This window comes from Mesocricetus auratus, unplaced genomic scaffold (assembly GCF_017639785.1).
Source record: "Mesocricetus auratus isolate SY011 unplaced genomic scaffold, BCM_Maur_2.0 Super-Scaffold_100020, whole genome shotgun sequence".
In the NCBI taxonomy this organism is placed as follows: Eukaryota; Metazoa; Chordata; class Mammalia; order Rodentia; family Cricetidae; genus Mesocricetus; species Mesocricetus auratus.
In genome coordinates, this window is record NW_024429201.1 from 13,232,253 (window position 1) to 13,304,341 (window position 72,089).

The following is a 72,089-nucleotide window of genomic DNA, read 5'->3' on the forward strand; positions in this document are numbered from 1 at the left end:
CTGTAAAACCATTTATATACAAATGTTTTCACTCTACATAATTTGTGCGTTTTACAATTCTAACTTCTGTTTTTCTTCTGATTCTTTTTTATCTCTCTTTTTTTGAGACAGGGGTTTTTGTATAGTTCTGGCTGTCCTATAACTCTCTTTGTAGACTACACTGTCCTCAAACTCACAGAGATTCACATGCCTCTGCCTCCCAAGTGCTGGTATTAAAAGCATGTACCACCATCAATGGCTTCTATTGAATCTTATTTCTGTGATGCCTAACATGGTATTTGATTTATCTGTTAAAATTCTAATTAGACCTGTAAGATATCTCAGTGAGTAGAGTTGCTTACTGCCAAGTCTGTTACCTGATTTTTATTCTTGAACCCTAGAGAGTGGGCAGAAAGAAACAATTCCTAAAAGTTTCCCTTTGACCTCAACACACATGCCTTGGCACATTCATATATGTGTGTTCATATACAAAATAAATAAATTTAAGAGTAAAACTTCAAATAAAATTCTAAAACATGCACTTCTATGCTTTGTCTTATTTGAATTACTTAAATAAGGCATTTCTAATGAAACTTTCTCATTTTCTGTCTTGTTTGTCAACAGTATAGTATAGATATACAACAGTAGACACAAATAAAAGACTTTTACAAAATTAAAGCATAAGTGAAAGTTTGAATCCTTGAAAAACATTTAAAGTATTTTAATCATGAAGTACCCATTCTATTCTATTAAATATATTTAAAACCAAAGTAACTTTGATTTTTAAATATAATGTTTCCCTGATTCCATTTGATGAAGACTTTTTTGATTCTATAAGTATCAATTTTTCTTCTTACCAACATTATATAGCTCATTAGTGGTACAGATTGCATTAGAAACATCATTCCCAGCTATGTTTAAATACTTTCAGGACAAATTCCAGACCTATGAATTCAGCAGCAGCATTTGGATCATATTAATTATTTAAACTCAATGTTCTGGGAAGTAAATATAACATAATGGGAAAGGAAACACAACATTACAGGAAAGTAGTGGGTTAGTAATGTGTAAATTTGACCTATTTAACAAATATAGTTCCAAAATTCAATGTTAACAAATTATATATTATTTATTTAAATCACCTTGGATATTTTAGAAGGAATATATGTGTGTACAGGCCTCCAACGATTAGGAGATATCCATAAATTCATACCTTTCTTTTGTGTTTAACACCTTCACTGATCCATGAGTTCCTTTATAATGGAGAGTATATTAATTTTGATCAACACATTTAAACTCTCGCTGCTGCTTCACTTAGATGTATGATATTAGATTGTTTTTAAAAATAATTCGTTCAGAATTTCATATATTATATAATATACTTTAATCACATTCATTGTCTAATCCCTCTGAGATCCATAAGCGTCCCCTTAAACCAACTTGATATCTATTTTTCTCTAAATACACAAAGTCCAGTTTGTTCTATTCCTCCCTGATCCCAGGCTCTTACACCCTTTCTGCTGCTACTACCATGATGGTCCTTGACCCTTAGAGAGAAATGGTTAGAGATATTGTATTCCATTTATGGTTGAAAAGTACTACAGACACTTATTCTCTGCAGTTTGGTAAGTTATGAACTTATTTGTTGACCACCACACACTGCAGAAAAAGTATGTCTGAAAAGGTCTGAGAATAGTACTGCTGTATATTTATAGAGGTTGAAAGTTAGAGCCGGGCGTTTGTGCAATCTATGTTCTGTCATCTACCTATCATTACCTTTTCCCCTCTCCCCAGTGACCCCTTTCTCGTTTCCTGGCTTCTATAGGAACTCCCTATTTTGATTATTGTCTTTCGGGATCCATGTTACCTCACTCAGCACCACGTTTTTCAGCTCCATCCATGTGCCTAAAAATCTCATAGTTTCAGTTTGCTTTTCAGCTGGATATAATTCTGTTGTTCATAATTACCACATTTTCAGAACAACTGCGGAACTGTTTTTCAAATTACCAAAATGTTGCATTAAAGTGTTTCCATGGGTTTACAGCAGAATAAAAGCCTTCTATATTCTATATTATATCATTGACATGTACATTATCATATATATGTGGGAAAATGATGCAGTCATACATACCCACAGCTTAGAAGATAGGAAAACATATTTCAAGCATTCTATCAGAAAAAATAAAATGACTCATTGATATACATTGTTTAAACTATTGGAACATTTAGTAGTATACATAATTTGATAGTCATTGCCTTTCCTAAGAGATAGTAAATATTTCATAAGTGTTGGGTAAATGGTGCATTTCTCAAAGTCTTGGGCAAAAACAGAGGTCATTATTCATTCATTACTTACCATGCATAGTTAAGTGAACACCAGTAATATGTTTACCTTATGATCACAACATGTTTAGGTAAAGCCTCTGGCAGTAAATAGATATTAATTGATATGTTCATTAATTTGTATTCAGATTAATTTCACATCACTGAGTTTATGATAATGATCATGGTGTGCTCATGCTCAGCTAGGAAAAGCATCCTGTTTAGCTATGGTATGCAACTTGTGTGAAAGACAGAAGGACATCATTTATGACTGAAATATTTCATTTGGGATTCGTCAAAGACATTCCTGTCTATTTCATGCATTGACCAGTTCCTCTCTATCAGAAGAGAATTCTGTTAATAGGTTTGGGATCAGACAGATATCCTCTTTGTCTTTTTGAGATTATAATTACAACTTTTCTCCCTTCCCTTTCCTCCTTCCAAACCCTCCCATATAACACTCCCTTCTCTCCTTCAAATTCATGGTTTAATTTTTTTCAGTAATTGTTATTGAATGCAAATGTATAAACACATATATTCCTAACTATAACCAGCTCAGTCCATATATGTTACTTGTATATACGTTTTCAGGACTGACTGTTTGGCATAGGACAACCAATTGGTATTCCCTGGGGAAGATCACCTCTCCCACTCCCAGCTTCCCCCAATTTCCTAGCTTCTCTCTGTGACTACTCTTTTTATTCATTCCATCTGGTTGAAATATTCAAATCTATGTAAAGATTAACCTCTGTACATCTTGTGATGAAATTAAAGTGAAAAATAATCATCAAAAAGTAGTCTCAGGAGTATTCGGAAAGAAAATAAGACATGTAAGGCAGACTCTTTTTCTTCCCTTTTAAAGAAATTTAAATTAAAAACAATATTCTTTCATATATCGATCCCAGTTCCCTCTCCCTCCCATTCTCCCTAGCCCCCCACCAATCCCCATCCCATTGCTCTTCCACTTCATAGAAAGGGTGAGGTCTTCTATAGGTGATCATCAAAGACTGTCACATCACTTGGAGCAGGGCCTAGGCCTTCACCTGTGTGTCTAGGCTGACAGAGTATCCCTCCATGGGGAATGGGCTCTCAATGTCCATTCACACAATACGAACAAATGCTGTTCCATTATCAGGGGCCCCCTAGACTGCCTAGGCCTCCTAACTGACACCCATGTGCAGGGAGCCTAGTTCCATCCTATGCTGGTTTCCAAGCTGTCAGTCTGGGGTTCATGATCTCCCCCTTGTTCAGGTTAGCTGTTTCTGTGGGTTACTCTAGTATGGTCTTGATCCCTTTGCTTGTCATTCCTCTCTATATATACCTGGATTCCAGGAATTTGGCTCAGTGCTTAGCTGTGGGTATCTGCTTCTGTTTCCATCAGCTACTGAATGAAGGCTCTATGATGGCATATAAGGTAGCCATCAATCTCATTATAGAGAAAGGACATTTAAGATAGCCTCTTCCTTATTGCTTAGTTGGGGTCATCCTAGTATATCTCTGGACATTTCTCTGGTGCCATATTTCTCTTTAAACCTATAATGGCTCCCTCTATTAAGGCATCTGTTTTCTTGCTCTCCTCTATTCTTCCCCCGACTCAATCTTCCTGGCCCCTCATGTCTTTCTCTCCCCTCTTCTCACCTCCTCTTTCGCCTAACTACTCCCAAGTTGCTCAGGAGATCTTATCCCTTTTCAGATACTTAAATCATCAGTGCTCATAATTTCCTACCAGCTGTGCATTATAAATTCAAAATAAAGGAAACAAGTAAAGGTGTAAGGTCCAGTCTTTAGTGTTTGCGAGGATCCTCAGTGAATCAGAGAAATAACATCTGATTCTTCAGATCATATTTATTCAAGTTCAATACACATTGTATTGTACATTAAAAAGTCATGCATGTGACTTCATAGACCATAATTTTATTCCTTTTGATATGTTTCAGTTAGGAATAGGACATTTCACATGGGTGTTTTACAGCATTTTAGAGTTTATTGAGATCTAAAATGCATAATTCAATGCATGCCATATTTCCATCCACTGAGGATAATAACATGTTATTTTTAATTACTCTATTTTTTCAGTGCTTAGCTCAATGCTGGAAATACAGTAAGAGTCCAAAAAAGAACAAATAAGGCTACTGTTTAGTGAATGGACAAGCATGGCTTTTAGTCATCTACCACTGTACTTCAAATATGAAAATAGATCTCTATTACTTAGAAGAGAAGAACATGGCACTGTGACTTCCATCGTCTCATCCTTCTCCTTTTAAGTTCAGTTACTGATTGGACTGAAGTGTCTCTTACTTCTAAGTGCTACTAAGAGACAGTTTCTTAATTAATCTGAGGTATGATGTACTGCCCTCAATCCATTAACCATTTCCCGTGTCCTTTATCCCATCATGGCTGTATAAACTAGAGGCATGTGCTTATACACTACTACTTTAAAATTAAATTAATTGATGGCAAGAATTATCATTCACTTTCATCTTTTAGAAAAATCGTGAGAAAGTACTGTTTGTCAATAAATGAAGTGACACAAAGCAAGGCTCTGGTCCAATCAGGACTAGCTTAAGTTAGAGACTGAGAACACATGACACAAGGAGATAAAGTGTTTGCAGTGTGCAGCTGTGGCACATAAGCTACTTTTCTCTCACATATTTTGAAGAATTTACATTTAAATCTTAGTAATAAAGTAAATGCACTTGATATCTTGTTTAGGTTTTTCACTTCGGAAAGAAGGTATGGATTGTTTTTAGGACTGACCTAATGAAAAATAGATACTGTTTGAACTTTAAATTATATACTGACATGCAAAATGATTAAATACTAGTTCCAACAGTAAGCATAGAGAGTGATTGGATATTAAAGTCAAAATGGACTCTGGAGACCATCTAAGTCAATTTAGTGGGTTTTGTAAGTGGAAAACAACGTCCTTAAAGGTTTAAAGATTTGCTTGAAAAGAGAAATTAACTGCCATCCATTTATGAGAAGTAGAGTTGCATACTCTTGGGAAGTTTTCTTTTTAAGTTAGAAGTTCTTAGAAATGATGCACAAGTTTCACTTTTTCTAAGAGAAAAATTACATTCAAAAATATCTAAATGATTTAACCACACAGGTGCAAACACTCAGGGATGAATTAAAATGTGTTTTGAAAATACCAACGTGGCATACAAATGAGAACCAAAGCTTTACTCCAGGAGAAGAGAACTCTTGTGATGTGACCCCAAAGGAGAAAGTGTCCACCTTGGTTTCCGTGGGACAGGGAGGCTCCTTCAATATATTTGAGCACAGACTGACATTAAAATATGAACTTTAGGGTTTCCTAAATACTCATTGTCTTCTGATTCTCTTGCTTCCCTTTCCTTTACTTCACAACAGCTGTAAAGAAGTACAAACGCATACATTTCAGTCTCTACCACATAAGTGATTTTAATTATACATCTTTAAAAATATTTCAATATGTTTTAATTGAAGTAGAATTACTTCACTTTACTCCCTCAGAGCTCTCCCATCTATTGTCCATCAATGCCTCCCCTATCTTCCCACTTTCAAGTTGATAGCCCCTTTTCAAATAATTATTGCTGCTACTAGAGTGTATATATATGAATATGCATTCACGAATATCTATATAGATATTGATAAATACAGCCTACTGAGTCTGTTTCTCTTGGTGGTGTTTATATAATTTCAAGGCTGACCAATCTGAACTGGACAACATTCATCTCTGGGAGTGGCTGATTCTCTTCATAGCAGACATTAGCTGCCTATAGTTCTTCCAAATTTAAAAAAGTGAGAAAAGCAACTGCCCAAGAAGTTTTTTCCTTAAGAATCTTTAAGTTAAGATTCTTTTAACTTCAATATTCACCTATTTTTGTCCTTCTGTGTGTCAGAGCACTGGCAACTGAAATTCTTCAAACAGCTCTTTAAAATAGAACAGCTGTATGATTAATTGCAGGTTGTTTGTGATTCCTGTAAAAATGAACGCTCAGCTTTGTCTCATTTATCAGTACCGTGTGATAAATTGCCTGAAGGGACAGAAATCTAGGAATTAGAAAGGTTAAAGAAATGGTCTAGTCCTGATCTCACAGACTGTCTCCGCTGCAGTTGAAGCTTCCACCAGAAATTGTTAGCTCAGGGACTGCAGTGTACTGGATTCTGTCCAAAGGGTTTTATCTTTTGAGAAACAGGAGCAACCTCATAATAGATGACTTCACCATCAACAAGCTTCTTGTCTTGATTTCACTATATTCTCACAGCTTTTTGCTATTTTCTTTAGGGACCAAACATTTAAAAGAAGTGTGAAATTTGTTATTGTTGGTACTTTTAAAAATTCTGATATATATATATTGAAATTCTTCCATGGTGAATCTGTGTTTTCACACTGTGGGTTAAGAGATGGGCTTAAGAATTTGCCCTAGTTGAATTTTAACTGTCGTTTAAATATTTTTCTAGACTAAGTAATGCAGAAGTCAGATTATCTTCTGTCTTAAATATAGCTTATTTCAGGGTTGTATACCCTGCTGGTGCACATTCCTCATGCTATAATTGCATTTCTTGTTAAAGTTATGAGTCTGAATCATGGCCATACATAAAATTATTTTCAGAGAAAATGAAGATAAAGGAGGAGAGTTTAATCATCTGAACAGAGAGACTGTTAATTAGGCCTTGGAAAAGCTGGAATTATTTGTAGAGAAGTAAGAACTAAAAGCTATTTATCTTTAAGTTTTCACATGTTTTTTTTTAAAACAAGGAAAGTACAACGAAGAACACTGAGTCTTCATAGATATATGCTGTTCCTATAAAATGTTTTACAGAGCCCTAATGATATTTGTAGAAGGTGCTGATTATATTGTTGCATTGCATTAAGCTGTATAATTAATGATATAGTCATCATGTTATATTAGTCTTTTGAGTCAGCAAGGGTGAGTGAAAGCAATAATAAAACAGACAAGACTGTATTTTAAATAAGGCACAATATATTTCTTCTTTAAACCATTGTCCATGCTGAGACTTAAGACAAAACAACAATTCTCTGGAGAATATGTGATGCAGAAAAATAGTTAAATAAATTAATGGAATCTCTATTGTTTCCTTAGTACAAAGAGATTAAGTGCTTGTAGGTCCAACACTGACCATTGGATAACACAATGGAATGATCATCAACTAATAGAATAGTAAGCAACATGCAGAGATTTGATAGTTACAGATGAAGTCATCAGAAATTGAAATTGGTCCTTAAGTAGGAAGACTTGGTAACCAGATTTCCTAGACATCAATAATGCTGAGCTACTGAGCCCACAAGAGAGAAATTTTTTCTTCCTTTTCTGTGACCAAATGGCATCCTTGTGTAGGAGGCATCTGGGGAAAGGATCCACACAAAGCTCCCTATTACCATAATTTCTTCCTAATTTACCCTAACCACATGAATATGAGACCCTTGTTTTGGAAGAAAGCAAATGATTGGCAGTATCCAGTGTTTTTTACCTTCATTTTACCTCCTCTATTTTGCAATTTTAATCATTTTTCTGTTTAAGGCCTGAATCTTCCATGGGCTATGAGTTAACTGTGTACTTGCTGCTGGATGGTGTAACAATAAACAGCACACTTGATGAGGAAATAGGTGACTATTTATTGTAGCAATTACTTACAAGAGAAAATGGGCAAACAAGGTAAGTCAGCAACTTTCACCACAGAACCAGAAGCCAAAAAGAGAGCATGCATCTCTCCTGCACCGCTTGGTATTACCACCTCTGTACATGCCACTAGCCATGCCCAAAGTGGGCGTGGTTAGCGACACAGTTAACTGCCCTTTTTTTAACCACATCGATATGCACATCTAATCACGCCCAAAGTGGGCATGGCTAGTGGCATAGTCCTAGTTTCTCTTCCTACAGTTCCACTTTTAGTCTAAAGAAGATATTTAAGCTTAAAACGAAAGTAACTTGTGTCAATGAACAAAATGTCTCAAACATCTATCCCATCTAAACCTTAGCTTATCTCAAAGAGATACCCAAGTCTGAACACCTCCTTCCAATCCCAACCCCAAAATAATTGAAAACTAACACTGACAGGTGTAAACTATCCTGCAATATCAACAGTAGGGAGATGGGGCATGGAATTCTCAAAACTACTTCCTGCTGAAGTGGGACGATGACAATCTCATGGGGACCTGTGGGAAGAAAATGCTAGTGTAACAAGAATCTTAATTAGGTTTTACAATCTCTGTTAGGCAGGAGACGCTTGATTGAAGTTCTTGGCTCGAGTTCTAGTGTTGATTGAAGGTCTTGACTGAAGCTACGGCCAGATTGTAGAAGGTGTAGTGTATCAGTTCCTTGGTCTGGAGTTGTGGTGAGTGATGTAGTTCCAAGCCAGTTTCAGGATGGTACTTGTCAGATGGGCTCGATGATGTGGGGCAGTTCAGATCCATCAAGTTGAATCAGGTAGAGTCGATGAAGTGTGGCCCTATTTTCATTTCCAGGTGGTTGAAGATTGCTGTCAGAATTCATTGTTTTCTGGAAAACTCAAACATTAATGTTAACAAATTTCTTTTTAACTTTTCTATGTATGCATACTGTGAAAAGCAACAAAAAGAAGATAGTAAACATGAAGGATATTAGTCTTTAAGAAAAAGAAATCCACAGATGACAGTCCCTAATTTTGTTTTCTTCTGTCGCATATCAATGACTCTTTGATATAATACAGAAATTCTGAATTTTATTTAAACAATACGCTTGGATCTAGAGTAGGAGAGCCAATCCAACTCAAAAAACAGCTTCAGTTAAATGAATTGGGAATAAAGCATATTAAGACACAAAGAGAAATGGATATTATAAAAACAATATAGAGAGATTTAGACTTTGATACCACACAGTGAGTTATTGTTTGATTGATGGTCCTCAGGGTAACTATCTATTCTTTTTCAAGTGTCCATATGTCCAGTATATTTTCGCTGTTTGGAGCTGAGTTATCTTGTGAAGACAAAAGCAAAACAAAGAAACAAACAAACAAAAAAACCACTTCTCTTTTCTTTTATGAGGCTACCTGATCCATGGTAGAATATGACCTTGTAGATGAACTGTCATCCTTCCTCCTCCTGAGGTGTCTTCTCTTCTGATCAAATCTTGATTAATTTTAATGGGATCCAAAGTTTTTCATCTCCTGTGGAAACAAAGGCAAAACCACTTCCCCAATGTAACACATATCCTGGTTTCCAGACAGAAGTCATAACATCCTTGAAATACACCAGTTGGTTCAGTTCAGAAGTTTTCTCTGTAGTCCAGTGTCTTTCCGCAGCAGTTTGTCCTTTTTAATTAGGATTAAGAATGAACAGGTGGGGCAATTTCTTACTTTTTCCTTGGCTTGTTGCCAAGTGAAAGAAAATCCTTCTTTAAACTTTGCTGTTAACATGGTATTTCTTATGAGATTCTGAAACTTCCAACATATTTCCTAATAATAAAGGATCAATCTCATCATTCATTGTCTTGTGCTAGAGGAGCTGGCAAACCCGTGTGGGATCTTATGTGATATATATATATATATATATATGTATATATATATATATATATATATATGATGAGTTCTTCTTCTGATGGTTTCCTGTAATTGTAAAAACAATGAGATTAATTCTGTACCATCAGGAACAAATTCTGCAGTATCAATGTGCAAGACAACTCTCTCTGCATACTGAGAATCCGTAACTATATTGAGAGGCTCTGTAAAGTCTTTAAGTACCATGGGAATGGCATACAACTCTGCCTTTTGCACAGAGTTATAAAGGCTTTGAACTTCTTTACTTATATTTCCCGATTTATACCCTGCCTTAACTGGTTTGTTTTTTATCAGTGTAGAATGTAAGAACTCCAGAAATAGGTGTTTTTCTCATGATACATGGAAGAATACAAATTTATTTATGAATTTGATTCTCTTTGTTTTGGGATAGTTGTTAATAATCATTCCCAAAAAGTTAATCTCAAGCCATTTGCCAATACTCATCCTTCCATAAGGAGGAAATTTCCTCATTAGTAAAAGATACAATAATTTCTGCTGGGTCTCTTCCAGTCAGTTGACAAAGCCTTAATTTACCTTTTAATATGAAATCAGAGATATTTTCTTTATATGTTTTCAGTTTTTTATTCTGTTTATGTGGCAGAAATACCCATTCTGGTATGATGTCTTCCCTCTGCATTAAAATTCTCGAGGGGTATTCTCTAGATGGTAAAATAACTAGAATACAGTCAACTTTTGTATCCATATGGTTCACATGTGCCTCTAACATTCTCTTTCCTACCTATTCTAATTCTTTTTCAGCCTCAGCTGTATGTATTTTTGGACTATTTAGGTCTTTGTTTCCTTTTAAGGTCATTTTCAGGTGTTTTAAATCATGCCCTTCTACTCCAATAATTGTCTGTAGTTGAGAGATTTCTCCTAACCATTTGGAAGATTATTAAGAGTTTGGTAACAAACTCTTCTAATCTCTACTTTCTGCAGTCTAATTTTCTGTGAGTCTATTTTATAACCTAAATAATTAATAGAATCTCATCTTTGTATTTTTTGTGGGGCAATTTGTAATCCCCAGCGAGGCAAAGTTTCCTTTACTGCTTCAAACATCTTTTCCAAAGTACCTTTATTTGAATCAGATAGTAATATGTCATCCATGTGATGATATATTAACGATTGTGAAAATTGTTTACGAATTGTTTCCAGAGGTTTATGCACAAAATACTGGCACAATGTCAGGTTATTTAGCATTCCTGTGGCAACACCTTCCTTTGAAATATCCGTATTGGCTGAGAATATTATAGGTAGGTACTGTGAAGTCGAACTTTTCTCTGTCTTTTTCTTGTAATGGTATAGAAGCAATGCTTTAAATCTATAATTATAATTGTCCAATCCTTATGTATTAGAGAAGTTAGTAGCATCCCAGGTTGTAGAGAGCCAATAGCTGAATTACCTTATTGATATCTCTCAGATCAGTAACCATTCTCCATTTCCTAGACTACTTTTTGATAACAAATACAGGTGAATTCCATGGAGTATTTGAATCTTCACTGTGTCCATCATCTAGCTGTTCCTGAACTAACTTCTTCAAAGCCTCTAACTTCTCAGAGTTCTTAGGCCATTGACCTACCCAGACTGGTTCATCTGTTAGCTATTTTAAGGGTAGAGCTTTTGTTTGCTCTATAGGTGTGGCACTAGCATCCTGTTTCTGTACAGCCTGTATGTTTGACATCTGTTTTCTGTAGTGCCTTACAATATTTTTTCTACCAACAAGAGCTTCATATCTGAAACACGAGGAATGTTAATCTGTGTATTGCATTGCTGTAACAGATCATGACCACAGAGATTTATAGCAATATCTGCGACATATGGTTTCAATCGTCCTCTCTGTTCTTCTGGCCCAATAAAGTCAACCCATCTAGTGCTCTGTTTTACTTAAGATAGGGTTCCAATCCCTAAGAATTGAATGTTTACATCTTTTAGAGGCCATCTCGGGGACCAATACTTCTGATTTATGATAGTGACATTAGCATCAGTGTCTAAAATCCCGGCAATAACATTATTTACTTTAACTGGCAACTTGGGTCTGTGATCCTGTATAGAAGTTTGCCAAAATATACGTTTTTTTAATTTCCTCCAATTAAACTTGGTTTATCCTCTGTAGCTAATGTATATCATCCAGTGCTGTATCATTTACAATAGGCAGTGGATCTTCTAATTGTCCTGGGAGAGGCTGTCCTCCACTGTTACTGGGAAAGACAGGACCACCTTTGATCTGGGGGCCTGTAAGAGGCCCCTGGACATGGTTCCTAGCTGCAAAGGTTTATGTTGTCTGTCTGTAGTTGACCAGCATTCCTTGGTCCACTGTTTGCCTTTACGACACCTCCTGCAGAGACCAGAAGACTGAGGAATTCTGTTTGAAGCATTCTTGGTAGAAGCATTATTTCTAGGAATGCTTTTTCTAGTATTCCTACTCAGATGTCCTAGTCTACCACAGTTAAAGCACTTAGTATTTATTTTTCCAATTTTTTATTTTAAATAGCTTGTTTTACATGTCAATCCCAGTTCCCTCTCCCTCCCCTCCTCCCGCACACCCCTTTCCCCCCAACCTCCCACCCTATTGCCAAATCCTTCCACATAGGGGATATCAGAGTCTGTCATTTTACTCTGGGTAGGGTCCAGGCACTCCCCTAAGAGTCCAGGCTGAGAGAGCATCCCTCTTTGTGCTATAGGCACACGAAGACTGTTTGTATATCAGCGATAGACACTGATCCACAGCTCAGGGCCCCATAGGTTGCCCAGGCCTTCTCACTGACACTCACATTTGGGGTTCCAGATCAGTCCCATGCTGGCCTCCCCACTGTCAGTCTGATCCAAGAGCTCTCCCCTGTTCAGATCAGCTGTCTCTGCTGGTTTTGCCAGCCCATTCTTTGCCAATTTGCTCATCACTCCTCTCTCTCTGTCACTGGATTCCTTGGGTTCAGTTCAGTGATTAATTGAGTGTTTGCCTCTGCTTCCATCAGTCACAGGATGAAGGCTCCCGGATGGTTATAGACATCAAGTTCATTATCAGGAATGGGCATTTGAGGTGGTCTCTCCACTATTACTTAACTTGCCAATTGGTGTTATCCCTTTAGATCACTCGAGGTCTCTCTGGTGCCTGATATGTATTCGATCCTATGATTCCCTATTCCCCCTATTCTACCCCCACCCCCTCAACTTCCTTTTCCCCCCCATGACCAACTCTCTTCCTCTTCACCCCCTCTCTTCTTCCCAGGTCCCACTCCCCCCCCACTCCTTGCCGTGTTCCCCATCCATTCAGGGGATCTTGTCTCCATCCTCTTCTCTTGGGTACTATGCATATATGCATATCTTTTAGGTTCTTTCCTGTTTCCCAGACTCTCTATCAGTGGAAGTGCAGACTGGCACTATCCTGATCCATGTCTAAAATCCATATATGAGTGAGTACATACCATGTTTGTCTTTTTGCGACTGGGTTACCTCACTCAGGATGGTTTCTTCCAGTGCTATCCATTTCCCTGCGAATTTCAAGATTCCATTGTTTTTTTCTGCTGAGTAATACTCCATTGTGTAAATGTACCACATTTTCTCTATTCACTCTTCAGTTGAGGGGCATCTAGGTTGCTTCCAGGTTCTGGCTATTACAAATAATGCTGCTATGAACATAGTGGAGCAGATGCCCTTGTTGTATGAACTTGCCTCATTTGTATATATGCCTAAGAGTGGAATTGCTGGGTCTAGTGGTAGATTAATTCCCATTTTCCTGAGGAATCTCCATACTAGTTTCCAAAGAGGCTGTATGAGTCGGCACTCCCACCAGCAGTGGAGGAGTGTTCCTCTCTCTCCACATCCTCTCCAGCATAAATTGTCTTCGGTGTTTTTGATTTTAGCCATTCTGACAGGAGTAAGATGGTATCTCAGAGTTGTTTTGATTTGCATTTCCCTGATGGCTAAGGATGTTGAGCACTTTCTTAAGTGTCTCTTGGCCATTTTAGCCTCCTCTACTGAGAATTCTCTATTTAGCTCTGTACCCCACCTTTTAATTGGATCCTTTGGTGTTTTGGAGATTTGTTTCTTGAGTTCTTTGTAAATTTTGGAGATTAGCCCTCTGTCAGATGTAGGGTTAGTGAATATCTTTTCCCATTCTGTGGCCTGCCTTTTTGTATTTTTGACTGTGTCCTTTGCCTTACAGAAGCTTTTTAGTTTCAGAAGATCCCATTTGTTAATTGTCGATCTCAGTGCCTGTGCCACTGGTGTTATGTTTAGGAAGTGGTCTCCTGTACCAACTCGTTGAAGAGTATCTCCCACTTTCTCTTCTAAAAGTTTCAGTGTGGCTGGATTTATGTTGAGATCTTTGATCCATTTGGACTTAAGTTTTGTACAAGGCTATAAACATGGATCTATCTGCAGTCTTCTGCATACCAGTAACCAGTTATGCCAGCACCATTTGTTGAAGATGCTTTCTTTTTTCCATTGTACAGTTTTAGCTTCTTTGTCAAAAATCAAGTGTTCATAGGTGTGTGGGTTAAAATTAGAGCTTTCGATTCGGTTCCATTGGTCTACCTGCCTTTTTTGTGCCAATACCAAGCTGTTTTCAGGACTATAGCTCTATAATAGAGCTTGAAGTCAGGTATGGTGATGCCTCCTGAAGTTCCTTTATTGTATAGGGATGTTTTAGCTATCCTGGGCCTTTTGTTTTTCCATATAAAGTTGATTAATGTTCTTTCCAGGTCCTTGAAGAATTGTGATGGAATTTTGATAGGGATTGCATTGAATCTGTAGACTGCTTTTGGCAAGATTGCCATTTTTATTATGTTGATCCTACCAATCCAAGAGCATGGGAGATCTTTCCGTTTTCTGGTATCTTCTTTGATTTCTTTCTTTAAAGACACAAAGTTCTTGATATACAGGTCTTTAATTTCCTTGGTTAACATTATGCCCAGATAATTGATGTTGTTTTTGGCTATTGTAAAGGATGATGTTTCTCTGATTTCTTTTTCAGTCACTTCATCATCTGTATATAATAGGGCCACTGATTTTTTGAGTTTACCTTGTATCCTGCCACATTGCTGAAGGTGTTTATCAGCTCTAGGAGTAAACTTGTGGAGTTTTTTGGGTCACTTATGTAAACTATCATATCATCTGCAAATAGTGAAAGTTTGACTTCTTCTTTTCCTATTTGTATCCCCTTTATCTCCTTTTGTTGTCTTATTGCTGTAGCTAGAACTTCAAGTACAATATTGAAGAGATATGGAGAGAGTGGACAGCCTTGTCTTGTTCCTGATTTTAGAGGAATTGCTTTGAGTTTCTCTCCATTTAGTTTGATGTTAGCTGTTGGTTTACTGTATATTGCTTTTATTATATTCAGGTACGTTCCTGTTATCCCTGGTCTCTCTAGGACCTTTATCATGAAGGGGTGCTGGATTTTGTCAAAGGCTTTTTCAACATCTAGTGAGATGATCATGTGGTTTTTCTTTCGCAGATTGTTAATATGGTGGATTACATTGATAGATTTTCTAATGTTGAACCATCCCTGCATTCCTGGGATGAAGCCTACTTGATCATGGTGGATGATTTTTCTGATGTGTTCTTGAATCCGGTTTGCGAGTATTTTATTGAGTATTTTTGCATCAATGTTCATGAGGGAAATTGGTCTATAGTTCTCTTTCTTAGTTGTGTCTTTGTGTGGCTTGGGTATCAAGGTAATTGTAGCCTCGTAGAAAGAGTTTGGCAGTGAGCCTCCTGCTTCTATTGTGTGGAATACTTTGAGGAGTATTGGAATTAGCTCTTCTTTGAATTTCTGGTAGAATTCTGCACTGAAGCCATCTGGGCCTGGGCTTTTTTTGTTTAGGAGACTTTTGATGACTGTTTCTATTTCATTAGGGATTATAGGTCTGTTTAGATTGTTTATCTGTTCTTGATTTAGTTTTGGCAAGTGATATCTATCCAGGAAAATGTCCATTTCCTTTTAAATTTTCAAATTTTGTGGAGTACAGATTTTCAAAGTATGCCCTGATGATTCTCTGGAATTCCTCAGAGTCTGTTGTTATGTCCCCTTTTTCATTCCTGATTTTGTTAATTAGCATGCTCTCCCTCTCTCTTTTGGTTAGTTTGGACAGAGGTTTATCTATTTTGTTGATTTTCTCAAAGAACCAACTCTTTGTTTCATTGATTCTCCTCAGTGTTTTTCTGGTTTCTACTGGATTGATTTCAGCCCTCAATTTGATTATTTCCTGGCATCTGCTCCTCCTGGGGGAGTTTGCTTCTTTTTGTTCTAGAACATTCAGCTGTGCTATTAATTCTCTGGTATGACTGTTCTCCAGTTTTTTCATGTGGGCACTTAGTGCTATAAACTTTCCTCTCAGCACTGCTTTCAAAGTGTCCCATAAGTTTGTGTATGTTGTGTCTTCATTCTCATTGAAATCGAGGAAGTCTTTAATTTCTTTTTTTATTTGTTCCTTTACCCAGGGATGGTGCAATTGTGCATTGTTCAATCTTCATGAGTTTGTAGGGTTTCTGCGATTTGTGTTATTGTTGAATTCTAATGTTAATGCATGGTGGTCTGATAAGATGCAGGGGGTTATTCCAATTTTTTTGTATCTGTGGAGATTTGGTATGTTTCCTATTATGTGGTCAATTTTAGAGAAGGTTCCATGTGGTGCCGAGAAGAAGGTATATCCCTTTGTATTTGGGTGCAATGTTCTATAGATGTCTGTTAAACCCAGTTGGGTCATAACTTCTATTAGTTCTTTTGTTTCTTTGTTAAGTTTCTGTCTGGAGGTCCTGTCTAGCGGTGAGAGTGGAGTGTTGAAGTCTCCTACTATTAGTGTGTGAGATTTTATGTGCATTTTGAGCTTTAGTAATGTTTCTTTCACGAATGTAGGTGCCTTTGTATTTGGGGCGTAGATGTTTAAAATGGAGACTTCGTCTTGATGTATTTTTCCTTTGATGAATATGAAGTGTCCTTCTTCATCTCTTTTGATTGATTTTAATTTGAAGTCTAATTTGTTAGATATTATGATTGCTACACCCGCTTGTTTCTTGGGACCGTTTGATTGGAAGATCTTTTCCCAACCCTTTACTCTGAGATAACGTCTGTCTTTGATGTTGAGATGTGTTTCTTGTATGCAGCAGAAGGAAGGGTTCTGTCTTCGTATCCATTCTGCTAGTCTGTGTCTTTTTATAGGCAAGTTGAGGCCGTTGACATTGAGGGATATTAATGACCGTTGATTGGCAATCCTTGCTTGTGCTTGATTTATTGTTAGTGAAGTTATTTTGTGTAGTTTCTCCTCCCTTTTTCTTTTGGTGTTTTGTAAAGTGTGATTATATATTGCCTGTGTCTTTGTGAATGTAGTTATCTTCCTTGGCTCTAGGTTTTCCTTCTAGCATTTTCTGTAGAGCTGGATTCATGGATACGTATTGTTTAAATCTGGCTTTGTCATGGAATATTTTGTTTTCTCCATCTATGGTAATTGAGAGCTTTGCTGGATATAGTAGTCTGGGCTGGCATCCTTGTTCCCTTAGCGTTTGTAGGACATCTGTCCAGGATCTTCTGGCTTTCATCGTTTCCATTGAGAAGTCAGGTGTAATTCAGATAGGTCTGACTTTGTATGTTACTTGGCATTTTTCTTTAGCTGCTCTTCATATTTTCTCTTTACACTGTAGGTTTGATGTTTTGATTATTATATGGCGAGGTGACTTCTTTTTCTGGTCGAGCCTATTTGGTGTTCTGTAAGATTCTTGTACTTTCATAGGCATATCTTTCTTTAGGTCAGGGAAGTTTTCTTCTATGATTTTGTTGAATATGTTTTCTGTACCTTTAAGTTGAATTTCTTCACCTTCTTCTATACCTATTATTCTCAGGTTTGGCTTCTTCATGGTGTCCCATATTTCCTGGATATTTTGTGTTAAGTATTTGTTGGTTTTGAGATTTTCTTTGGTTGACGACTCTATATCCTCTAATGAGTCTTCAACACCTGAGATTCTCTCTTCTATCTCTTGTATTCTATTGGTGATACTTGCATCTGTAGTTCCAGATCGTTTACCGAGCTTTTCTATTTCCAGCATCCCTTCATTCTGTGTTTTCTTTATCGTTTCTATTTCAGCTTTCAATCCTTCAACTTTTTGAGTTGTGTCCTTAATTTTTTTTGGTTGTTTTTTCTTGGTGCTCTTTAGATTCTTTGAGAGACTTGTTTATTTCTTGAATTTTTTTCCCCCATTTCATGGATTTTTTGTTTGTTTTTTCTTCTATTTCTTTAAGGGATTTCCTCGTTTCTTCTTTGAGGGTCTCCATCATCTTCATGAAATAATTTTTAAGGTCTGTCTCCACTTCTTCATCTATGTAGTGCTTTTCGGGTCTTGTTGGTGTTGGATCCCTAGATTCTGGTGGGGTCAAGTTGGTGTTTCTATTGCTGAGTGATCTCTTATTCTGTCTTCTTCCCATCTCTTCTTTCAGTGGGTGCTGGTGGGGTCTTTCCGTCTCCACTGGTCTCCTTCCTTCCTGCAGCTGAAGCTGGGGATGCTGACACAGAGTTTGGGTACTGGTATGGCTGATGTCTTTCCTGAAGCTGGTCTCGCTGGCATTGGGGTCTTGGAATTGTTGACTTCTTTGCTGTGTGGTTAGATCTCCTGAAGCTGTACTCGCTGGGGTTGGGGTCTTGGAAGGGCTGATGTCTTTCCTGAAGCTGGACTCACTGAGGTTGGGGTCTTGGAAGGGTTGATGTCTTTCCTGAACCTGGACTCGCTGGGGTTGGGGTCTTGGAGGGGCTGATGTCTTTCCTGTGTGGGCAGGTCTTCTGGATGCCAGGAGCGGCCCGGAAGATCAAGGGGGATGGGTGATGGGTGGGCGGTCCCCGCCGGAGACCCAATCTCATCTGAAGCTGGACTCGCTGGGGTTGGGGTTGGAGGGGCTCATGTCTTTCCTGTGTCTAATTCTTTTTTTAAGAATATTATTTTTCAGTTTTGAAACAGAGTTGGAGCCTTAGTGCTAGTGAACAAGAATGCTGTAAAACACTGATATGCACTTGACACCAGATAGGTAAAGTGTGGCAGTCCAGCCAACTAACATTTTATAGATGTGACATCTAGAAGAGGTAGTCTTTCATGATGGAGTCAGTCTGCAAGAAATGAGAAAGATTTTAACTTACAAATGGTTGCTTTTAATATTTTTAGATGATTTAGTGATATGGGTCCATAGTTTATAATTTTAAATTTATGGAGTTTGTGCATCAATGATTACTGGAGAGGCTACCTTAAAAGCCCTTCCCCAATAATGAGATTGAGCACTACCTCATATGCCATCCTAGAGCCTTCATACAGTGGCTGATGGAAGCAGAAGCAGACATCCACACCTAAACACTAAGCTGAACTCCTGGAACCCAGTTGCAGATAAAGAGGAGTGATGAGGAAAGGTGTCAAGACCAGGCAGGGGAAACCCACAGAAACAGCTTACCTTAACAAGGGGGAGCTCATGGACCCCAGACTGATGGCTGAGAGGCCAGCATGAGACTTATCCAGAACCCCTAAATTTGCATGTCAGTGAGAAGGCCTTGACAATCTATAGGGCCTTGGGTAGTAGATCAGTATTTATCCCTGGTATGCGAATGGACTTTGGGAACTAATTCCACATGAAGGGATGCTCTCTCACCCTCAACACATAGGGGAGGACCTAGGCAATGCCCTGGGTGAAATGACAAACTTTGGAGATTCCCCCATGGAGGACCTTATCCTCCCTGGGGAGCGAAGTGGGTATTGGGTAGGGGTGGGGTTGTTGTTGGAGGGCTAGGAAGGAGGGAGGGAGAAGGAGCTGGGATTGACATGTCAAACACACTTGTTTCTAATTTAAATTAAAAAATCAAATAAAAAAGAAAGCAAGAAAATGCTGAAAAAAAAGACGTGGATTTATTACTCCAAAGAACTGAGATGTTTTAAAGAGTTTTATATCTTAGTTACATTCAGATGATGTGTTCCCATTCAAAAGAAAAAGTACCGAACTAAACATCCCAATGCTGGTATTGTTACCAGGAACTGAATGAATTATACAAGAAAACATTCCTATCTATTTAATATTTTCTCTCATTTACATGACATGCAAAATTTCTTTGTGTAATTTCTTTTGCTTGTCTTGATTACTTTTGGATGTTTACAGATCTAAAATTCACTAACAAATAGAATGTTTATAACATGAAAATAACGGACCAGAGTTTTAAAGACAACTCAAGAGAAGAGTCTGAAGACATTGGTGGAGCATCAACATCCATGAGACAATTTCTGGCCCTTTGACATATCCCCGGCAGCCGGGGTCAAAGGAAGCACTGCCTGGAAATCTGAAAATGTTCTTGCCAACTGTGCCACCTGTTTCCTGGCAGCATGGATGACAATCCCCAAACCCCCACCACATACAGACTCTTCTCACTTAATAGTTAGGCACTATTGTGGTTTCCGTTGAATTAACTTACCCCTATCTCTAAGAAATACTCAAACTATTTAGATGATTACAACTTCTCTTGTCAAGTGAAGCATTGATAACTTACGACTATACAGCCAATTAGTGCAAAAACTATTTTGGGTACTTCAGTCTACCTAACTGAAAAGAGGAATGATTACTTCCTGACTTTACCATATTTCAAATGTGAATCAAGGGGTGCAGTTGCCACACTGAGGCTGCCCACATGGTACAGAGTGAAAAACAAAAAATATAAACAGCTAACAACCTCTATCTTGGAAAAATCACACTTCACTATAGTAGGAATGCCTTTTGTCAAGAAAATAAGCTATGGAAAGTACTGTCAAGGATGTGAGGAAAGGAAACCCATCACATTATTTGTTCTCTTTCATATGGAAATCTTAGGCTTGAAGATACACACACACACACACACACACACACACACATATATATATATATATATATGCTTTAAGTTAGAGTATCAGTAGAAGGCAGGTAGCAAGAAAAAATGTCGTGAGAGATTAAGGGATGAGGTAGAAAACCTGAAGGGGAAATGGGATATTAAGCATATGCTATATGGAAGTAGCAGAGAAGAGTATAGGAAAGGGAATATTTGGAGATGCATGGAGGTAGGAGATACAGGAAAAGTAAATGTGGATAGGTCAATATAAACTAGAGGGGAAAGAAAAATCCACATAGGAACCTACTGCTTTTTATACTAACTAAGGAGCTTGAATTGAAGTACTCTGTATGTGGGGTGAGCATTGTTCCTCAAAGTCATAAGTTTTAAAATAAAAATCCTAGTCACAGGTGTGTATACCTAAGAGGCCCCGGGTACTTCCAAAACAATACAATTATTGCTACTGTACTTTGAAACTGACCAGAACTAGACAATAAGACCCTATTGTTAAAGGCACCACACAGCCTGGATACAGAACATGTAGAAACCAAGCAGAGACAGGGCTAGCATTCACAGTAGTAGAATGTACTAAGAATAACACTATCACGTCATTGCCAGATATGCTCAGTGGTTCAATAGTGACATGAATATTCTGGGATAAACCAACTGATTTAATGACTGAATTTGAGTCCTCGTTCAAAGTAAGCAATAAAAGTCTTGCACTGCAGAAGTGGCCAAAAGTTTATGGGTAGGGAGATCTTGAGTCCTGTGTGCTCTCTACTACTGATGTCACCTAGATATACGTGTTTATAACCATGGACTAGTATAACTCCCAGTCTTAGTGAGAGAAGTAATTTTCAACAGTAGGCTATGGTCAAATGTGGGATCCACAATACGTCAAAGTGCTGAGAATGTAAGACTGTGGAGGGCTTGTATCTATGTCACCCACTCTGAAGTCCATCATAAAAGAAAGTGGGAAAGGACTGTGAACCCTGAGTGATGGGGAACACCCCCTTCTGTGTGTGCAATGATATTGTAATCATGAACACATCCAGATGTGACTGTCTGCATGAACTCTGAAAAATAAATAAATTCAAAGAGGTACAATGAATATATGGAGGAGCAAACTGGGAAGAAAGAGATCAGCATGGCTAGAAGTTGTGGTGAAAGAGTGGTTGGGGAATATCATCACAGTGCATTATATGTAGTTATATTGTTGACCACGTTAATAAAACAAAATAAATACCTAAAGTAATTAACTTCCAAAAAGAAAATGCTTATTCTATCTCAAAATTTTTGAGATTTTATCAGACGACCACTTGGCCCCGTTGCTTTGGATGTTCAGCAAGGCGGCATAGAACAACGGGCCGGTGTAAGAGCAAAACCGTATTTCTTTGCCAGGAAGCAAAAGGAAGAGGGAAGGCATTAAGCACACAGGCAGATGCTTAAATAATTGTGGTGTGAAACAGGAACTGCAAATTGAAAAGCAGCAAGTGTAGGTAATTGTTTTCTTTTGAACTCCCAGGAGTCCCTAAGAGGGTAAAAGTTTAAGAAGTAACTCAGATGAAATGTTATCTGGGGCTGCTTCAGATAAGTTCACTGCAAGCTCGGTTTTGCTGGAACTTAAAAGCCAGCTTTGAAGAGAGCAGGCATGGGGAGATAATAAAGCATGCCATCCTGCTGTAAGCAGAGCTCTGTTGCTCACTCACTGTCTTAAGAATAGATTTCCAGGCTTGAGCACAGCTGCAAGTTAATTATAATTTTGTTGTATGTAAGCCAGCAAGATTTATACTTGGCATTTCTAGAGAATAGAATAGAAATACTGGATTTTGCCTTTTGGTTAACCCCAGGGATGTGGTTTTATTAACTACATATTAGGACAATAATGAACTTTAATGTCTTCATAAGTGCAGTTGTTTCAGGATTTAGAAGAAGGAGATTAATACCTGCCAGTTGTCTAATAGAAGACAGTTGTAGATAAGAAAATATCTGCATTCACTGTTGAAGAAAGTTTAGGATTTGAATGGGCAATCATACAGATGTGTGCCGCATCAATCAAGAATAGGTAAATGTGACACAAGCAGGTGGAAATGCTAATGAATCTGAAAAAAGCTTACGACACCAAATTATCTTTATTAAAAGCTCACAATAGGACCGCCTTGTGTGAATTTGTTAACGTTAATATTTTTATTTTAAAATAATAATCATGAATTATTCCTCTACTCAGAAAATAAGTGCAATGACAATTCTCTTTACACCAGGTTCAGCCCTCAGAAATACCTGAGAAAAAGTAGGAAACAAAAAAAAATAATTCTACTGAATCAGTCCCTCTGAGCATGGATGCCAACATTTGTGTTTTGTTAAGATTTTGATACAACCAATGTATTATATGAGAAGCTTTGGTGTGAAGCCTCATTTTGAGAATAAAGTAAATTCAACTCAGACTATCCTATTTATTTTTTATGAAGAAACCAAAAGGACAAGTTATTCCATTTTGGCAAGATTTTATGTGTGAGTAAAATGTTAATCCGTCTGTTCCACCTCCCAAGTGCTGGGATCACATATTGAGTTGGCCAAGGACCAAGAACTTAAACCAAGTTGCATCTGGGGAAATGTCACTAGAGTAAACTATTATGATGCCACAGATATCACCAAACTCTTAGCTTGAAACTTTATTGGAAGGAAGAATCCAGATGTGGTTGCAACATCAGTGTGAAAAGCTGCAAAAGTCATATGAAGAATCATCTTGTAGTGGCAAAACTTTTAAATCAAGTCTCCCAGAGCAGATAGAAAAACAAACATGTGAAGTTACTTTTAATTATAGAACATAAAAAACAGCGTATATAGCAAGTATTTGAAAGGTTGCATTTTGGGGTTTAATGCCATTATTGCAACATTTCTCAAAACGTATTGCAAAATATTTTCACATCACCACATGTATCACATTTAGACATTTTCTAGTTGCAACAAAGCCCTTTTCTATATAAAATACACACAGTGCTCTGCTGTTGCCTATCATCATCACTCCAGTAGGAATTAGCACTCCAGAATGCCATGTTCATAGGCAACACTAACTTGTTTCTCGAATGTCTTGATAATAAGTCTCTTCTCTGCAAAGTCATCCTTTTTAAGCAGCATATTTTAGGCTGATTATCTGCATGAGTGGGAGGATGGCTGTGTTGGTCTCTGAGATATTGCTTGAGGGTATTCACTCCCCAGGCTTTGCGGGAACTGTGCTATTTTTCACAAATTTCATTTTTTTATTTAATAAAATTTCTTTATTGAATCCTTAGGAATTTCACATTGTGCACCCTAATTCTGCTCATCCCTCAGTCGTCCCCATAAACTCCCCTCACCACAGCAGTGCCCCCACAAAAGACAATTTAAAACAATTAAACCAAATCAAAACAAAACAAACAACAAAAACCAAAGACAAAATGAACAAGAAAAACAAAAACAAAGAAATAACCTCTTCACTCCTCCGCTCCTATGTCTTTCCAACCTTTCCATAATCTCTTCATTTCTCCTGGTGACATCAGTAGCCACAGTGTGTTACATCCACTAGGCATCTTTGTAGCCTTTGGGTCAACATGGGCCATGGATGGCCACATAGCCCTTGGCTGTGGTAAGACCAGGGACCCAGATTTGGCCCTTGACAGTAGCCCTGGTCTGGACATCACTGTGGCTTCAGGTGGCAAGAAGGCTGCCCACATAAGCCTACTCCTCACTGCCTTTACTTCTTCCATTCCACACCTATTTCCACAGCACACGAGCCATTCTGCTTCTCTTTATCTTCCTTTTCTCCACCACACAGTTGGCTAACATAATGGGACACACCTGGCATCCGTGGACGTCTTCTGCCATCCTTGGTCTCCAGGACCCAGGCTGGCATATGGGTAGCTTGCACCTGCCTCTGCTGAGGGGCATTAGATGAGCCATGAATGTTTTCCTAACAGCCCAGTCTTGAGTACCCAGGGTGGTGTATGGGTAGCAATGAATGAATAAGACCATAGTGACCTCTCTCTCTCTCTCTCTCTCTCTCTCTCTCTATATATATATATATATATATATGCCTCCCATCAATAATTGTAGTCATTTTTATTCTCTTTGTCTTTATTTCTGTGAATGCCACCTGTGTATAAATGTGGAATGAGAATCCTTTATACCTTCTCCTGTGGAGTACTGTTCCGTGCAGCCCGGGTGAAAAGTCAATTTCAAAGGCAAGGTAAAAAAAACATGTTAAATTCATATAGCAGGAATGGAGAGCACTGTATCCTGCATGGCCTATTTTAAAGTTTTATCTACATTGGAACTAAGTTTTATTATTACAGTACACATTCTTCTTGCAGAGGCTGGGAATGTAAATGATGTTCTCATCTATGCTGAAATCAAAACATTTCAGCAACTTCAGTGGACAAAAGTTTGTTTCTCTAACTACAAGTGATCCTTATAAAACATCATTGTTAGGAAGTCCATAATTTTTTTAAAGCTTATATTCCTTAAAGAGAGTAATGTTCTCTCTCTCTCTCTCTCTCTCTCTCTCTCTCTCTCTCTCTCTCTCTCTCTCTCTCTCTCTCTCTCTCTCTCACACACACACACTATCTAACTATCTATCTATCATCTATCATCTATTTATCCAATCTTTCCTCTATACCTTTCTCTCTATCTCTCAATAGTGTATCTTTCTTTTTAAGAAAAGAAAAGAACAAGAGTAACATGATCTATTTACTGCAAGTGTCTTCTACAAATTAAGAACCTATAGTGGTGTGTAAGCTTAGCAGTAAGCCAAAGTATGTACAGAATTTTTGAAATGCAATACTAACATTTTCCATGGCTATTGTTATTGAGGGTTGATATCTTTATTAAAACAAGTCAGGTAAAATACCTATGAATATTGTATATGGTCCTAATCATTATTTGATGATGAAAAGACTCAAGTATACATCTTTAACCATTTTTTGTTTAGTTTTCATGGTTTCCTCTTAACAAATCCCAGGAAGGGAAGAAGATGACTGTTTTCAAATAGTACTGTATAATCTTTGTGTAACACAGTACTGTTTTGTTTTTCTCAGCTATATTACCTACACATATAGGCATTACAGAATGTGTTTGTACTTATGTTCTGGCTATAAAGTGTTGAGACTAGTTATGATTAGTACCTTGCCAGCTGCAAACATATTTTTGTGGAATCCTTATTTTCTGTGGAATATAGATGCAAGCATGCTGAAATTCATGATACTTATGGTATAAAGACATTTTACATTATTTGAGGATGCATAATATTCAGAAATGTTGGGAACTTATACTGTAAAATCAATAGTACAAATAGTTATATTTCCTATCTACCTTATAACTAGTGGTTTGGATATACTTTATTGAGTTTTTATGTCATGTCATTCCAGGAATTCATAGCTTACTGTAGAATCATTTGTTTGATGTAAAAATTCAAGAATAAAATAATTTCACTTGAAGAATAATCCTAACACAAGAATATTCAGTATCTCTTGAAATAAAATTTATTTCCAATTTCCAAAAAGCTGTAGGAAGTCTTCGAAAGGACTCTTGTAGGCAGAGTTTTCCGTTTGACCACTGATCAGTTCTTTCTGCTAGCTGTTTCCCAAATAACTACACAAAGATTTATAATTTAATTATAATTATATTTAATTATAAATGCTCAGCCAATAGCTCAGGCCTGTCTCTAGCCATCTCTTGCAACATAATTAACCTATTTCTATTAATCTATGTGTTGCCCCAAGACACGTTTGTCTCATCTATGAACTTCTCATGTCACTTCTACATATTGCTTGTGACTGAGACTCTGCCCTTCCTCTTCCCAGAATCCTCTTAGTTTAGTTTTCCTGCCTCATCTCCTCCTGCCTAACTATGAGCCAATAAGCTCCTTATTAACAACTTAGAATAACATATTTTCACAGTGTACAAAAGTATTATTCCACAGCATAACCCAAACAACGTCTCCCAGAAACCAAGAAAATTATCCTTACTTACATTCTCTGGTGACACCTTTTATGTTTGGAATTCCAGCATCTTACACAAAGGTAGCCAAGGTTGGTGTGATGCCTGGTCTTAATTGTCAACTGTACTATATCTGGAATCAAATAAAACTCAAAGAACTGGCCATACCAGTGAAGAATTTTCTTGAGTGATCATTTGGAATGGCAATACTAACCCAAAATCTGAGTTATACCTTCTGGCGGCAGCCGGAAAAATTTAGAAAAAATATATGAATGCATGTATATGTATGTACCAAAAGCTAATGAAAAAATAGATCATGAATTTGAAAGAGAGAAATGAGGTATATATAGGAGAATTTAGAGAGAGAAGAGAGGAGGGGGAAATTAATGTAATTATATTATAATATCAAAAATAAAAGAAATGAATAAGATAAAAATAATAAAACTAGTCTTGAGCAATGAAAAGGGGGTGACATGAAAGAAGATAGAGGAAGAGGCTTTCCTCCTTGGCCTGCTTGCTCTTGCTGTCACCGGCAAGTTTATCTATCTGTTGCTGAGTCATCCTTTGCTGGCATCAAAACCCAGTTCCTCAAGATTCCAATGTATATTGAAGACCAGCAACTCTCTAGAATTCCCAGGACTCTACCACCAGACTAAGACTGTTAATCATACAGTTTGTGGATTGAACAACTATCAGAATCTTAGCATTTCCATAGGGAGATAGCCACTTTAGTACTATCTGGAACATAGCCTCTGTGGTCCACTCCAATAATCCCAAACACACACACACACACACACACACACACACACACACACACACACTTCCTTTCAGCGAATGACTAATATAGTGGGACAGGAAATATGTTTTCTGCATGTAATAATCAACTTGGACTTTATCAGACGTTTTCACATAAAGTGACAAAAATCCAGTAATCAGCCAAGGTATTGTTGCAATCTCAGTTCCAATAATAGGTTCAGCTGTGATAACTTTATTAACTGAAACTGCCTACAATGTCATAAAAAATCACTGTGCATTGTCTCTCCTTGTCCCATTTGTGTTAGTTCAGTGTACATACCATTTTGTTGCTTGTGTTTCATAAACAAATAAAATAACACTAATATGGTTGAAATTCAATATTTTCCTACACATGCAATTTCTCTTCACATTCTCTCAAGGGAATTATCATTAATTTTAGAACATTGTTCAGTTCCTACTTTCTGTGCTGAAATGCAGTGTGTATTTATTATTCTTCATCTTCCATTGGAACACCACATTCTGGAGAAACTCCAGAAGTTATGAAGTAGGTGGGGAAATGTGAATGTGCCACAATATCGATCAACTTATAAAGAAGGAAACAAGGATTCCTACTTACAACTGCCTTCATTAATGACTTAAAACTAACAACTTCAGAAATTCAACCTTAAAACAAATGGAAGAAGACAGTTTTACAAGAGAAGAAGATATTCACATACACATATCTATGACAATTACTAAATTATTCACTATGCTTTTAATGTGTTAAAATTTTATTTTGCATATTAATCCAAATAGATTCCTTTGCCTATTCAATATCATATTTTAAAATTACTAAGTGAATCATTTTCTTAACCTGGTGATTCTTCTGTGTTTTCTGAAAATATTTTCTATTATGTATAATAGAAAAGTAGTTTCTATTTATATTTTATGTAAATATTTATACATTAAAATATATATTGTGTATGTATATGTATGTGTGTGTGTGCCTATATGTCTTTGTATTGTGACACAGTTGAAATCTCTGCTCTTTTACTACTAGGTATTTGAATTACTTTTATTTTTCATGTTATAAGCAATATTAGTATATGCTCCTATGTAAATATTTTTACACCAACCTTTGAGATATTCTGCATGTGTTAGTATGCTTGCTAATGGAACTGCTGAACTGTAAATATGTTTATAAGCAGTTTTACAGGGTTCCCTCCAAAGTTGCTATACCAATTCACATTCTTGCCTTCTGAGTGTAAGATATACATTCTCATATCCTCTTAGCATTTTACAGTCATAACTTTTACCAGTGTAATGCTTTGTAATGACTTCTCATTTTATTTTGCTTTTGTTTACTAACCAGTATTGTTTTATTTCTTACTTGCCACATTGTTACATCCTTCTTGAATTATCAACCCACAACCTTTTCCCAGTTTCTATTGGAGAGTTTATATTCATTGACTGATAATAAAATCTGAAAGTTTTTGCTATGTTGTATAATATTTGTTGACTTTATATTCCAGTTTTTCTTCATCTCAATAGTCCCTTTTACATATGTAAAAATAAAATCCTAGTTTAGAGATACAAATCCTTACTGTATTGTTTTTCTTCAAGGAAAAAAACTTTCACAAATTATAATAATATCATCAATTTAAAATATAGTATTTAAATCTTTTCTTTGCTCGTATTTAGTTTATGTTATATGCATAATAATTTTCTACACGGTTTAGTAATGGAAATGTATTGTTTGGATGTCATTTATCATTTAACCATATTTCCACATTCATTTTGTTTGTTCCTTACCGTACATGTGTGTAGTGTATATGTTAGAGCATGTTTGCTTCTGTGTGCTCATGTGCATAAGGGTGGGCATGCATATATTTGTACTTGTGTGTAGAGGCCTAAGGACAATCAATACAGGATATCTTCTTCTATTACTCACCACCTTAATGTTCGAATGGAGTCACCTTGCTAAATGGCTAGACTCCTCTTCCTCTGTCCTGGTGCTATAATTTACATGTCAATGAAGTTACATTTGCATGGCTCTTGGGACTCTGAACTCAGGTACTCATGCTTGTGCAGCAGATACTTTATGCATTGAGACATATCCCCAAATTTTAGTGTTTTCTGTAACATGTATGAATATCTTAGAAAATATTTAGTTTCTACTTGAATGGTCAATTTTCCTGTTGGTCTATTTTTCCCTGATCCAATTTCACACATTTTATGACTATAACATTACAGTTTGTCTTGATAAACATTAAAATTGGTTGAGAAGTTGCAAAATGCCTTGATTATAATTTGCATTGAATTTTGTGATTAGCTTGATAGTTGATTTTGTGATTAGTTGTTTCTTAAAAAGAGGAAGGATTTATTTTGAACAACGATTTTAAGATTTCAGTCCATCTTGGTGGGTGAGTGTGGAAGACTAAAGCAGTTCAGTGAAGAGCTTCACAGCATGCATCATGGAGACAGAGGTGGAGTACCTGACCTGAGAGTTGGAAAAGAAAATAAACCTTTTATTACCTTATGAGAAATTTTTTGCAATTGCATTTTTTAATTTAAATTAAAAACAAGCATGCTTCACATGTCAATCCCAGCTCCCTCTCCCTCCTCTTCTTCCCTGCCTGCCCCGAGCCACCCAGCCTCCACCCCATTACCCCTCTGCTCCCCAGGGAGGGTGAGGCCTTCCATAGGGGATCTTCAAAGTCAGAGAATTTTCTCATCCATGTTGACATGCTAATTGATGATATCATTTTTATATCTTGTTCAGGCAGTCATATTGTTGAGATCTTCTAGGCACAGCTTCCATGCCATATACATACATACATACATACATACATTTGTGCATATGACATTATCATATATTATACACACACAGCATTGTCAGGCAACAGACATCCTAATCCCAATATTGCCTTCTGGCTTTCATAGTCTTTCTGCCCTCTCTTTCACAGTGGTCTTTGAGCCTTAGGTGCAGGGGCTGTGCCATGGGTATTTCAGTTGGTGCTGAGCACCCCACAGTCAATGCTCTCTGCATTTTGACCGATTGTGGCTTTATGCATTGGTTTCTATCTGCTGACAATTTGTGTCTTTCTAGTTCTAAGAAACCTTTATTAAAAGGACATTCAATGATTTGTCCACTCACCTGTAGAATTCTTGATTGTTTCCAGGTTTAGTGATTACAAATAAAAATGTCAGAAGCATTATTAATTCACAAATTTGTTGTGGACATACCTCTTCTTTCTCCTGGATAAACACCAAGAAACTATTGCTTGCAAGAGTTTTTACTTATTATCAACTATTTTTCCACATTCAACTGTCCTCCGCAGCACAGCAGTGTGAGCACTGAAGCTACCATGAACTACTGCTTGTAGCTGCTGCCATCACTTTAACAGATATAATGTAAGCGATTGCAGTATGTGCTCACATCTTACTTTAATCTTAATTTAAATTTATTATGTTGATGAATAACAATGTTGACGATTTTGTAAACAATTTTCATGTAATTATTTGTCATCTTCTAAGCTTAATGAAGTCTTTTGTCAGTATGTATTTATTTTAATTTTTAAATTGATTTGTTAGAGAAATTATCTACATTATGATTATTATTGTGAACAATATCTTCCTTACTATAGTCTTTGGATTGATTTTTTTGTGGTATGTAAAATGTATGTTTCAGAGGTTGATTTACTTGGCAGAATTTCTTTTCATTGATTTAACATTTTGCTGAGCTTTTCTTGGAATATCAAGATGGATAATCACAGAATCTTTGAGAAAACTTGTTCTGGAATTATATCCCATTTCTTTACTTTATTGAATTATGAGACCTCTCATAAAATACTGATGCTAAAGGTAATACCATTGAGTACAACATCCTTCATATTCTATTTTATTAATGGTTTGCTCTTGAGAAAAGAGTTCACACTTTTCACTTTCATTTTCTCTTTATTTCTGTTTTAGCAAATATACTTCATCAGATTAAAGAGTCTTTTTCCATTCCTGGGTTCCTAAGAGGTTCATAAATATTCATGGACTATTATAGGCATTTTAATAATATAATTTCTTATTTATTATTGTGGTTAATTATAATAATTTTTAATATTGAATTGTTTCCAGTTCTTAAATTAAGTTGGAGCCAAGTATGACACCTTTGGGTGGCTAGACACAGGGTTTCATTTTGTAGCTCAGGCTAGCATAGAACTCCCAGATTGGTGCAAAATCATCTTAGCCTCCAAAACACTGACATTACAGGCATGTGCCACCTTCACTGGTCTTGATTATTATTTTTGGACATTGGTTCATTCTGTGAATATGTTGTTCATGTTTTTTATGTCTATGTTCGTCAGTCAGATTGCTCTACAGTTTTATTTTTAGAATAGTGCTTGATTAAATTGAATGACATATTTGTGATAAATTTAGAAAATGGATATAAAATCACACCTTATAAAATATTCTCTGAAAGAGAAAATAGTTTGGTGTGTGTGTGTTGTGAAATTTCATGTATATTGGTTCCTTTCTTTGTTTGAGTCACTTTCGTGGGTATCCAGACCCTTTGACCCATTTGATGTGACTAGGTCAGCACAAAGGCTGACCGACTAAAGGAAGCCAAGGACCACACTGAGTGGCTGCCTGTGCTGTAGCAACACTGGGTGGGTTTATGTGGTGGAAGTGATTTTTCTCATGATGCCTTGGCTTCCGCTCTCTAAAAGCAGAACCTGAGACAGACTTGGGAGCAGGTAGTTTACCTAATGAGGAGTGGAGAATAAGCGAGAAAACGAAGAAGCCCAAACTGCTGTGCTGCTGATGTTGCTGGAGTGGGCAAAGGGGGTCGCGCCTTTAGAACTACACAGAGGATGAAATGGTACACATTGACCCACTCATATGAAATCCGGTTGTTTGGATTATTCTTTGCTGCTAATTGCATATTGTATTCAGACTGCCCTGTGTGAACTTGGACAACCACAGCTTAAGAATCTTCTGAAGCAAAGGGAAGGGGGATATTTCACATATCATTCCTTATTTCCTGGATATTCCTGGGAACGTTTGGCATCTTTACACAAAATCACATCAGCTATTACAAAGCATTCCATCTCCCAACTTCTGCCACATAAATTGACTGTACTGGATACCACCAATACTTACTTCTTATAGCTATCTTGCTGGAATTCTAGGGACAATGGAATCAAAACTTTTCTGAGTAAGTTAATTCTTTAATAAAAGACCACTTTAAAGTATGAAATGTGGTCAGAGAAACCCATATATTTCTAAATGTTAAAAATATACAGAACATAAACATTTCTCTGGAACTGCCCAAATACTACAAAGACTTCAGTGAAAATGATTTTTATCAGTACATTAGCACATTCCCTTTTGTATTACATGTTGAAAAGAGTTCAATTGGAACTATGACAGGAGAGTAGTGATTAGGAAAATCGCGATTGTTTCCCCATGACTTCCCTTCTCTTTGATGATTAATTTTATAGAGCCAGTTTTGTTTGACTGAAGGACAAATTTCTCCTCAGGATGATGGCAGAGATCAGGTCGTGACAACCTTAAGTTACACCACAATGTTTAAAACAGCGGATTTCGGGATGTTACTTGCTTCAGTAATTTCATTTTACAAGTACCATTTAGCTCCACTTTGAGTGCAAATGCAGGTAACTTACTGTGTGCAAAGATAGCACCATTTATGCAGCAGCACCCATGAGATACAGACTCATAAATAACTTATTTCTAAACATAAACAGGAAAAATATTACCTGTAAACTTTCCAAAGTACATTCTGAGTTACTAGATGCAAAACTATACTAGAAAAAAAAGCAGGCTCAGGGACTTATCAAATACACTAAATCAATAAAGTGTACCACTCTCCTATAGACTCCATTAGGAGGAGAGCAACTAACACCACAATTCCGGTGGTCTCATCAACCTGTTATCTTACCACCTAGTGTCAGTGGATAAATCGGTAAAGAATACCTGATTGTTCCCAGTGTTTCATCTTTGCTCTATCCCCACTTAAACTGTCTCCATCCATCTCAACTCTTCAACCACCAGTCTATCCATTTGGATCTGTTATGCATCTCACCTTCATGATCCTACTCCTCTTGAGCTTGACTCAACCCTGCAGGCTCAATTCTGCTTCCATGTAGACCTCGTGAGTCCTCCAACTACATCCATTATTATCCTATTTAACCAATTTCACTTAACTCTCTTTTTTATCCATATTTGCTCTCTGCCTGCCGGAATACCTCTTTGAACTGTGCTGTGGTCTCCGGAACTCATTTGAAGCCATTCTTTTCCTACATACAAAATAGAAACAATCATTGTGTGATTACACTAAGGTATAAACTGAGAAGGTAACATTTATTAGTAACTAGTATTGACATAAAAGAACCTGTTTGACAATGGCTAGCTAGCTAGCTATCAAGGGAAATTTGGATACTTAGCAAATTATAGCCACGGAAATGGATTTGGCTTGTGAATTTGTTATTATTCAGCAAGTTTTGACATTGTAAAAATATGTAAATATGTTCATATGCGTTTCTGGTATGAGTGTGTTTATGACAATGCTTTCTGTTCTTCGCGGCTTCTCCATCTCATTTGAAGAACGACCTTTCCCATTCAGCATCCAAGCCAGAAGTTGACATGTTAAGGCAGCAGCCTCTGCCATAGCTGTTCCTCCAAGTGTGTCCTTCCAGCTACTGTTGCAGAGAACTGATTTCCTCTAATAACGTGGAGTTTTGTTTCTTTTCTCAAGCAGCCCTAGTTATTCAACCAGATTTATTGGAGCACTTACTAAATGATTATATCCCTGAGCACAATGATAAAATTGTATTCTTAACTCAGAGGGAGATAACCCATATCAAATTGATTCTACTTTAATACATTTGGCTTTCTCTTTTCATCCAGGCCCTCCTACAGAAATCCAATTGAATTTTTGTATTCACCTTAAAAGCAATAGAACACAAAAATAGAAAAATAACATTTGGTCACCCATTAAAGAAAACTAGACAAAATGTATAGCACATTTTCAGCTCAGTGTATGGCATTTTTATGGAATAAAAGCCGGTTGTAATTGCCATTTAGTGGTACTTCCATGGTGGGCACCGAGAAGTACTTCATATGCACTCTTTGTAACGTTTGTCATCACATCTGTCTGCCCTGACTAATATTCCATTTGCCCCATGAGAAAACTGGAAGTTCCTTCCACCTTTACAATTTTGCAAATGTTGCTATTTCATTTTTTCTGAATGCAATATTTTACACTGTTCTTATTAAACAAACACTAAATGACTAATTCATAATTACACTGTAAAGATTCCTCTCCAATCTGAGGACCCAGCTTCTAAAGTTCCCGTTCATGTTTGTCTCATTCCAGAATGATTTTTGCATGTGAAAATGTATAAAATAGAGGCAGCATTTCATATCCATAGTTGCTTCAAGCAGAATATCTTTATTTTAACTTTCTTTAAATAACAAGTTTTCAGATAAAATTAATTTAAAAATTCTGAAAGTTAGCCACATACGTTGAGTTTCACATGAATGTGGAGAGCATATTATAATTCTGTGACATTTCCTCTTAAAATTGCCTCCATCTCTTAGATTCCCAATCATTAAAATATGCCTTCCATGTTCCAGTGCTCCCTGAGTTACAGAATTGGATTGTTGTTAGTCAGGTGACCAATAGCAAACTCACTGATTGCACTAGAATCTTGGTAATAAAAGAACATTTCATTTGTTTGTTACTGTGTAATGCTGAGCAATTTATCCACTCCAGGAGCTGTGTTTCTCACCTGTGAACTAGAAATGATGTAGTACAGTTTTTCAAGGGCTGCTTTAAAGATTAGTTAAGTTTGAAGCTAATACTCCTCCCTCATGCTAAGTAATTGATAGCTGTTATTTATAATGACAACTGTCTGCCTCTATCATTTATTTTGTGTTATCTTCAACAATGTCCAATGCATCTTCTAAAACATGAAGGGGGAGCCATCCTCAGAAACTTCTGCATATCTGTTTTGGGTATTATTAATGTCTTTACTCTTTAGTCAAATGACGTGTGCCTTAATGTGTAGCCTTTAGAAGTGTGATTTTCTCTTTCTGTTAGTGGGTGTGCTTTTAGACAGTAACTCATGGAATAATAACTTTGCTGAATTTTTGTTTTTCTGTACTTCTGACATAATGCAGTTTATTTCTCTCTCGTTATGTGTATGCTCCCCTTTGTCATCATAATGTATTAATAATCAATATATATTAATAATCAATTTATAGTGGGCATATGCATAGCAATGTCCTCCAGCTATATTTAGCTTCTAGAGCAGTAGGCACATCTCCCTGTAATGCAATTGGTGTATGGACATCATAGCAACAGCACTGTCTTTGTTTTCGGCCTTATTTTCAGTCACCTTTTCTAGGCTCCTTCTCTTAGAAATAGGAAATTCCACACAGAGATGTATTAGAAATGGTTCATATATGATGCAAACTTATCAGAAATTCAGTGGAAGTTCTCTATCCAGGAGAACAGCTCATTGCTGGCTTGGCCATCATCCATTATGATCTCAAGGTGGCTTTTGTGGGGGAAAAGAATAAGGGTTCCTTATTTTTTTTAAATATTTTCGTCTTTTCCTGGCATTCTCAAAATTCTGTTTTCTTGCATCTTCCAGGTTTATTATTATGGATTTCTTTGTAAAAATTATGAACTTCACAGAAACAGTCATTTTGCTTCTTGCTTCTAAGTACTAGATCAAATTGATGGAAACAAATTATGATAATGCTTCAGAGACCAGGCTTTCTACCTTTTCATGTTTATCAAATCAACAGAAAATAAAGATTGTTTTCCCTGGCTGGGGAGCATGTTTCCTTGGCTGACCTCAAACTCATTGTATAGCTGAGCATGGACATCATTGCCTGATGTTTCCGCCTTTACCTTTCAAGTGCCTGGGTTAAAGAAATGCTAATAATCCAAGATGAAATTTTTGTCAAGGAAATATTTATGACCACTGAGTATTTGTATTCAAATAACTTATGTATTTCTAGAAATTACTGAATTAATGTATCTTATCATTTTGCTATAGTTCCTCTGATTTACCTTCATGAAAACATACTTTTACTTTTGAAGCCTTGACAATACTTATTAGGATATCATTACTGTTTTATATGTCACACTACTGGCATGCACTCAGTAGGACCCTATTCCCCTGATTCTTTCATAAATTTAATGTTGTTGGTATGGTAAGCTGTCAATAATATAATTATAGTTTCCATTATGGGCAATGTTGTTATACACTGGGACACTTTTATTTTTCAAACAGTAATGGAAACTTCAAGAGAACAGAGTGCATTGCCTTCCATACCCCAGGAACAGAACACATTCTTAATCAAGAAATTGTACAGCATATGCTATTGAGGCAAAGAAGAGATGGAAAAAGAATAATGTTTAACACGAATGTAAGGGAAACCAATAATAGCATGTGCCACAAAGTACATCATTTCAGGTATGCCAGGACATTTCAAAAGCTAAAATCCATGAAAATTCCTGAAATTGAATAGCAGAACATTATTAACTATCAGGAGTCACTTGTTTTGGTCTGGACTGAAGGCAGAACATTATGGTATATAGCGAGTTTCTTGTTTCCCTAGGGACATTTCAATTCGCTTTTTGCTGATTGTCATGGTATTGAGTATCCCTCGATTTCTGGCATAGAGTGATATGTTCTCACACTTACTTAGTAGTGGCATGTTTTGCTTCTTCCATTGTCTGTTTTTGGTCAGTCATATTCAGAAATGACACCATTTGTCCATGTAACACCACTGCTACATTTTTCTTACATTGTGTCCAGACTTGGGAGAAGGGCATTCTTGAAGCATTACGGCACTAGCACAGCTTTACTTCACTTTTTCCTGACATTAAGACCTTTTTTCTGTGAGTAGTGGTGTAGATGGCCTTGGTAAATTTGGAGACCATTGACTATGTTACTTTCATGTCAAAATCAATAACTAGCAATTCACTTTAGCCTATGCTCACATGAATAACTCTTAAATATTTTTAACACATAGTGAAGATAACACTGGAAATATGTTTTGAAATTATTATGTTTGCAGTGAAAGGTGATATCATAATCACATAACATCCACTCTAATGATTAATGTAAATTCTCAGAGAGTTTGTATATCACCATCCTGCCAATATTCCATTCTCAATGCAAGGATTGCAGACAAAAATACATTAAAGGCTTAAGAAAACCTCAAAAAATTTAGCGAAGTTATTTTTAAAAAAACTCCACCGCCCACAGGTTTATGTGACTTTGGACATTTGAATCAAATATCACTTTTTTAGATTGAGTAAATACTAAGGCAGAAGCCTTTAATTAAATCACCAGTCATTGTAATTAATGTCACAAATATTTCTTTAGGATAAGATTAAGACAACACAAATTAAGAGATATGACTTAGGAGTAGATACTGTGAATGTAGGAATAGCATAAAGAGACTATTTTTATTGGCCTAGGATGTGTCTCTATTTCATGCTACTATTACAAAATTTAGATTGGTTATTAGAAGTATAGATAATTTATTATCATCATCATCACCATCACCACAATCATCATCATAGAATTTTGGAAGCTGAGAAATCCAACAGTAGGTGGACCCTCATATGGTGACAGCCTGCTTGCTATACCAACCCATGTGGCAGGAAAAGACCACAGACACCAAAGTGGTCAAAAGAGAGGTAAATTCACTTATGTTTTTACTATAAGAAACTCACTCCCAAGATAACAACATTAATCCACTGATATGTGCAGAGTCCTCATGAACAAATCAAAAAAATCTACAGATTACTGCAGTCCACATTTAACTGAGTGTTAAGTTTCCAAATCATATTTTGGAGACACATCCAAGTCACAGTAGATGAGACAGAGGTGTCTATCTGAGATGAGAAGGTAATAAGTGAGCTAGGCTGTGAAAATGAACATAGCCATCTACAAAAACAGGAAAGATTGTATGTTTTGTGATATTCTAAGGAGATAATCATACTTATACAAGAAAGGCTAGATGAAAGGTAAACACACTGGAAAAATCTAGAAGTTGTTGATTTTAAAAGTAAATATAATGATAAAGTGTTAGAGGTAGGGTTAGGAGGATAACAAATTCTTTTATATAAATTTTTACAACTTGAACTTTAACATGAGGGAAATGGAAAGCCAAAGTTTGTTTCCAATCTGCTGTTTAACAGAATTCTGATTGAGTTTATGAAAGAATTTAAGAAAGTGGATAAGAAAGGTCACTGCAATATATGGTACATTTACTCAATGAAGTACTACTCAATGGAAAAAAACAATGAAATCTTGAAATTCACAGGCAAATGAATGGAACTAGAAGATACCATACTAAGTGAAGTAACCCAGTCACAGAAAGACAAACGTAGTATGTACTTACTCGTATGTCGTATGTAGATATTACATATAGAGCAAAGGATTACCAGACTACAATCCATACCTCCAGAGAAGTTAGGAAACAAGGAGGACTACGAGAGAGACAAATATGGTCCCATGGTGAAGGGAAAAGGGACAAGAGCTTCCGAACAAATTGGGGGAAAGGGGGAGGGAGGTAGGAGAGAGAAGAGGGGAGGAGAACATGAAGGATCAGGAAGATTGAGTCCAGAGATAAATAGAGGAGAGCAACAAAAGAGATACATCAATAGATGGAACCATTATAGGTTCGAAGAGAAATCTGGCACTAGGGAATTATACTCAGATCCATAAGGATGACCCCAACTAGGAGTCTAAGCAATAGTTGAGACAGTACCTTAAATGTCCTTCCCCTATAATGAGAATGATGACTACCTAAAATGCCATCCAAGAGCCTTCATCCAGTAGTTGATGGAAATAGAAGCAGAGATCCACATCTAAGCACTGAGCAGAACACCTGGAATCAAGTTGTAGAGAGGGAGGAGTGACAAACAAAGGGGTCAAGACCATGCTTGGTAAACCCACAGAAACAGCTGACCTGAGCAAGTAGGAACTCATGGACCGACTCTGACAGCTGGAGAACCAACATAGGACCAAACCAGGCCCCCTGAATGTGGGTTTCAGCTAAGAGGCCTGGGCAGTTTATGGGGCCTCTGACCATGGAACCAGGATGTATCCCCAGTGTACTAAGAGACTTTGGAAGCCCATTTTCCATGGAGGGATACTCTCTTAGCCTAGATACATGGGAGAGGGTCTAGGCCCTGCCCCAAATGATGTGACAGATTTTGATGATCCCTCATGGAAGGTCCCATCCTCCCTGGGGAGTGAATGGGTGATGGGATGGGGGATCGGGGGGGGGGACATGGGAGGATGGGAGGGAGAGAGAACTGGGATTGATATGTAAACTAAGATTGTTTCTAATTTAAATAAAATTTATAAAAAAAAGAGTCACTGCAGGAGGCTCCTAAACTCCTCCTCATTCAAAAGAATATGGAAGGAAGAAGATATGAGGAGTAAAGATCAACAAGATTTGAAGACCAATTTATATGTATGCTAATGTCATGGAAAAACACAAGGATTACATATGTCTCCTACTTAATTGGACATGTGACTTGGTAAATATTTACTCAACTAACAAATGTGAAGAGATGCTTAAATTTATAAAAACTAAGAAATTTGTTTTGGTTATGTAATTTTTCTAAATGGCATGGGACTTTTTCTTTTAAGACTATTTCATTTTATATGTACATGGTGTGTGTGTTATGTGTTGTGTGTCTGTGCTTGCATGCCATGTGTATTTAGGTGTCTGTGTCATTCACAATCTTTTGGATCCACCCTGGATACTAAGGGTAGCTTATAATCAAAAGATGATTAAAATTAGACAGTGGTTTACACAGAACAGGAAGTCATCAAAGACCTTACATCCTGGTACCACATTTCTAGAACACTGTTTAGTGAACTTTTTTCTAAAGTCAATTTAATTATATATTAGAATGGCTAAAAAGACTTGTTTGTTATATCCATTTGCTTGGAAAACTCTCTTCCTAACCATTTTACTCTGTGGTAATGTTTATCTTTGATGTTGAGGTATGTTTCTTCTATGCAGCAGAAAGATGGATCTTATTTTTGCATCCATCCTGTTAGTTTGACCCTTTTTATTGGTGAACTGAGCCCACTGATATTGAGAGATATCAATGACTAATGATTGTTAGTTCATCTTATTGTTGTTAGTGGTGATGACAAAACCAGATTTACACAATGCATATCCACAAATCCTATCCACAAATCCAGCCCTACAGACATTTCTAGAAGGAAAACTCCAACCCAAGGAAGTTAACTCAAAATAACATGTGCAATAGCTAATCTTACTTTACCAGATATCTTCTTTAGGTTAGGAAAGTTTTCTATGTTTTTGTTGAAAATATTTTTGTGGCCTTTGAGTTGGGCTACTTTTCCTTTTTCTACTCCTATTATTCTTATGTTTGTTTTTTTCATAGTGTCCCAAATTTTCTGAATGTTTTGTGATAAGAACTTTTCAGAGTTAACATTTTCTTTGAAAGATATATTTACTTTTTCCTATCATATCTTCAGTTCCTGAGAGTCCCTCTTCCATTTCTTGTATTCTGTTGGTGATATTTACATCTGTGGGTCCTGTTTGCTTACCTAGATGTTTCATTTCCATAATTGCTTCAATTTGTATTTTCTTTATTGCTTCTATTTCCAATTTCATGTCTCAAACTATTTTATTTGTTTCCTTCAGCTGTTTGTTTTTATTGCATTTCTCTGAGTGATATATTCATTTCCTCCTTAAGGAGCTCATTCATTTCTATAAAGTTGGTTTTAAGGTCTTTTTCTTGTGCTTCTTTTGTGTTGGAATATTCAGGGTTGGTTATAGTATGATTCTGGTGGTGACATATTGCCTTGGTTGTTGTGTCTTGTGTCCTTATGTGGACTCTAGGCATCTGGGTTTGGTGTAATTATAGGTTTTGGTGTCAATTTCTGTGTTTGTCTTTGTTGCATGAATGTTTTGTCCCTTGGTTTCTGGTTCCTCTCTGGCATTCTGGTCTGCGTATCCTGAACTTTCCATAGTCTGTGTGCTCTCTGGCAGTCTTTGTCCCAGTTAGAGGCTGGTACAAAGCCATTAGATGGCCTAACACTTGGGACAGGGTGGGGGATGCCATGAAATGAGACAGCTAGGAAGTATGGCAGGCAGAAAGCCTACCTGGATTTCTTGCAGTCTGTGTGGTCTTTGATGGAGTGGGAAAATTAAGCAATCTTTCAAAGGTTTATGGAAAAATCCTAGGTGTACTTAGATTATTCAAAAGAGAAAAATATAGATTTTTGTCTATATTTCAAATTGTATTGACAACATACATCTTCTAAAAATTATAGCAAAGATATCAGATTAAATAGTTTAATACTACTAATAAATTTCAAAAAGAATGCCTTAAAATGAGTATTTTACACAGTATAAACCATTAACATCTATCCCCTAGGGAACAGTTTTCCTAGGGAAAACCTGTTTTGTAAAAACTTCACTCAGCTGGGAGCATGGCTCAGCAGTAGAGAACTTGCCTGATAAGCACAAGGTTCTGTATTCCATCCTGAGTGCCACGAACAAATAAATGTAATTTTTGAGAAATCCATAAATTGCCCATAAAATTTAGAATTCATTGATTCCTTTAAACATTTCTCCCAGGACTTTGATTGGAATTGCAGTTAATCTCTCAATTTTGAGTACACTGTGCCCTGTAAAATTGATACTCCTGGGACATACATTGATTGTATTCTCACGAAGGATTCAATTCTCCAGCAGGCTGTGTACCATTCTTTAGAGAATGACACAGTCACAGTGTGTTTGAGAGCACCCTGGTATCAAGGACCAGGATTCAGTGAGTGACTTTTGTGAAATCAACTAGATATACCCTTTGTTTTCTCAATGAGTGTCTAGCGATGAGGCTAAAAAGTGTTTGTTAGAATTGAGGTTTAAAAGGACATTGCAGGTATGCCTTTTGACATAGTGCTTAACATAGTGTTATCTTTAAATAGGGTCTTTATGGTATTAGATTGATCTTGATTTAAACATTTTATTGGCACTAATTGTTATAGTATACATATGTAATTACTAATATATAACAATTATCTGATGCAGATATTTCTATAATGATTATATTACTATATGCATATGTAAGTTATAAAGAATAAAAATGAAAAACTCAACTAGTGGATTTTTAATAGACATATAATGCTATTGTAAAGTTTAAAACCAGTTAAGAAATGTAGGAGCAAAGACAACATCTCTTTGTGACATTACTTATTTTTTTCTTTGAGAGAATAGGCAATGAGTGCCTGAGGGGTTTTCAGTGATGTCTCTAGAGCAGAAATCAATTTCTAACCCCCTTTACCCCTAACCAAAGCTTGTTCAAAAGGAAAGTAAAGGCTTCTGTTGCACAAATTGTTTTCTTTGCATTCACATGCTCATTTTTGTTTCCTGTAATGCTATTTGCATAAGAATCAGAAGAGAGTGAAAACAGCAGGAGGCTTCTTGGTTGATATCTTCAGTGGAAGGAAGCTTTTGTTTCTCCTAATTTTCATTTTCGATGATTCCTGTTGATATCTCTCCCTTGATGTTTTCCACTGTCATTGTGTGTATGCCATATAAATAGTACACACACACATACACATACACACACACACGTAAATAATCTTCAATGTTTATGTTGTATATAGCCTTACACATATGTTGTTTATTTGAGAAAATAAAAATTTTTCAAGTAACAGAAGAATTAATAACTCATTGATGGCTAGATAAGAGCATGAAATATTTAGGTAAAATTCTAGCCATATTAAAGAGAAGAATAAATTTGAAATTTCCATAGTAAAATAAATGTGATATACTAATATATATGTTAAATATATGTTGTATAGTTATATATTTGTATGTATAAATCTATATATATTTGTATTCTACCATGCATATTCATGTATAGAAGTCTACTTTCTTTAAACCCCCATTTCTAAACCTACACAATAACATTTAACCTCATTTATTAATTTAATAAATACTTTTGAGCATCTGCTCTAGCCACAGTCATCTATTAAATAACATGGATGAAGTAGCAGAAATATCAACAGTGCTAGCCATTTAGGTGTGCTATTCCAGGACAGGTCCTAGAACTGGGGCATATATAAACATCTGATTTTCAAAATAGTAACAACAGCTAACTTTGACTTGGGCTGCTGATTTAAAAAGTCTTCTTTGGTTGAACACACACCACATCATGACTTATCATTAGGGAACCTCTAATGATATTGTTTTAGTCAACTTGCAATTATGGTACTAATTTATGAGTCTGAAAGTTTTATGCAAACTACCAAGAATAAAAATAAATAAATTTTCCTGTACCCTCTCCTATAGATGACTGGACTTGGAGGCTTTTGTGGAGGTCATTTGGAAACCTTGTACAGAGGAAACTCCCTGGAATCAACCAGTATGGTTCTAGTGAAGACTCCTAGTTATGGAGGAAGGGAGCCTGAATCAGCCATCTTCTGTAACAAGGCAAGGATCACAGTGGTGAGACTGGCATACCAATCCAGTTACAAAACCTTCAACCGACAATTTGTCCTATCTGCAAGATATGCAGGGGTAATGTGGTGCAAACCTTTTGGGAGTGGCCAGTCCAACTGGAGGCCCATGCCAAGCTTCTTGGATGTCCACGACCCCGAGGCTGGATAGCCCAGAGATCCCGCATAGAAACAAACTGGACTGGCAAAAAAACAGAAAAAGAAACCCACCACCACCACCAACAAACAAACAAAAAGTTAAAGAAATGATCCCTAATGATACTCTTCTAAACTTATAGATCAGAGATTGGAGTCTAGCATATTTGTCTTCAGAGAGGCTTCATTCAGCAATTGATGGGAGCATCTGTAAAGACTCACAGTCAAACATGTAAAGCCAGGAAATCCTCATAAAAGATGGGGAGGAAGGACTGTAGGGACCAGAAGGTCAAGGATGCCACAAAAACATGACCCACAGTATCAACTAAGCAGAGCTTATAGGAACTCAAATACTGAAGCAGAAATTGTGGAGCCTGTATGGGTCTAAGCTAGGTCATCCGTGTATATGTTATTTCTGTTTAGCTTGGTGTTCATATAAGACTCCTAACAGTTGTAGCTGGGGCTGTCTCTGACTCTTTCATCTGCTCTTGGAACCCTTTTCCTCCTACTGGGTTGTCCCATGCAACCTTGATATGAAGGTTTGTGCCTTGTCTTCTTGTAACTTGTCATGCTGTGTTCAGTTGATATCCCTGGGCGGCCTGTTATTTTCTGAAGGGAAGTAGAGGAGGAGTGGATCTGGGGAAGAAGGAAGAATGTGGGGAGGGACTGGGAGGAGTAGAAGGAGAGGAAACTGTGGTTGGGATGGAATACATGAAAGAAGTATAAATTTAAAAAAGTAACAACATTTTCATTCTACAGTAAAAAAGTATGATTGTCATAGATAAAGTATGTTGTTGTATTGTCTCTCATTCTGGATAAATGATCTCTGAATAGTTGTAGATTAGAACATGGTTTATTAGGAGTTTATAAGACAGATAGTTGTAGGTTAGAACATGATTTATTAGATATTTATAAGATAGACACTCCATATTTTTCTATGGAGACAATGAGTCATAATGGATTAGTTTAAGGAAATTTGAAACATATGGAGATATATCACTTCTTTTTTTCAATTACAGATTTTTCCATTTATTGTATCCTGTTGTATACATTTCTACATACCTATTGCTTTCAAATTTATTATTTTTGTACTGTATTTATGTCATATTAACATGTTGAGTGCATATGCAATAGTTACTTGAACAGCAGTTTTTCTCTTTGGTCATTTAAGCTTGTTTCTAATTTTCATTGTTGTAGACAATATATTTTGGATAAATTCATTCTCTTTTGTTTTTTTCTTTTCCTTATTCTATTCTTCTGATTATCATTAATTCTTTTTCTTCTTTTAATTTAGGACTTTTATTACATATTTGTTTAATTTTTTTGATTTAAATCAGAAACAAGCTTGCTTCACATGTCAATTCCAGATCCCTCTCCCTCCCCTCCTCCCCCGCCCCCCACCAGGCCCCCAGACCCCCACCCAATCTTCACTCCATTCTAAACCTTTTCTCTTACAAAGTAAAAGGCTATTTGAGATGGCAGGGAAAGGATTTCAAAGCAATGAGTACATTAAACTGTGTGGTAAGCAAGTCAGCATGACCCTTTCAGAGCAAATATTTTAAAAAGTGAACCAATATTTAATACACCTTCCTACATTCTCTCTCTCTCTCTCTGTCTCTCTCTCTCACACACACACACCATGAAAAGATGTTAGATATGAAACTGGCCTAAGGAAGTGGGTGGATGAGGATATAATAAAAATACCTTGAAACTAGAGGTCAGTGAAATATGAACGTGTGCCCTGGTTTCACCACTTATTTGTCCTAGCCTTTTGATTTGAAATCCCTAAGCTTCATCTACCTGCAATGTTGTAACAATGTTCATTGTACACTATCTCATAATGTGTTACTGCAAGATCAAAGGTAGAAATTAGATATGATCCTGTTCTAGGAAAGTGCAGAACTAAGTATTGTATCTTCTTTCAAGAAATTTTCATTAATCAGAAAGTAAAATCAGGGACATCAGTTCAAAGGCTGGAAAGACTGTTTAGGAGGGAATTGCAGGTTGAATTGTATCTTTTCAAAATTCCTATATTACAGTTGTTAAATTAAATTTTAGAGACCAAGACTTCTCCAAAATACAAAGATCAATTGAGGCTTAATGAATCCACTCAGAAATAAAGGATCAGTTTTGGGGGCAAATGTCTTGAGCCAACAGAAATATGACCAAGTAGTAGTTATAAACATTTCAGAAAAATCTTAGCATTTTATAGTAAGAATGTGCAGAGAAAGTAGTTACTTGTTATTATTAGAGAATGGGGAGAGTGGAACAACATGGAAGAAGAGTTTCAGAATAAGATCTCAGTCCTTAAGACAAGTGTTTACTGCTACCTGATTGGCTGAGGTTGTAAGCAACAAGCCAAGACACCTGACCTGGGCTTTTAGGTTACCAGCTCAATACAGGCTTAGGAATATAGAACTCTCTCTACATTGGTTTGTCCCAAAGCACCTGTCTAAAATTTTGTCTTTTCCTTCATCATTGTCCTAAAATGAAAATTAAGATATCATATTTTCCACTTTGTTTTTAAGACAGCATCTCACTATGTAGCCCAGGCTGGCCCGAAAAGTTCAGTCTTATTGATTGAGTCTCCCGAGTGCTGAGACAGTAGTCATGAGCCCCCGTGCTCAGCTTCAGAACCTTTTCTTACCCGAGTCCTGAAATACAGTGCTTTAAAATGTGATGTGATTTTCAAATAAGGTCATTTCAGATGTAATTAATTATGATGGGGCTCTACTGAAGTACTGTAACCTTATTCCAATGTGGCAATTGTCCTTAATAGAGGCATATGGACACAAAAATAGACAGGCAGAGGATAGACAGTATGAGGACACACAGTAGAATGTCACTGTCTTTCACTATTCCACAAGCCAAGGAAAGAGATATAGAGCAGGCCCTACTCCCAGTACACAGAAACAACCAACCATACTAGCATACTAATACTGTGACTTAAGGTTTTACCTTGCATAACTGAGAGATAATAATTGTCTTATGCAAACCAGTATATTTGCAGCACTTTACAATGACAACCTAAGGAAATAAAGTCTATAAGAGAAGAGAAACCAAGCCAGTCTATATGCTAAAAAAGTAACCAAACAATTAAGAGATATTGAAGATGCTGTGTGTGTGTGTTCGTTCTCTAACAGATTCCTAATGCCATTGGAAACAGCATACAGAGACCCATAGCTATATATTATAGATATTACATGCAAAGCAATAGAGACCTTGGAACACACAGCTCTAAAAGAGAGATCTCCATGAAATTTCCATCCTCAGTGCTCAGGGAACCCCATAGTGATGAGGCAGATGGACTGAGAAGAGAGTGAGGATGGAGGAAACTGGGATTACAACTGAGCAAAGTTCATAGGAACTCACAGAGACTGAAGCATGTATACTGGGCTTCCACAGGTCTGCACCAGGTCCTCTGCATGTATACTATAGCTTTCAGTTTAGTAATTTTATGATACTCCTGAATGTGTGAATTTAAGATCTCTGATTCTTATGCCTTCCCTTACAGCTCTTTTCTGTTAGCTAGTCTTGTCCAGCGTCAATATGGTGGTTTTTGCTTTATCTTATCATATTTTATTTTGTTATGTTTTGTTGTCATCTCTTAGAAGCATATTCATTTCTAATGGGAGACAGAAAAGGAGTAGATTTGGATGAGAGAGGAGTTGTGGAGGAACTATAAGGAGTAAGGGAGGGAAAAGTGGGAAAACTATATTCAGGTTACATTGTATGATAATAGAATCTATGTTTAATATATGGAAAAAAAGAAAATGGGAGTTTAATTTAAACTTTTTTATTTTTGTGAATTTCACATATGTATACAATAAAATATGATTATATTTACAATTTCTCACTGTATATACCTCTCAACATACTCCCTTCCCAAATTCATGTCCTTTAAAAAAATAACCCATTAAATCTAGTTAGTACAGGGTTGTGGATCCATCCATCCACCAAAGCACGGAAAACCTACCAGTGACAACCTGGTAATAAATCAGTGTTTCTCCACCCCCACCACAGTCCCCCACAACTACCAATGGCCAATAGTTCCTCAGTAATGAGTGGGGCCAATGAGTGGTTGATCTTCCGCAAGTCTTGTTTGGGTAGCCATTGCTGCTGTGACTTCATGAGAGGGATATACATATTCAGAGAACTCCTCCCTATCCTGCAGCTCTGCTCATTTTCAGTCTCCTCTTCTACAGTATTTTCTGAGCCTTGGTAGTGAGTTACGGAGAATAATATAGAAGTTCTGTCCAGAGTCGTGCACTCAGTGTCTCACGATCAGCACGGGTGGCTAACTGCTTCACATTGTAAAAGCCAATGTGAACAATGTTTATATAGACTTAGCAGCACAGGTCTATATAAGCATAAATATCTAGGAGGCATATTGACAGCACGATTATTCAGCAAAATAACAATACCAGGTTCTACCTTCAGTCTATGACTTCCCCAGTCAAGGATTTTTGGCCAGGAATACAGTACCAGGCATGGCATTCCCTCTTGTGGGTCAGGTTTCAAGGCCAGTTAGAAAGTTTTAAGTTATCCAATAGCATCAAGTTTAGAGTTTGAGATATTTATAGACCTTATAAGAGAAAAAAACTCCTACAATTGAAGTTGAGAAAAATGAGAAGCCGAATGATTGTGTAAGAGTCAAAACTGTACTATTTTTATGCCAATCTTTCCCCATCTCCTTTAATGATAAATATTCTAAGGAGAATGTTTCCAACTTTATTTTATTTTATTATCATTCTCCTTTTTCATATGACACCTGAATAAGAGGGCATATCATTAATTTTGACTGAATGCAGTATTTTGAATATGACACATTAAAAGAAATTCAGTGTAACTTTTTCCTTAAAGTATGTGATGACTCTGTTCAAATCCAAAAGCAACAAAAAGAATTGGCTATAATGTCATGATAATAATATAGGAAGACAAATTCAGAAAATATGAAGAAATTCAATTTTCATATACATTGGTATAGTTAATAGAAAAATAATGACTTGATATTATGAGTATTGCTTTACGATTAAAATTAGTTCCTGTGCCCAGCTAATGTAAAATGTTTTCCAAGCCACTTTAATTGTCTCTACATCCTCCTTCCTTTTATCTCTCTTGTTCCCTTATGTGTTATTTTTGTGGCATTGGGAATTGTGCCCTAGGGTTCAACTGTGCATGCTGGGTCATCCTTCCAAAGCACTGAGCTGTAGAGAATTGAATTATACCCTTCCGTACCCCCACCTTTTACTTTACTGTCTGTTTTGAGACAAGGTCACACTAAATTTCCCAGACTGGTTTTGAACTTGTTTTGTAACCCAAGCTGACCTACTTCAGCTGTCTGAATATCTGAGAATACATTCCTACACCACCAGAGAAAGTAAATAAGATATACATCTATCTTCCAACACACTATTATTATTATTTTAAAAGATGATTATCTCTAGCAAATGCACAGAGCCGGCCACAGTAGCTAATGATTGCTGATTCATTCCAATTTATTTTTTACAAACATTAGTAAGCAGAATCCCAAGAACCATCTTTTTCTATGAGGACATTCACCCCATTGATTTGAGGTTCATCTCTATCTATCCTTTCTGGCCATCATCAGTAATGAAAAGTAACTATACTGGTTTTGTATAGTAATTCCAACCTAAGGAGTTTATTGAAACATGCATTTTCTTCCCATCAAGGAGGCTGGCATAGCACTACAGGAAGTTAGAGTTGGTTATTCCCTCATAGATCAAAGTCTGCTTGCCAGTGTTATATATATTGACCTGTCCAACTCCCTTTTCATGATTGATCACTTTGCCACCCAGAGGATTTCCCTGTCACTCTGTCCTAACAAAGTTCTCTATAAGGCTTTAGATAATTAAAGGCCTTATTTATTTTTACCTTGGAAAATCCTTAATTTTCCAGGAACAAGGAAAGCCCTACACTCTGGGAGTTGTTACTTTTGCTAAATAACATTGATTTTTTCCCCCTTTATTACCAAAGGAGGCCCTTAGATTGTAAAGGATTGCAATGTATCTACTTTTGCATTTAGCCTCCAAGGTTTTGTAGTTTTGTGGATTGACTGGTAAAAATAATATCAGCAGTGCTCTATTGACTGGAGCATATGGAGAACTGTTATTTTTTAAGGATGGACAAAGCATTAAACTTTGCCTGCCATGAGCTGTGGTGACTTCCTGGCATGTACACATGACATATGACAATGGAATTGGCACAATTGTGTGAACAGGAAGAAGAAAGGGCCCAATAGGTTTCCTGATGTCTGTGTCCCTGTGGCATTTTTATAAGCCAAATTACCATAAGACCTTCTTGAATGAAATTTTCCATGGTTACATTTATATTGCCAGCATTCAGGCTTGATGTTACAAAAGATTAAAGCAATACTAAAGGACTTCATAAATCCAGATTGCACGTTCAGCCATAGCTTTGCAATGGTATCTCTAGAAGGAAGGACAACGACTTTTTCTATTAATCAATTTCAGTATTAACACACTGTACTTTAAAACACATTTTACTGTCTTTGGACTTGAAAACTGTGTGCATGGGTAAAGACATGAGGTTTATTTTTCTCATTTCTTTTGTGATTTAATACGTCACAAAATGTGACATCTTAATCTTGACAACACTGATACTTTTAGGATATTTCTCTTTTAACATTATACAAGCTCAGCTAGTTTATTTGGGATCTTTTCCTCTAGTACCTAACTCTCTTGGAGAGAGACCAATCTTAATGAATTACAGAATCTCAAGGGAAGAGACTGGAGGGTGTAAGAAGGAAGAATCAAGAAGTAGACCATTGACCTTCCCAATTTCAAGAGAAAAAACAAATTATTCTCAGAAACATATAGAGATTTGTTTATAGAATCACAATCACGTATTGAATAAAATTATTTTCCCAGGATGAGGAAATCATATTCATTTTATGACAAATTGCATCCTTGAAGGCAAATACTATTGTGGATCATTTGAGTATATGGATTGTTAAGTATATATGTATAATTCAAGAATGGTCATCTTCAGTGAAAATTTTAAAATAATTATGAGAAAATGATTTTTATTTAATTTAAAGATAATACCCAAACAGGTACTAGAAGATGATAGATATATTAATGACAAGGAAGTACAGATAAACAAATAATCAAGACTCATTACATGACCTTCTAGGATTGATACTTACAGGAGGAAATGATCACAGATAAACACTATGCATTATGTTGCTGCTTGCTCCTCTTCCATTTGATGCTATAAAGTCATTTTCTGCCTCCTCACATATTCACAGACTGTGGTCCAATGTGTCTAAACTCATTTCTAGTACCTATTCTCACATTCTTTTCTCTAATTAAGGTAAAAAACTCATTGATAGTATCAAAGGCTGCTTGGATTTAATGATGACAAAAATGAAGAGTTAATTATAGCTCCACTCTATCACAGATTTAAATATGAAAATGATAATAAAGGACAATTGTACCTTTTGCCAGATATGAATGCACAATTTAACTATGAGAGAAATTAAAATAAATTTCACTTGACCTCCAAAGTAAATATTTATCACCAGTCCCAGGTATTTATTGCTGTGTAGCAAACTGCTCTCCAACAAAGAGTTTTAAGGAAAAAGAAGTCTTTAAGGTTCTGTACTGTGACCTGGGATATGTGTTTTGTAAATTGTCACAAAGTTGTTAGATAGAGAAGGGGTCACTAAGCACACCACTCATTGATGATGGCTGCACTCTGAGAGCCCAGGTGGGGTGCTGAATGAAGAACTTGCATGTGTTCTCTCTGATTGTCAGCTTCCCCAGCAGGGTGGCTTGGCTCCTGATAATGGATCCTAAGAATGAATATTCTAGGAAATTGAAAGTTGTACAGCTTCTTAGGACTTCATCCCAGTAGCCACTGAGTACCACTTCTGTCACGTTCAATTGATCCAATAGCTGATACACAAAACAGGAAATTAGACTCAGTCTTGTGATACAGAGGTAGCAAAATGACTTTAAAAGTAATATAAGAGGAGCTGTATTTAAGGCCACTTTAAAACCAAACTTCCTTCAGAAAATGATTTATTTAGTATTATACCATCTCCTTCTTCCCTTCCTTCCTTCATTTCTTCCTTCTTTCCTGTCTTTTTTCTCATTTCTTTCTTCTTATTCCTCCTTATCCATCTCCTTTCCTTTTTAGTCTTCTTTAGTTAACTGTAATCATAAGACTAGATTCCATCAAGAAATGTGAATAGAAGCAACATACCTTCCAGACACCTTTTAATACATTTATCTTCTCTTGGTTTTTCTTGGATCAAACATTATCTGTATCACTAGAACCATGAAAGCAGAATTATCTCCCTTAAAGTTTTCAAGATTTATACCTTAAAATTGTTTCATAAAATAAAAATATGTTAATTTCATTCTATGCTCTGCATATGTTCATTCTAACTCTTCCCATGTATGATATTTATATTGGTTGAACTATTGCATTTATTGACCTTTTCATTGTACACATTTCTGAAATATTTATGTAGCACACTTTGGTTTATAATTCATGTTCTAATATATAAAGCATTCCGTTTTCACTGGATAAATAAACCTTTTTAGATAGAGGGTTGGCTAAAGAGTAGCGAACTTTTAAGTCTAGATTTGTGATTACATAATATAGGTATACCCTGTAGCTACAGTGAAGCTTTTCATTGTAAGACCTGATAAAATACTCAACTTCTAAAGTTGATAGAATGCAAGAATCAGCTTGCCTGAAACATTTCCTCTATAGAACAGCAGGGACTAGATGATGGTAGATGTGTGTGTGTGTGTACTGCTGCCAACATAAACCTTTCCATTCCTATGCATTTTCTTTCTCAGAAACCAGGAAAAAGAGAAAATTATTTCCTAAAGAAGCAGCCTACAGAATGGGAAAATATTTTACCAACTCCACATTTGATAGAGGACCAATATTCAAACTATATTTAAAAAAGCCTCAAGAAACTAGGTATCAAAAAATCCAAGTAATCCATTTAAAATTGAGTACAAATCTAAACAAAGAGTTCTCAGTATAGGAATCTCAATTGCATGAGAAACACTCAAAGAAATGTTCAACATCCTTAGCCATCAAGAAAATGCAAATCAAAATGACTCTGAGATTCCATCCTACACGTGTCAGAATGACTTAGATCAATAACACAAGTGACAGCTCATGCTGGTAAGGATATGGAGCAAGGGAAAAACTCCTCCACCGCTAGTGGGAGTGCAATGTAATACAGACACGATAGAAATCAACACTATGGTTCCTCAGAAAATTGGGAATAGATCTACCTCAAGACCGAGCTATATTATACTTGGGCATATACCCAAAAGTCACTCCATCCTACCACAGAGACACTTGCTCAGCTATACTCACTGTGACTCAACTTATAATAGCCAAGAACTGGAAACCTAGGTGTCTCAAAGAAACTGGAGGCATAATTGTAAAATGGAGTATTAATCTGCTGTTAAAAATGACATGAAATTGTCAGGCAAATGGATGGAACTAAAAAACAATTCATCTTGCGTGAGTCAGAAAGACAAATGTGATATGTATTCATGTATAGGGAGTTATTAGCCCTTAGGTAAATGATAACCAAGCTGTAATCTGTAGCTTCAGAGAGGTTAGGTAAAGAAGAAGGGTCTAGGGGAGGACACTTGAATCTCCCAGGGAAAGCGAGTTAGAATAGATTTTGTGGGTGCACTGGGGATGAATATTGACAGGAGTGGGAGGGATCAATTAGCAGGTAGGATGGAGGGAGAGAATGTGGAAAGAGACAGCTGGAATTGGAGGACATTTGAAGACTGTGGAAACCCAGTGAAAAGGAAACTTCCTAGAATCTATGAAGGAGGACTCCTAGCAATGGGACATGCAGCATCTGAACTGACAAACTCTTGTAAATACCCAAGGCTCCTAGTGGTAAGACTGAGTTGCATTCAGTTGAGTTGTCAGTCAAAGGGATCCTATGGAGATCCCTAAATAACCTAGGCTAGGCCAGAGGGTTTCTCTCCTTAAGCTTCCCATTGCCAAGGACAACAATCACACAGCTCTTTGAGCATAGAGAGGTAAACCTGGTACCTACATGAAGTCTTCACCCCTACATTCTACTCTCTTTGAGCATAGAGAGGTAAACCTGGTACCTACATGAAGTCTTCACCCCTACATTCTACTCTCTTTGAGCATAGAGAGGTAAACCTGGTACCTACATGAAGTCTTCACCCCTACATTCTACTCTCTTTGAGCATAGAGAGGTAAACCTGGTACCTACATGAAGTCTTCACCCCTACATTCTACTCTCTTTGAGCATAGAGAGGTAAACCTGGTACCTACATGAAGTCTTCACCCCTACATTCTACTCTCTTTGAGCATAGAGAGGTAAACCTGGTACCTACATGAAGTCTTCACCCCTACATTCTACTCTCTTTGGTGGAGGAAGATACTGTGCAAGCTTGCAGAAGAAAAATGTAAACACAAACCCAGCTACAAAATCTTTGACCTATAATCTTTCCTCTCTGAATGATGTGATGGAGTAATGTTGATGCAGAACTTGTGGGAGTGGCCAACCAATGTCTTATTTAACTAAAGGCCCACTCCATGAGTGGTTTTCCAGTGCTTGACACTGCTGGATGACCAGGAACTGGAGACTTAATAGCGCAGAAAGGGTAACACAAAACATTGCTGTTATAAAAAAAATGGAAGTGATTTTCAATAATGATGGCTAAGAAAGAAAAAAATGAAATAAACACATTTGTCTTAAAACCTTTGTGAAAATTCAGTAAGAAGTAACAGAAGTAAAGAGTCAAATTTTGTAAAAATCACAATATGAACTTCAATTAATTGATGACCAGACAAAATAGTTGAAAGAATTTCAATCACCGAGATTAGGGTCTTCATAGTAAGCTTAAAAGACATCTCTTACATTCCCGTGTAGGTAGTGGCTTCTACAGACAGTTACATATTGCTGGGCCTGCAAACCAAAGAAAATACAGTGAAGGATGTAAATAATAATCAGAAGCTATATTAATTTCTCAGGAATAATTGGGACTGGAAACAAGGAATGATTCTTTCCTCTTTCTCCTTAAGATGCTATTAAACTCCTAACTTCCAAAGAGAGGAAATGCTCTGTGATAGTGGTGATAGAAAAGGGAGAGGTCTCTTCTCTGAGAACTAACTTCAGGGCTTCTCAAACTAGTACACAGGTAAAGAAGGAGCACTTTCAAACTTTTCATAAAGTCGGTGTTATCCTGATGCTTAAACCAGACAAAGGCACAACAATAAACGAAGGATAGGCCAATGTAGGCCAATTTTCCCAATAAATATAGATACAAAAATTCTTAACAAAATAGTTGCAAACCAAATACAGAAAGACATAAAAAATCATTCACTGTGATCAAGTTATTATTTTGGAGATTTGCAAATTAAGCTGGGATTAGGTTAGAAGCTTCTTCTCTGCTAGCTAGCTTACATAGTGACAGCAGGTGCTATGTAGGCTTCCAGAAGTGAAAAGACATCAATAGCCTTACTTAGCTGTGGATTCTGAACGCTGTAGTCACATGTGCCCACTGGTAAAGTAGTGGTAGAACTATTGTGGGGTAAACACAAATTTTCTGATTGGATTTGATTTCACAGGAGGAGATCCATGCTATGTACTATAGATCTGCTCCAGGACTTATGGCATGGTGGGTGGATCATAAGACCCAAAAGGAATCTACTATTGATAATTTGGTAATGAGCATGTTGTCAAGTCACCTTCTAAATATTTATGTTTTAGCATGACCATAGAATATTCTATTTACAATGAGCGACAGTAAATGCAGACATTCACAACAGATAAAAATAATGAGAGTAAATGACTATGGAGTACTCTTTGCTAATTGAGACATCTATATCATTTCTGACAAAGTCCTGGGAATTTCTATAAAAGAATGCAAAAAGAATGTAAGAACCAGAGGAGCAAAAGGACTGCTGTGGAATATCGTCAGTTTCAAATAACATGACTCTTGCACCCATATACACAAAGCAATCAGTAGTCACCTGCACGAAGGCCCACACAAACTGGGGCTTATCGGCATTCCATCATGGCTGAAAGAGGGGATCATGAGGCACCAACCTTCCCTGAGGCACTATTTGTAATCGGTGGTTGCTAAGATGGAGTGGTCATATTCCTCACTGCCTAGCTACTGGTGAGTGGCCCTCACTTAAGGAAATAACACCCCAGAAAACCCTGCAACCAACAACAGTTAGATGCAGTGGATCACCAAAAAAGATATGATAGCAGGGGTTCTGCAGGAGTATGAATAAGATAAGAAAGAATGATGGGTTCATATGATCTAAATACATGATGTATAATCACATTTTAGCAAAATACATTATTTATAATTATGAAAGAATATATTTAAAAATGAAAAGAAGAGATGATTTTAAAAGCAATTCTGGTTCCTATGATTGCCTTCATTTAAACAGGGACTGCAGTAGGCCAGAAGGACTCCCGAGGGTGATCCAGGGCTTTGAGCTGTTTTCCAATGTTCCATTATTCTTCCTTTTTGAAGAAGGACACTACATATTTCCATTATAAACGTTCTGAAAATTCACTCCAGGGAAAAATTAATTTAAAATTTAGAGAATGAATCTTTGACATTGGTTATATTTTATTAAAAACTAACTAAAATGATGACTATCACTGATATTTAATGTATGTGGTGATAATGAGTAAAAAAAATTGCTCTGGGATAACCATTTTGTATGCTGTGAATATGTTTTAATACCATTGGTTAATAAGATACCTGTTTTGGCCTATAGCAAGGCAGGATAGAGCCAGGCCAGAAACCTAAGCAGAGTTATAGGTGAATAAGGTCAGATGCCAACTTGAGCCCAAGAAGCCAGATGCTAGCAGACCAGTGATATCAAGGGTTAATTTAAGTTGTAAGAGCAAGCTAGTAATAAGCTTGACAAATAGGTCCAACAGTTTGTAGTTAATATTTAGCCTCTGAGTGTCTATTTTAAAAGCAGCTGCGGAACCAGGCAGGGCAGCAAAGTCTCCTTTTACAAATGATTTCTCCATTTCCCCCCTAATTTCACTGTGTAGCATCTATAGATTCTGATTCTGTGATAGGATGAACTGGTTCCACTCTGTTGACTCCAATGTTTCTTGTAACACTCCACAAACAGCTTGCGCCTTGACCTGAAATACTCAAAACTGGGAGAAGTATTTATGAGTAGCACATTGATTGATTAAGAATAAATACTTTTTATCTAGCACATCTGAATACTAGAAAATCATAGGGAATTACCTATGGGCAATGGAGCTTTTCTGTAGTGGTATCAATTATTACACACACATACCTGAGAATGAGAGACATTGAAGACTTCTCTGACAAAAGCTCAAAAAAGGTCCAGACAGGAAGATATCAAAGAGAGTATTTAAAACTGACATGCATGCTCTCCATAGTTGGTGGTTTCAAGCAGGCATGGGAGTGAGGAAAGACTCAGTTACCATTAAGGACTGTCTGCTGCGATTTTAACCATACCCCACAGAGTATATGGGCAATACAAATTGGAATTGGTGTTTGTTTGTTGGGATTATGACATAAGAATAGAAGAATGTACCTGGGAGGGATGGGAAGTGAATGTTATTAGAAACTTCATTTAGCGGCTGATCGAAGAAGAGGCAGACTCCCTTGGTTAAGTACTGAGCTGAACTCAAGAAAGCCAGTAACAGAGAGGGAGGACTGATGATCAAAGGGATTAAGACTGGGCCGGTTTAACCCCCAGAAATAGCTGACCAGACAAAGGTTAACTCTTGAATCCCAGGCATCAGCCTGGGAATCCAGCATGGGACTGATCAAGATCCCCTGAATCTGGGTGTCAGTGAGGAGGCCTAGGTAATCTATTGAGCCTTGGGCAGCAGATCAGTACCCATCCCAAGTATACACATGGACTTTGGACTCCCATAGAACAATGTGAGGTGCACTCTCACCCTGAACTCTTGGGGAAGGGTCTAGGCCCTGCTCTATATGAAATGACAGACTCTGGACACCCCCATGGAGGGTGAGGCCCTCCATGGGGGAATGAGGGCATAACGGGGGGGGGCGGGGTTGGGGAGAGGGCACGGGAGGAGGGGAGGGAAAGGGAGAGGGACCTAGAACTGACTTGTGAAGCAACCTTGTTTCTTATCTAAATTTAAACTGGAAAATAAAATAAAAAATAAAAGAAGAAGAAAAAAAACAAAATTCCCAAATAAATAATAAAGATACTATCTTGGAGGAAAAAAGAAAAACTATGTCCTCCATAAAATTTATTACAAAATGAATACACTTTCCATCTTGACAGAATTAGCAAAGCACCAGCCTTGATGACACCAGAAATAAAATGCTGAAGCATTTTGATGAAAGCATGCATACGATTCTAATGTTTCTGTTAGGTTTTAATTCCTAGTGAAAGAGCTAGTGTTGAAGGGCAAGCTGCCTTTGCATTTCCCTCAGTCCTGGAAGATTTGAAAGTGACCTAATACTGTCAAAATTAACTGGGATTTCCCATGTCTGCAATTCATGTTGAATTGTAATAAATCATGAATTGTGGTGCCTGCCTAGGTGATGCACACTGTTTCTAGACGCTACCCTGCCGGCAATGCATGTGGTGAATCATAATAAATGTTTAGAGGTTGAGGCTAATGTTGTAAGGTGATGTAAATCATGCATACTTCCATCTGTTGTACAGATGCACCTGGGTAAGTAAAAATCAGTGAACTATCTCTAGAAACCAGACCACCTCTACAATCTTTTGTGGCATATACAAACTGTGTGCAGAGGGTATCCGCTAAAGGCTGATACTTTTAGGAAATAAAATAGCATGTTTGGATGAAAAATAGTAAGTTTGTTGGGAGAAAAATGATTATTAATTTGAAAGGGACACACAGCAAAAGCCATTGCTAAATCATCCAACCTATATAACAAAACTTCTGTTATTTTTTTTTCATTAGGAATATGAATCTTTGTCAGGTCTTGACCAAATAATGACTTTGTGAAAGACCTGCACAAAACATAATTACCAATCAGCAACCATAAGAAAGTATGGAGTGATAACCATTTTTGGACTGATAGAGAGATTCATCCGTTCACTTGGCACCTCATCCCAGAGCAACCCTGTGGGGATGTTGAGAGAAGGCATAACTAATAATGCAGGAACAACATAGGAATTTGAGATAAGCTGACACTGAGCATTTTTAAGTACATTTTTCACTTACTATAATGTTACATTAACTGAAATTTGCACTTGTGTGGGAATTTTTAACATAGGTCTAACTCTATTAAACTTCCCTAGTGGTTTTTGAAAATCATTTAGTTTTTAAAATGTCTTTCCTAATTTCTACCCTTTAAGAAACAACTTCTGAAGACTTTACTAACTTTCCTAAATATAAGATTGTAGTAATACATTGGATTTTCTCAGTAGCAATACCAATCCATAAAGGGTTAATGCAGCTTTTTACTTCAGTGAAAAGATATTCCAACATTCTATCATTTTCAGCATAATGCCATTCATATAATGTATAATGAAAGCAAAGAAGAAACAGCTCTCTAGCTCTCTTTAAAGTAGAAGCAACAATTTTCTTTTACTGAAAGTTGGGCCATTTGTTATTTTATGAGGTAAAATTTCCAATGATATCTTTTCATGGGTTCAGATAAGACAAAGGAAGGTACAGGAAGGCAAATCTTTTATAATCTTTATGATGAAAAGACACACACATACATACAAGAAATATTACTGAAGCTCAAATCACACATAAAACCTCACTCAAACATAGAGTGGGAGATTTCAACACTCTACTCTCACCACTAGACAGGACCACAAGACAGAAACTTAAGAAAGAAACAAAAGAACTAACAGAAGTTATGACCCAAATGGGATTAACAGACATCTATAGAACATTCCATCCTAACACAAAAGAATATAACTTCTTCTCAGCTCCACATGGAACCTTCTCTAAAATCGAATACACACTCTGCAACAGAGCAAAACTCCACAGATACAAAAAATGTTGGAATAAACCCCTGTATCTTATCAGACCACCATGCTTTAAAGTTAGAATTCAAAATAACACAAATCACAGAAACCCTACAAACTCATGGAAATTGAACAATGCACATTTGCACCATTCCTGGGTCAAGGAAGAAAATAAAAGAAATTAAAGACTTCCTGAAATTTAATAAGAATGAAGAAACAACATATCCAAACTTATGGGACACTTTGAAAACAGTGCTAAGAGGAAAGTTCATAGCACTAAGTGCACACACGAAGAAATTGAATAATAGTCACACTAGAGAACTAGCAGCACAACTGAAAGCTCTAGAACAAAAAAGAAGCAAATTCACCCCAGAGGAGCAGATGCCAGGAAATAATCAAATTGGGCGAAACTGAATAATAGTCACACTAGAGAACTAGCAGCACAACTGAAAGCTCTAGAACAAAAAGAAGCAAATTCACCCCAGAGGAGCAGATGCCAGGAAATAATCAAATTGGGCGAAACTGAATAATAGTCACACTAGAGAACTAGCAGCACAACTGAAAGCTCTAGAACAAAAAGAAGCAAATTCACCCCAGAGGAGCAGATGCCAGGAAATAATCAAATTGGGCGCTAAAATCAATAAAGTTGAAACAAAGAAAATGAATACAAAGAATCAATGAAACAAAGAGTTGGTTCTTTGAGAGAATCAACAAGGCAGACAAACCTTTATCTTAACTAACCAAAAGGCAGAGAACATCAACTTATTTATCAGAAATGAAAAGCAGATTATAACAACAGACACTGGGGAAATCAAGATAATCATCAGGTCATACTTTGAAAACCTGTACACCACAAAATCGGAAATGTAAAGGAAATGGGGAATTTTCTGAATAAGTATCACTTACCAAAATTAAATCAAGAATAGATAAGCAATTCCAATAGACCTATAACCACCAATGAAATAGAAGCAATCATCAAAAGTCCTCCAACCAAAAACAAAAAACAAAAAACAAAAAACAAAACAACAACAACAACAAAAAAAACCAAAAAACAAAATCCAGGTCCAGATAGCTTCAGTGCAGAATTCTATCAGAAATCCAAAGAAGAGCTAATACCAATGCTCCTCAAATTGTTCTACACATTAGAAGCAAAAGGGACATTGACAAACTCTTTTTAAGAGGTTACAATCACCATGGAACCTAAGCCACAAAAAGTCACAACCAAGACAGAGAACTACAGACCACTATCCCTCATAAACATTGATGCAAAAATACTCAACAGAATATTGGCAAATCAAATCAAGTAACACATCAGAAAAAATAATCCACTATGACCAAGTAAGTTTCATCCCAGAGATGCAGGGATGCAAATTGGAAAGGAAGAAATCAAACTTTCACTATTTGCAGACGATATGATAGTTTACATAAGTCACCTGAAAAACTCTATGAGTGAACTCCAACAGCTGATAAACACATTCAGCAAAGTGGCAGGATACAAAATTAACTAAAAAAAATCAATAGCCCTACAATATAAAGATGATAAATGGGATGAGAAAGAAATCAGAGAAACATCACCCTTTACAATTGCCACAAAAATATAAATCTTGGGGGCAATGCTAACCAAACAAGGGAAAGAACTGTACAGTAAGAGCTTTGAGTGTTTAAAGAAAGAAATTAAAGACGATACCAGAAAATGGTAAGATCTCCCATGCTTTTGGATAGGTAGGGTCAGCATAGTAAAAATGGCAATCTTTCCCAAAGTAATCTACACATTCAATGCTATCCCCATCAAAATCCAACCCAATTCTTCACAGACTTTGAAAAACAAACACTCAACTTTATATGGAAAAGTAAAATACCCAGGATAGCCACAACAACCCTGTATAACAAAGGAACTTCCAGAGGCATCGCCATCCCTGACTTCAAGCCCTATAATAGAGCCAAAGTCCTAAAACAGCTTGGTATTAGCATAATTTAGGCCATTGGAATCCAATTGAAAACCCTGATATTCAGTTACATACCTATGAACACCTGATTTTTGACAAAGTAGATAAAGTTATGCAATGGGAAAAAAGAAAGAAACTTCAACAAATGGTGCTGGCATAACTGAATGTGAACATGTAGAAGAATGCAGATAGATCCATGTCTATCACCATGCACAAAACTAAAGCCCAAATGGGTCAAAGACCTTGACATAAATCCAGCCACACTGAACCTCTTAGAAGAGAAAGTGGGTGGAACCCTTTAACGAATTGGTACAGGAGGCAGCTTCCTGAACGTATCACTGGTAGAATAGACACTGACATTGTCAATCAATAAATGGGACCTTCTGAAACTGAGAAGCTTCTGTAAGGCAAAGGACAAAGTCAACAAGACAAAAAGGCATCCATAGAATGGGAAAAGATCTGCACCAATCCCCCATCTGACATAGGACTGATTTCCAAACTATACAATGAACTCAAGAAGCTATCGACCAAAACATCAAACAACTCAATTAAAAAGTAGGATGCAGAACTAAATAGAGAATTCTCAATAGAGGAACTTAAAATGGCTCAAAGACCCTTAAGAAAGTGCTCAACATCCTTAGCCATCAGGGAATTACAAATCAAAACAACTCCGAGATTTCATCTTGCACTGGCCAGAATGGCTAAAATCAAAAACACCAATGAATCTATGCTGGAAAGAATATGGAGAAAGAGGAATATTCCTCCATTGCTGGTGGGAGTACAAACTTGTAAGACCACTTTGGAAATCAGTATGGTGGTTTCTCAGGAAAATGGGAATGAGTCTACCTCAAGGTCCAGCAATTCCTCTGCTGGGCACATACCCAAAGAATGCACATTCATACAACAAGGACATATGTTTAACTATGTTCATAGTAGCATTGTTTGTAATAGCCAACAAAAATGCATTTAAACTGAAGAATAGATAGAGAAAATGTGGTACATTTCCACAATTACTCAGTGGAGAAAAACAATGGAATCTTGAAATTTGTAGGCAAATGGATGGCACTAGAAGAAACCAACCTGAGTGAGGTAACCCAGACACAAAAAGACAAACATGGTATGTACTCACTCATATATGGATTCAGATATGGATCAGGGGAGTGTCAGCCTACAATCCCAGTGTCAGTGAGTCTGGGAAACAAGGAGGTTCCCAAGAGATATGCATGATACCCCAGAGAAGTGGAATGGGGCAAGATCTCCTGAGCAGATTGGGAACATCGGGTGAGGGGAGAGGGAACCAAGAAAAAGAGAGGGGGATAAGAAGGCATGGTGGAGCAGGAAGGTTGAGTCAAGGTAAGAATAGAGGAGAGCAGGATGAGAGATACCATAATAGATGAAGTCATTATAGGCTTGAGGAGAGAGCTGGCACTAGTGAGATCTCCAGAGATCTACAAGGATAACACCAACTGGCAAACTAAGCAATAGCGGAGAGACTATATTAATAGCCACTACCTGATGATAGGGTTGATGACTACCCTATATGCCATCCTAGAACCTTCATCCAGGGGCTGATGGAAGCAGAGACAGATATCCACACCTAAACCCTGAACTGAATTCCTGGAACCTAGTAACAGAGATGGAGGAGTGATGAGCAAAGGGGTCAAGACCGTGATGGTGAAACCCACAAAGACAGCTGACCGGATAGTGTGAGCTCTTGAATCCCAGAATGATGCCTGAGAAGCCAACAGGGGACTGATCCAGACACCATGAATGTAGTCTCAGTGAGGAGGCCACAGAAATCACTGGGGCCTTGGGTAGTAGATCAGTGTTTACCATGGTGTATGGATGATCTTTGGGAGTCCATTCCACATGGAGGGATGCTCTCTCAGCCTGGACACATGGGAAATGGCCTAGGTTCTTCCCTGGATGAAATGACAGACTTTGGAGATCCACCCAAGGTGGGCCTCACCCTCCCTGGGGAATGATGTGGGGATTGGGTGGGGGGTTGGGAGGGCTGGTGGGGGGACAAGGGAGGAGGGGTGGGAGAGGGAGCTGGGATTGATATGTGAAGCATTCATGTTTCTAATTTAAATAAAAACATATATTGAGAAAAAACAGTGGAATCTTGAAATTCACAGGCAAATGAATGGAACTGGAAGAAACCATCCTGAGCAAGGTAACCCAGTCAGAAAAAGACAAACATGATAATTACTCACTCATATATGGTTTTTAGACATAGAGTAATGGATTACAAACCTACAATCCATACTGCTAGAGGAGCTAGGAAACAAGGAAGACCCCAAGAGAAGAATACATGGTCCCCCAATGAAGGGTAGGGGGTCAAGGACCCCATAGCAAATTGGGAGCACAGGGGTGGGGGAGAGGAGGTAAATGAAAAGGGGACAGTGGGAGAAGCAGGGAAGGAAAACAGGAGGACTGAGACAGGGGAGGAACAGAGGAGGGCAAGGACGGATATGCCTTGATAAAGGGAGCCAGTACAGGTTTGGAGAGAGGTTGGGCACAGAAAAAAATGGTAGGAGATCCACAGGGATAACTCCCACTAAGAATACAGGCAGTGACAGAGAAGCTACCTTTGATGCCCTTCCTCTATAATGAGATTGATGACTCCCTTGGTTACCATTCCTAGATCCTTGACCCAGTAGCTGATTGAAACAGGCACCCACAGCTAAACACTGAACCATATCCCTTTTTTTTAGATTTTTTATTCTTTTAATGTTAAATATCTTGTTTTACGTGTCAATCCCAGTTCCCTCTCCCTCCCCTCCTCCTGCACCCTCCCACCATCCCCGCCCAGCCTCCCACCCTATTGTCAATTCCTTCCACATAGGGGATATCTACAGCCTGTCATTTCACTCAGGGTAGGGTCCAGGCACTCCCCTAAGAGTCCAGGATGAGAGAGCATCCCTCTTTGTGTTATGGACACACGATGTCTGTTAGTATTCCAGGGATAAACACTGACCCACTGCTCAGGGCCCCATAGGTTGCCCAGGCCTCCTCACTGACTCTCACATTCAGGGGGGGGCTGGATCAGTTCCATGCTGGCCTCCCCGCTATCAGTCTGGGGTCCAAGAGCTCTCCCCTGTTCAGATCAGCTGTTTCTGCTGGTTTTGCCAGCTCATTCTTTGCCAATTTGCTCATTGCTCCTCTCTCTGTCACTGGGTTCCTTGGGTTCAGTTCAGTGTTTAACTGTGGGTGTTTGCCTCTGCTTCCATCAGTCACTAGATGGTTATAGACATCAAGTTAATTATCAGGAATTGGCATTCAAGGTGGTCTCTCCACTATTGCTTAGCTTGCCAATTGGTGTCATCCCTTTAGATCCCTAGAGGTCACACTGGTGCCTGATCTGTCTTCTAACCTATGATTCCCTCTTCCCCCTATTCTACCCCCACCACTCAAACTTCCTGTTCCCCCATGACCTATTCTCAGTTCCTCTTCTCCCACTCTCTTCATCTCAGCTCCCACTCCCCCCCCACCCCTTGCCATGTTCTTCGAATCTGGTTGCAGACAGGGAGGAGAGATGAGCAAATAAACCAAGACATAACTGGAGATGCCCACAGAAACAGTTGACCTGACCTAATGAGAGCACACACACACCCTAGTCATAAAGCAGGGAACTAGCCTTTGACCAAACCAAGCCCCTTGAATGTGGGTGCCAGCTAGGAGGCCTAGACAGTCTATGGAACTTCTAATGGTAGAGCCAGGGCTTATTCCTTGGCCACAAATGAACTTGGGGAGCCCATTCCCTATGGAGGGATATTATTTTGGCCCAGAAACAAGGAGAACCTTGGCCCTCCTCCAAATGATGTGATGGGCTTTGATGATGCCCCGTGGAGGGTCTCACTATCCCTGGAGAGTGGGTAGGGGGTGGGTTTGGGGGCTGGTGGGAAGCATGGGAGGATGGGAGGACGAGGGAATGGGGCATGGATATGTAAATAAGAGTGTTTCTAAAATAAATTTAAAAAAAGAAATCTGGAAAATGAAGAATGGTAATAGACTATAGAGGTACTAAAAGGTGATTCAACCAATACGCTCTTTACTGCCTGGAATATCTTTGCCTTTGTTGTTACCTAAGTGAGTGTTTACTGTATTGCTTGATTTAAAAGACTGATTTTTTATAATACATTTACAATAACAGGATGAAGAAAAATTTCCCTTCATGATGTTCACTTATAATAATTCTCAACCTGCTGGAAGATACCAGTGGAGAATCTTGCAGCAAAGAATGTTAAAAAGTCCTACCTTGTGCCAACATTTTTTACACCAGCCACTAGAAATAATTCATAAACAGTTTCTCAATCTATAATTTACTATTATATAGATAGTCTCTTGCTGGCTGATTCAGAAACAAATACGTTAGAAAAATTGTAGCATTAAAGAGTATTTTAATTTTGTTTGCTTGGGAATTACAAATTGCTCCTGAAAAAACACAAAGAGGAGATTCTATTAATTATTCGGGATATAATATAGGTTTACAGAAAATTCAACCCCAGAAAGTTCAAATTAGGACAGATAAATTATGAACTGTTAATGGTTTTCAAAAATTTCTGGGAGATATTAACTGGTTATGTTTAATAATTGGATTAACATCTCAAGTGCCAAGTAATTTATGTAAAACCATACAAGGTGATAAGGTCTTAAATAGTCCCAGAAAACTATCAACTGAGACTGAAAGATAATTGCATTGGTAGAAAAGAAATTAAAGAATGAACATGTGGATTGTCTAGATCCACAAATTGATTGTATTCTGGTTATTTTGTATTCTACTCATTGGTCTACAGGAATTCTTATACAGAGGAAAGATAATATCTTAGAATGGGTATTTTACCACCCAGAGAGAGGAAAAATTAAAAATCTATGTAGACAATGTTTCTGAATTGATTCTGAAATTGAAATTGAGAATTCATCAGTTAGACTAAATAGACAGACTCAGCAGAAATTGTGATACCTTTTACTAATGTTGAAATTACCTCATTATTGACAGAAAATGAATGTTGGCAAAGAGCTTGTAGTAATTTTTTGAGAGAGATTAGCAACAAATATTCCCAAAAAAGAGACTACAATTCATAAAAAGCATTCACTGGATTCCCCCTTATATAATAAATGGTACATCAATTTCTGGAGCCCCTATGTTCTCTACTCATGCAAGTAAATCAGGAAAGGTAACTTTAAGTCAAGAAATTTAAGTAAAGTGGCTCAAAGCCCTTGTGATTCAGTTCAGAAACCAGAATAGTATTTCTAGATTTTCTAGAATCTCTGACTCTCAGTATGTAGTGTTTTTTTTATATATTGAAATTTATGAAATTATTCCAGATGATTCAGAATTAGCACTATTGTTTATTCAACAACAACAAATAATCAGAAATAGAAATCATCATTTGTATATAATACATACAGGTCTACCAGGTGCTCTAGCACAAGGTAATGATGAAATTGATCAACTATATGTAATAAATATGCTCAAAGCCTCAGAATTTCATAAGAAACACCATGTTAACAGCAATGGTTTGAAGAAAGAATTTTCTATCCCTTGGAAACAAGCCAAGTAATCATAAAGAAATGCACCATTTGCTCATTGTATACTAAAACTCCATTACCTGCAGGAAGTAACCCAAAAGGTATTAAAAAATGAATGTATGAGGCAAGTGTATTTGTTTCATTTTGCAGAGTTTGAAACATTAAAATATGTGCACCACACCATAGATAAATATTCATGATTTCGATGGGTTACTACTTTTAGTTCTGAAAACACTGATTCTGTAGTTTCACATTTATTAGATGTCATGACCATTATGGGGATACCTGTATAAATTAAGGCTGACAATACTCCAGCATAAGTCTCTAGTAAAATGAAGCAGCTTTTTACATATTACAACATAAAGCATATTACAGGTATACCATACAATCCAGCAGCACAAGAAGTTATAGGAAGATCTAATCTCATTTTAAAAGATATGCTTAATAAAAAGAAAGCAGTAATAAAGATCCTAAGAGGTAGATTACTCAATGCTTTATTGACCTTATTTTTTTAAATGATATTGAAAAAGAAACAACAGCTCTACAGACACATTGGATAATAGAAAAAATCTACTGTATTAAACCAATTTATTTCAAAGATGTGTTGACCTCAGGACAGAAATGAGGATGTGTGTTACATTGGGGAAGAGGCTTTGTTTTTGTTTCCACAGAAGAAAAACTATGGATACCATAAGGATAGATTAAGATTATATTTGAACAGGAGAAAGCTCTTGATTAGGAGAGGTGATAGCTCATCAAACATATTGGTCATTCAATCCAACCTAACTTCCAAGACAAAATCAGTATGGAGATTTCTCAGAAAAATGGGAATAAGCCTACCACAAGAACCAGCAATTCCACTCTTAGGCATATATCCAAAAGATGCACATTCATTCAACAAGGACATCTGTTCTACAATGTTCATAGCAGCATTATTTGTAACAACTGGGACTTGGAAGCAACTTAGATGTCCCTCAACTGAAGAGTGGATAGAGAAAATGTGGCACAGTTACACAATGGAATACTATTCAGCAGAAAAAATGGAATCCTGAAATTTGCAGGCAGAGGGATGGCACTAGAAGAAACCATCCTGAATGAGGTAACCCAGTCACATAAAGACAAACATGGTATGTACTCGCTCATATATGGATTTTAGACCTAGATCTTGGGATTGCCAGCCTACAATCCCATGGCCAGAGAGTCTGGCAAACAGAACCTTCATTCAATGGCTGATGGAAGCAGAGACAGACTCCCATAGCTAAACAATGAGCTGAACTCAAGGAATCCAGTGACATAGAGAGAGAGGACTGATGAGCAAAGTGGTTGAGACTGGGCAGGTTTAACCCCCAGAAACAGCTGACCTGACAAGGTTTAGCTCTTGAATCCCAGAATGATGGCTAGGAATCCAGAATGAGACTGATCAAGACCCCTGAATGTGGATGTCAGTGAGGAGGTCTAGGCAATGTATTGGGCCTTGGGTAGTAGATCATTATTTATCCCAGGCATACAAATGGATTTTGGGTGTCCATCCCACAAGGAGAGATGCACTCTCACCCTGGACTCTTGGGAGAGGTTCTAGGCCAGGCCCTGCATGAAACGACAGACTATGGACACCCCCATGGAGGGCCTTACCCTCCCTGGGGAGATGAGGGCATATTGGGGGGGTTGGTAGGAGGGCGTGGGAGGAGGGAAGCAAAAGGGAGAGGGACCTGGGATTAACATGTGAAGCAACCTTGTTTCTAATTTAAATTTAAAAATAAAAATTAAAAAAAAGAAAAAAGAAAATAATACATTTTCTTTTGTCAGAAAACACTTTACCTCAACAAAGATATACTGGCAAAAAAGGAATGCCCCAAAATTAGGATAGGGTCAGGGTTTTGTTTTTGTCCTCTCATAAGAATACAAGCATCCAACTAAGAAATCTAAAGACCATTGGACAAATGTGACATATGAAGTAGGATGAATCATCAAGAGAAAATGTCCCAAGAAAAATAGTAAATTGGCTTAATGATGTAGCACAACTCCAACATTGTTGAATTTCATAAATCTCTGCAAATGCGTGTTATTTCTGCTGTGTGCGAACATAAAAGGCAAGTGGTATTTTTGTGACCCCTATTCATATAAAAATTAAAGTTGTTATTGGAGTTGGAGTATGGCTTTCTCCTTCTCTAAAACCAAACATGTTTGTTAAAGGAAAATCCAAAATCTCTGTCTCATGTCAGCAGAGTCACCTGATATGGGGCAGAAGAAAATCAAAATTAAGGTATTATTTTATTGTCATTAATCTCATAATCCTTTGGTTTTATTTTGACTTTTTATACTTTTCTTAAAGCATAAATATTATCTCCAAATTTATAAAATTATATATGTTTTGCCATGATATTAGCTGTCACATAGAATACTAACTGCTTGTAGAAATAAGAAAATCTTCATCTACATTTCTGCACAGGTTTTCAGGTTTGAGTCTGAAGCAGGTATCTAGGAACAAAGTTTGTGTACCTCAGATGTACAGATGTACTTAATAGACTGTGGTCATCTAACCTTCCAGAGATCTGTTATATACAGCATTTAAAATGTTTTGATTTTCTGCAGTGAACTGTGAAAATTCCCAACAGTGACCATTGAATTCTCCAAAAGGGTGATGGGGTCCCACAATGACCAATCAACCTGGATTGTGGTAATTTCCTTAAGCTGACAAAAACCATCCAAAGATCATCTTTGAACTAAAAACTGCTCAGGACAATTTCACGGCAGTTGCTGAGGTGATCCAACCTCACAGACTACTCCAGTTAGGGCTTCAGATAAGACTTGCACTTTCCCATTATACTAAGACTGGATAACAGCTGACTCTAACAAGACTTGACCATTATCCCGATTCCCAGGGTTCCCTAAAAATGCTGTCACCTCTAAACAAGAGGAAGTAGTTTTAAGAACATAACCCTCACATTCCAGATAGGGGGAGTGGGTGGTTTTTGGATGTTTGGTGGGTTATGAGTTTGTCATTGTTTAGGAGAGTTAGTTGCAAATTGCTATTGGTCACAGTCAAAGAAGAAACTAAACAAAGAATTAAGGTATTCCTTCTTTTCCTTTCCTCTGTGCTTCCTGTCTTTCTAGTGAAAAAAATGAGGTTTGGGGATGAAAAGAAAAAAAAGGAGTATAGGAATGAGTATTTGGAGGTAGATTATTGAATCTACTTTTAAACTAAAAGACAAGGTAATAGAACAGCATTTATACCTAGTATACAAGTGGACAATGGGAGCCCATTCCCCGTAGAGTGATACTTTCTCAGCCTAGACATATGAGGAAAGGCTTAGGCCCTGTCCCAAATGACGTGACAGACTTTGATGATCTCCCATAGAAGGCCTCACCCTTTATTTCTATGGAGCAGAAGAGGGATGGGATGGGGGACAATGGGGCATGGGAAAATGGGAGGGAGAGGGAACTGGGATTGACATATAAAATAAGATTGTTTCTAATTTAAAGAAAAAAGAAAAAAGCAACTACTAGTTTCAAGTATTTTATATTTGTATGGACTTTTGTATATTGACATAAATTTGAGATTATTTCTATTATAACATTATATACATACATACATATCTACTCTTGTTTAAGGTATTGTACTTATGAATCTCATTTAAAATTGCAATGTAAAGTTCTAGTACTTGAGAGTTATAAAATCATTTAGTATAATTAAGACAACAATCAATCTTGTAGTAAAGATTTAGATGTAGACAGAAATAAATTTTATTTAGCCTCAAATTTTTGACAGATAGTTGTGTGATAACATTTTATTTATGGTCTAACAAAACTTTCCTGAAGATCAGAAAGCAAAGTTAGGTATGGTCATAGAGACCAGGCATTGGTGATACACATCTTTAATCCCAGCACTCAGGAGACAGAGGCAGATAGATCTCTGTGAATTCAAGACCACCCTGGGCTACATGAGAGTAAATCAGTATAAAAGAGAAACAGAGCTCACATTTTTAATCCCAGCAGTAGAGAGATGGAGACAGGAGTGACATGGCTGGATGGATAGAGCAATATAGGTGTGAAGAGACAGGAACTCATTGCAGTCTGAGCAGCAGTGAAATCTGGAGATACAGAGGACCCGATTGCCCTTTTTCTGAGCATTAGTAGAGATGGGAAGTCTCTAATGGTTGGCTGCTTTGCTAATCTGATCTATAGCTTGAACCCCAATATCTGTCTTTAGATTTTTTATTATTCATACTACATAGGTTGTCTTCAAACACTTCAGTGATGTAGAGAATACGGTATTTAAGATGTTTTAATAACAGGGCTTTCCATGACAATGAGACACATCTACTCCTGGCAGCACCAATTTACTTCAGAGAAGATGATGGGCATTTAAGAACTTTCATATGTAATATTCTTTATTTGTGGCAAAGGTAGACACTGGGCAAAAATCTGCCATTGCCTCTACTGCTGGCAGTATGTTGTCCAAATTGAATAAGCTGGACACAATAAAATGACTGCTGATGTTTGGCAAGAAAAGATGGGACAGTTCTTCAAAG

The 72,089-nt window shown here is 37.2% G+C and overlaps 1 long non-coding RNA gene across 3 annotated transcripts; it reads right to left on the reverse strand.

Moving 5' to 3' along the window:
* Positions 1 to 29,727: 29,727 nt before the first annotated feature.
* On the reverse strand, positions 29,728 to 57,604 carry LOC121133213. Of its 3 annotated transcripts, none has more exons than XR_005870006.1 (5): positions 57,419 to 57,604; positions 54,953 to 55,043; positions 52,313 to 52,379; positions 33,463 to 33,676; positions 29,728 to 29,865 (listed from the first exon to the last, which is right to left on the reverse strand). It is a non-coding gene; the product is annotated as an uncharacterized LOC121133213 (long non-coding RNA). The 3 variants fall into 3 exon arrangements; XR_005870007.1 differs by lacking the exon at positions 29,728 to 29,865 and adding an exon at positions 30,537 to 30,623; XR_005870008.1 differs by lacking the exon at positions 52,313 to 52,379.
* Positions 57,605 to 72,089: the final 14,485 nt, after the last annotated feature.